Here is a 59,677-nt window from a genome sequence, read left to right on the forward strand (position 1 = left end):
CCAGGTTCAAGTGATTCTTCTACCTCAGCCTCCTGATTAGCTGGGATTACAGGCATGTGCCACCATTCCCGGCTAATTTTGTTTTTTTTTTTTTTAGTAGAGATGGGGTTTTTCCATGTTGGTCAGGCTGGTCTCGAACTCCCAGCCTCAGGTGATGCACCCACCTCAGCCTCCCAAAGTGCTGGGATTACAGGCATGAGCCACTGCACCCAGCCCAGCTAATTTTTTTTATGTAAAGATGAGCTGTCACTGTGTTGCCTAGGCTGGTCTGGAACTCCTGCGTTCAAGCAGTCCTCCCACCTCAGCCTCCCAAAGTGCTGGGACTACAGGCGTGAGCCACAGCACCTGGCCTGCCTCTTTTTTTCTCAACTAAAACAAAACAAAACAAAAAAACCATTACATTTAAGATAATTGTAGATTCACATGCAATTGTAAAAAATAATGCAGAGAGATAAGCCAGTTTCCCCCAGTGGCAACTTCTTGCATAACTATAGTACGCTATATCACAGCAGAATATTGAAACTGCTAGAAGCATTGGCCTTACTGAGATTTCACCAGTGTTACATCACTCATTTGTGTGTGTATGTATGTTTAGTTCTGTGCAACTTTATCACCTGTGATGCCTGTGACCACCGCAGTCAAGATCTGGAACAGTTCATTACCAGGATCCCTCATGCTCCTCTTTTATAGCCAAACCCATTTCCCTCCCTACTTAGGCCCCCCAGGCCTAACCACTAAACTGTCCTCTATCTCTATAATTTTGTTGTTTCGAGAATGTTAGGACCGGGCATGGTGGCTTACACCTGTAATCCCAAAACTTTGGGAAGCTGAGCCAGGTGGATCATCTAAGGTTAGGAGTTCGAGACCAGCCTGACCAACATGGTGAAATCCTTGTCTCTACTAAAAATACAAAATTAGCCAGGCGTGGTGGCAGGTGCCTATAATCCCAGCTACTCGGGAGGCTGAAGCAGATGAATCGCTTAAACCCGGGAGGAAGAGGTGCACTGCATTCCAACCTGGGCAATAGAGTGAGACTCCGTCTCAAAAAAAAAGAAAAAAAAAAGTGTTAGCTGGGTGTGGTGGCGCATGCCTGTAGTCCCAGCTACTTAGGATAAGGCAGTTGGATCACTTGAGAGTTTGAGGCTGCAGTGAGCCGTGATCGCGATCATGCCATTGCACTCAAGCCTGGGTGACAGAGCAAGGCCTGGTCTCAAAAAAAAAAAAAAAAAAAAAAAGAGAGAGAGCTATCATCTCACCACTGCTCTTTAGCATGGGCAACAGAGTAGAGAGTAAGATTCTTTTTTTTTTTTTTTGAGACAGAGTCTTGCTCTGTCACCAGGCTGGAGTGCAGTGGCGTGATCTCGGCTCACTGCACCCTCCGCCTCCTGGGTTCAAGAATTCTCCTGCCTCAGCCTCCCAAGTAGCTAGGACTACAGGCGTGTGCCACCACACCCAGCTAATTTTTGTAATTTTAGTAGAGACGGGATTTCACCATGTTGGCCAGGATGGTCTGGAACTCCTGACCTCAGGTGATCCGCCCACCTCGTCCTCCCAAAGTGCTAGGATTATAGGCATGAGCCACCACCCCCAGCCCAATTCTGTCTTTAAAAAAAAACAAAAACTGATAATAAAACTGAGATGCCTTGAGACTGGATGCATCTGCCAGCACCCAAATCATGAGGGTAGTCTTAGTGCAGGTGACTTATCTCCCATACTGCTAAGTACTTGGGGGCTGCTTCTTGAACGGTAACTAGGCTGGGCGCAGTGGCTCACGCCTGTAATCTCAGCACTTTGGGAGGTCGAGGTCGGCAGATCGCCTGAGGTCAGGAGTTTGAGACCAGCCTGGCCAACATGGTGAAACCCTGTCTTTACTAAAAATACGAAAATTAGCTGGGTGTGGTGGCGGGTGCCTGTAATCCCAGCTACTCGGGAGGCAGAGACAGGAGAATCACTTGAACCTGGGAGACGGAGATTACAGTGAGCTGAGATGGCACCATTGCACTCCAGCCTGGGCAACAGAATGAGACTCCGTCTCAAAAAAAAAAAAAAAGAAAGAAAAAGAAAAGAAAGGTAACTAGCTCTCTCCTGCAGAAAACGTGGCCTTGATTCAGAACACTCAGAGTTTCAGGATTTGGCCTGTGAGTGTTTACTGAGACTTATCAGAGGTGCCACATGAAATCATTTAGGAACACAGGTACCTCTTTGATGGGGCCTATGCTGTCATTTGTAGCAGATGGCAGAGCAGCTGGTGGAGTCCTTACATCCTTCTGGTCACCTAGTAATTAGCAGGAGTAGTATTTTCTTTTTTTTTTTTTTTGAGACAGGGTCTCACTGTCACCCAGGCTGAGGTGCAGTGGTGCGATCTTGGCTCACTGCAACATCTGCCTCCTGGGCTCAAGTGATCCTCCCACCTCAGCCTCCCAAGTAGCTGGCCTACAGGTGTGAGCCACCATGCCCGAGTAATTTTTGTATTTTTTGTAGAGTCCGGTGTCTTGCCATGTTGCCCAAGCTGCTCAAACCCCTAAGCTTGGCCAGGCACGCTGGCTCATGCCTGTAATCCCAGCACTTTGGGAGGCCGAGGTGGGTGGATCACCTGAGGTCCGGAGTTCAAGACCAGCCTGGCCAACATGGTAAAACCCCATCTCTACTAAAAATACAAAAATTAGCTGGGCATGGCAACACGCACCTGTAATCCCAGCTACTCAGGAAGCTGAGGCAGAATCGCTTGAACTGGGGAGGTGGAGGTTGCAATGAGCCGAGATCGCGCCACTGCACTCTAGCCTGAGTGAGTGAGACTCCATCTTAAAAAAAAAAAAAAAAGAATTCCTCAGCTCAAGCAATCCACCTGCCTCAGCCTCCCAAAGTGCTGGCATTAACAGGTGTGAGCCACTGCGCCACGCCTCAGGGTATTTTCAAGTGTTAAAGCAGCTTTCTCCAAAATCCAAAAACTACTACCCAAAATTATGCCTCTTTCAACACCCAGCATTTTTAGTGACTCAAGGAATGAAAATTCTTATCAGGCCCTTACTTGCTTACACATTAACCACTCACTTTTTGCCCAGCATTCCTTGTTCCCATAATGAAATTATAAACTGCTGAAATACTGTTCCTTGTGAAGGAGGGGATAACTTCAGGGCCATAAAAAAATTTTGCAGAAGAAATGAATGTCTTTAAACACACTGCGACCAGCTGCAGACACCCAGAAGTCTGGTTATTCAAGACACTATGTGAGACTAATGAAACACAGACATTTCCCCGCTCTGTTCTCTGCAACTGCCCCTCCCTTAGTCTCTAGCTGTGTAAAAACTCCCCATACCTGGCATGGTGGCTTATGCCTGTAGTCCCAGCACTTTGGAAGGCCGAGGCTGTAGTGTACTATGTCGATTGGGTATCTGCAGCAAGTTCGGCCTCACTATGACCTCCCAGGAGTGGAGGACCACCATGTTGCCTAAGGAGGGGTGAATTGGCCCAGGTTGAAAACAGAGGTCAAAACTTCCATGCTGAGGCCTTGCGCGGTGGCTCACACTTGTAACCCCAGCACTTTGAGACTCTCTCAGTCACTGCACTCCAGCCTGGGCGATATAGGGAGACCCCCCTCTCTAAAACAAACAAACAAAAAACAACAACAAAAACCTCCACGCTGCTTCTTTTTGTTAAGGCAGATTTCTCACCTTGGCCAAATCAAACAAACCTTTATCTCCAAGCACCTGTGTCTCCATGTTTGGCATCAGCTACACATCAGGTACGCAAGCCTGAATTTGGGGTTCTACAACCTAACAAGATGCAGTATCTTGACTTTTACCTTGCAGGGAATGCCCTAGTCATGCCTAAGGCCACAGGTTGAAAAACATTTCCTGTAGTGTCTGTAAATATTTTAGGTTTTGTGGGCCATGTGGTCTCTGATACAACTACCCATCTCTCTGCCTGCTGCAGTACCTGGGCAGCCATAGACAGTATTAACAAATGGGCATGGCTGGGTGCCATGGTGCATGCCTGAAATCCTAGAATTTTGGGAGGCCGAAGAATACAGATCACTTGAGCTGAGGAGTTCAAGACCAGTCTGGGCAACATAGTGAGACCCCATCTCCACAAAAAATACAGGTATCAGCTGGGCATAGTGGTGTGTGCCTCCAGTCCCAGCTACTTGGGAGGCTGAGGTGGGAGGATAACTTGAGCACGGGAGGCTGACACTGCAGCGAGCCAATATCATGCCACTAGACTCCAGCCTGGGCATCAGAGGGAGACTTGCCCCTCCCCGACAAAAGTTAACAATCCTAGAGCAAGGGGATGTGTTTTGCTGTCCATGTTATGTTGTTACCTTGGGATGTCAGGCCATCTAACACATTACCTTTCCCATCCCCTGGAGCCCTTTCCACCCATGAATCCTAAATCTAGCAGACTTCCAGGGGTGTGAAGGTAGTCTTTGAATCTCCACCACTCTACGAAATCTGAGGTCTCATCTTCATGGCATTCCAGCCCCATTTCCAGCTGAAACTCCACCTGTTTCTCTGGGTCTCCCTCACCTGCAGTCCTCTGCTTCCCCATGCAGTGCTGACACTTGAAGCGTGGTAGGCCCACGGGTGGGCAGAGATCCCGGATCATGATTACAGCGACAGTTCTCCCTAGGTTTCCCCCATGCCAGTCTTACGAGTGCCTCTTTCTGCGTCCCTGTACCCTGCCCTTCCTGGTGATGCTGCTGCCCACATCAGGCCATCCAAGCATGCTGAACACTGGAACGAAGGGCTGTACCTAAGCTGAGCCTCTGAAGCCCAATGAGGCTAGAAAAGGCTGAAGACTTCATAGACCTAATTTTTAATGCAACTCTCGGGGGTTTTACCAAGAGCATTTACTCTTTAAGATACTAATGAAGACTCTTAATATTGGTAAAATCATAACATATAGGTTACATTATACAGCTAGTGAAGTGGGAAAATAAAGTTGAAGAATTCCCAATGGTAGATAGCATTTTTGCATAGAATGGCTTTAAATAAACTCCACATTTTAAAGTCCTGATGGTTTGTATTTAGCATAAGGTTTAAAATGGTAGTAATACTGTATGCTATATGTAGAGCTGCCTGAATTTCAACACTGCTGTTGCCAAGGTGGATAGCAATTTGAAAATGGTCTCAAGCTTGATAATGTGTATCCTGTCATAACCTAATTAACAAATGCACCCTATAGAAATCAGGAATGTGACAAAAAAAAAAAAAAAAAAAAAAAAAAAAAGAAAGTTCTCCAGTGATCAACAGACGTGACTCCAGCATCAAGAGCCTAGCAGGAAACTCTGAATGGTTTAGAACGGTGCATGTAAAAGTTGCAGGTGGCTGGGGCCGTGTGTCTATTTGATGCTTCCCGGAATGTGTGCTGCTAGTCACCATTTCCACCATTCACATATTTAAGTTTTATTAGACTTTTATTTAGCCTCATCATAAGAATATAAGGGAGATCATAGATTTGATGTATGAAATTTTTAAATTCACACTAAAATACATTACGATTAAAATGAATTATCTTCAACCACCCATCTTGCTATCTTTTGCTGAGTAGATAATCTGTGCCAGTCATTGTGAAAAAGTCTTTATTTTAAGAAAAAAATTTAGTTAACAAAAAATTTAACAAGTTTCACTTAGCAAAATACACCCAAAAGGAAATCACAGTACAAAGAAAGTTTTAAGTCAAGGCCTCACCAATTCCTACAGTATTAGTATTGTGTCTCAATTCTCAAAACTAACTTTTAAAAAGCTTAAACTTAACCTAAAGGATCTTAAATGAAAATATAAACTAGAATGAACAAACATGAGAAATATTTCTTTGAATCAGGGAGCTAGCACCTTTGAGTTTTCCAAAAAAGCACGTCTCCCCAGTGTGTGTTCACTGTGATGTGGTGTAAAAGATCCACATTTAACATACTTAAACTACTTAAACTCAGATAACATCACTCTGAAGTATACTACCAAAATGTTAATTGAGAAAAGCTGAAAATAGTTTTAGTTTACTCATTATCACATGCTAGAAGAAAATTTTGCATGAGAAAACACTGAAGAGGTAATTTTTTAATCCAGATTTTTCACAAACTCACGGTGCAAAATGGGTCCCCCAGCTTCCTCTATTATAACTGCTCTTAATTGCTTGTTGGCTGCCTGTGAAAATTTGATTGAAATAACTCAAATGTTCCTAACAAAACTAGTCATAGCCACCCATGCTGTTCTGCCCACTGTAGCTGGCCCCGTAACAGCCACTCACTGACTGGCTCTCCAGGCCACTATAAGTGGCCTGGGCGGCAGACACCCCCATGCCTTGCATCACCTGGCTGCTATACGCCCCATTGCTGGCCCCTGTTGTTGAATTCAAGAAGAGTTCTATGTATCTGTGCTGCATATTGGCCCTGTCTTTGGACATAGCTGCCACAGCTTCTTCATGAGTAGCAAACTCAACATCTGCTTCACCCGTCACTCTTCCATCTGGGCCGATCTCAATATGGACTCTCACAGGGTTGAGAGGAGAGAAGAAGTTGTAAATGTCGTTCTCGGTCGCTTTGTACGGCAGGCCCCTCATGTGGACACAGTGGCCTGTGGTGCTCTGCACTGTGAACTCACTGTCGCCATATCTGTGGTCATACATTCCGGAGAGACAGTAGCTGAGGTCTCTCCCGAAAAGGTCGGTGGTGAAGCCGTAGCCATCACTGAGGCCACTGTACTCCTCGTAGCCCCCGTAGCCTGTGCTGTAGGCACCGGGCCTCATCCTCTCCAGGCCTGCCTGCTTCACGATGCCAATGTACCTCCTGGCAGTCCCGGGCCGGTCATAGGGCCCTGGTCGCTGCACGGACATGAACTTCAGAGGCGGATCTGAGTATGACCTAACTTCCTCTTGGCTGCTCTTAAACACCTCAATGTACCTGTGCCCTATCCTCTCCTTGTGCTTCCCTAGAGCCTTCTCAGCTAACTCCTGGGAGGCAAACTGCACGAATGCTTCCCCTGTAATCTTGCCTTCGGGGTCCACTGGCAATGTGATCCCGTTTGGCACAATTTCCAACCCTGAGAAGAACTGAACAATTTCTTCCTTTGTGCATCCAAATGGGAGTCCTCGAAGCCGCACGAAGCCATCGTTGGCGCTGTCGGCACTGTTGGGACCGCTGTGCTTCAACACCCAATCCATCTCGGTTCTGTGGGACTTGAACACCTCAATGTACCGGTGTCCCATGCTTTCCCTGTCTTTTTTCAGGGCCATTTTTACATCATCTTCTGATCCAAGTTCAACAAAAGCCTCACCACTCTGCCTGCCCTCTCTAGTGTAGATGAAATGGACACCTGCGGCCCCATCATGAATCGTGCAGTCAGAGAGGAAGTTCTGCACGTCCTCAATAGAGCAGGACCAGGGCAGGCCACGGAGCTTGACCACAAAGCCTTCACCTCCCTCAGGGCCCAGCATCATGGACACTTGACAGGGTGGGTGTCAGGTGATCTTGGGTGTGGCTTTTTTGTGGCTGGAAGAAAAAAAAGAAAAATTTATTTAATATGCACAACTAAAGTATGCAACAGAAATTGTCCCCATTTTACAGATGAGAGAGGTAGCAAGACATTTAGAAATATACCAAATACAATTGAGAGCTAAGATTTGACTCCAGGTCTCTCAAAAAACTACATCATCAGTCACAGGCAGTTTGAAAAACAAATCAGGAGTTTACAAGACAGGACGATGCATGTGAATGTGGTGCCTTGAATACAGAGAAATGTAAGTTTCACTCAGGTTAGAGCAAGCGCCATTTCCTTGTTATATTTATTCCACATGTTTGTCATGATAATATGTGGCAGTTCACTTATAAGAGCTCCTGAGTTGTTCTTCCTAAACTATAGGCCTTACATTTGGTTAAACAGTAAATTTAGTAAATTTGCTTGTCTATGGTAGGATACTTTTACTTTCATGAGTAAAAAATAAGGGATGGGAACATAGCAGGCTGTTTTTAAACCACAACATAGGGTAAGATTTTCTAGTGGTCTCATCAGCAGTAATGTTGCCAGGATACAAGACACCAATGGCTTCCAGTGTCTATGGAGGTATGATTTTGCTCCTAAATTGTCAATTCAAACTAAATACCAGTCAAGTATGAGGCCAAACTGATGACATATACAGACAAGCAGACAAATTCACCAGCAGACTTAGTTATGTACACTGCAAATAAATGGAGAAACCAGATCAGATGATTCACAGGTTCACATAAAATATAGCAGAATTGCTGCCTTTTGCTGAAGATCTGGAAGAGGGCATGAGGAAGAAAGGGCAATCACAAGAGGGCTGGGAAATGCCCTTCCCACCAGGGTGGTACATGGCACCTGGAAGTCCAAACTCAGAGTAAAGCCAACCACACACTGGAAGGCAGTCTTCTGAGAAAGGGGAGCAGCTGACCTAGACGGCAGGGTATATAACATAGCTACAAGCAAGAAAAATACTACAGTATCATGGCGCCAAAGACGTATTTTTATATGAACATCGTCAAAGGTGACGCTCAAAATGAGCATAGGAGTATATGGAAATCTTTTTCGTTCTTTTTTTTTTTTTTTGAGACAGAGTCTCGCTGTCGCCCAGGCTGGAGTGCAGTGGTGTGTCTCGGCTCACTGCAACCTCCGCCTCCCGGGTTCACGAAATTCTCCTGTCTCAGCCTCCTGAGTAGCTGGGATTACAGGCACCAGCCACCACGCCCAGCTAATTTTTTGTATTTTTAGGAGATACGGGATTTCACCATGTTGGCCAGGCTGGTCCTGAACTCCTGACCTCAGGTGATCCGCCCACCTCAGCTGCCCAAAGTGCTGGGATTACTGGCGTGAGCCACCATGCACAACTGGAAATCTAATGTTTCAAAGTGTCATTTTACATCAAGCATAATAGATATAACTGGCGGCCTTTTCAAGAAATATGGGCTCATCATGTGGGGAAAAAAGCTCCATAAAAAAACCCCACAATTTAAAAAACAGACAAAAAGTATAGGTAAGTGTAATTTAAGAAAAGGAAAAGCAAATTCATAATAAATAAATGCTCAACTGCACACTAGCTTCAGGGAAAATTAGTAATTTTAAAGTTTGATGTAGCCATTGCAGATAATGACATAGTATCATACAGTGCTTCATCATTTCAAATTGACAATGTGTAAAAGGATAATTGTGTAAATCTTTCAAATTTACCTGTGTCTACACCAGATTATAAAGATAGCAAGACATGTCTCCTCTCCCAATAACAAGCATAATGGCACAAATGAAACAGAACAGTATGTGATATCCTGAACACATCACCAAGACCAAACACTCGGCATTTACTTACGAACTGTGATTTGGAATGCAAGGGCTTTGAAAGTATACAGCCTAAGTAAAAGATGTCACCCTTGCTAATGAGAGTGGAACATGGAAGCCTCTGCGAAGAGTCAAGGGGAGCCTAACCTGGATTGCTCATTGCCCACCTCAAATGTATTGACTATGTACATAAACTCAATCAACTTTTATAAAATAATCCTGAAGGGCAAAGGATTGGGCATAAATAATCCTATCCCCAATTCTCAAACTGTGCTTTGGGTCTGCAACAAACCCTGGGGTTTAGCCTCCACCTTAGAAAGTAATGGTCCCCGCCTCCCCAGGGCCTTATCTAAATCCCCTGCAGCAGCATATGGCCACTGCAACATGCTGATCTGGCAGAGCAAGGTCACAGCAGATTCTTCCTCTCCTGCCCACGGAGGGAATTCTGTATTAACAGTTCAGAAGCTCCTCCTTGGAGAGTCAGGGCAAGTTTGTATTGTGTCTCTTGGGATAATGGGTCTGGGACCGCTCAATTACAGGTGGCGGCTTCTTATGCAATTCCATTCTCAACACCCGGTCACGCTAGGCACCGTCTTGCTCCTCACACATGAAAAGTATCTGAAGGCCTCCCTCGAGTTCTGTTCACAGCCTTAGGTCCAGCCATCATTCCTGGTGCGAGGAGATGAAGCCATAATCCACTAATCATTTTCTCCTGGACTCCTACCTCCAATGATTTCACCATTCCCTGCAGGAAACCCCACCCTAATTACATCCTACTCCCTCCACCACAACTGCTATCCCCTCTCCTTTGTAGAGACCTTGGCTTCCTTATCCACACAGCCTCTTTCTCTCCTCATTCTTCATAATCCAGCTTAGAGCAAGTATCATTTTACACTCCTTCCTCACAATACATGGAATTCATTCAATGAACTTATTAACTGTACGCACCCAGTAAAACCAGAGCTCTGGAAGATTCCAAACAAATATCTGACTACTCCATGGATGTACTGAGTGGCTCAGCTGCACACCCCCAGGTGAAATGGTGCCTCTAGGCTACAATTTCTCAGCCTCAGGACTACTGACATTTTGGACCAGACAGTTCTGTGTTGTGGAGGCAGGCCCAGGCACTGTAGGATGTTTAGCTGCATCCCTGGTCTCTGCCCACTAGATGCCAGTAGCACCCTCCACCTCCAGTTCTGACAACCAAATGTCTCCAGACATTCCCAAATGTTCTCTGGTGGCTAATGCTGCCCCCAAGTTGTGAAATACTGTAGAAATCAGGGTGAGGCCAGGCACAGTGGCTCCCACCTATAATCCTAGCACTTTGGGAGGCCGAGGTGGGTGGGACCACTTGAGGTCATGAGTTCCAATAGACAAAACCTCTGTCTCAACTAAAAATACAAAAAATTAGCCGGGCGTGATAGCGGGCGCCTGTAGTCCCAACTACTTGGGAGGCTGAGGCAGGAGCATCGCTTGAACCTGGGAGGCAGAGGTTGCAGTGAGCCAAGATCGCACCACTGCACTCCAGCCTGGGCGACAGTGCGAGACTCTGTCTCAAAAAAAAAAAAAAAAAAAAAAATTACCTGGATGTGAGGGCGGGCGCCTGTAGTCCCAGCCACTAGGGAGGCTGAGGCAAGAGAATCACCTGAACCCAGGAAGTGGAGTTTTCAGTGAGTGGAGATCGCACCATTGTACTCCAGCCCAGGTGACAAAGCAAGACTAACTCCAAAAAAAAAAAAACAAAAACAAAAAAACACCACACGAGAAGAAGAAGAAAAAAAAAGAAAATCAGAGTGAACAGCCATAGAGTAAGCGGGCCCTCAATATCGCCCACTGTCCTACCCCAGCACCCTGCTTGTCCAAAGCCCTTCAGATGTCTGGAGCAGCCTTACAGATTCTCACCTCCTCTCCAGCTGGTCGACATTACTCTTGGAAGTGGACTTTGTGAAGTCAAGTCAGAGTCTAGGAGTTTGTAAGCACGTAGTGGGCCCCTTACAGCGGACATCATGAACAACAGCTCTGCTCTGGGTCCAACCTCACATACCCCGGGGCCATGCTTTATTCTTTCTTTCCCTTTTCTCCACTGAGCACTGTCTACTTGGTAATTAAACATGCTTAGTTCTACCCAATCATGTCATACCTCCCCTGTGCCAGCTTTGCCTCTAGCTACTTGTTGATTTGTTCAGCAAAATCTTGTCAAAAGGCCTCTGCTGTCACTTCCACTCCCCTCCGTTAAAACTGTATGATCAAGGCCACGTGTGGTGGCTCACTGCCTGTAATCCCAGCACTTTAGGTGGTCGAGGGTGGATCACCGAAGTCAGGAGTTCAAGACCAGCCAGACCAACATGGTGAAATCCTGCCTCTACCAAAAATACAAAAATTAGCCAAGCATAGTGGTGTACACCTAGGCTGAGCACAGTGGCTCACGCCTGTAATCCCAGCACTTTGGGTGGCCAAGGCAGGCAGATCATTTGAGGTCAAGAGTTCCAGACCAGCCTAGCCAACATAGTGAAACCCCGTCTCTACTAAAAATACAGAAAAATTGGCCGGGCACAGTGGCTCACGCCTGTAATCCTAGCACTTTGGGAGGCCGAGGCAGGCAGATCACGAGGTCAGGAGATCGAGACCATCCTGGCTAACATGGTGAAACCCTATCTCTACTAAAAATACAAAAATTAGCCGGGCGTGGCGGCGGGCGCCTGTATTCCCAGCTACTCGGGAGGCTGAGGCAGGAGAATGGCGTGAACCCAGGAGGCGGAGCTTGCAATGAGCCCAGATTGCACCACTGCACTCTAGCCTGGGCGACAAAGTGAAGACTCCGTCTAAAAAAAAAAAAAAAAAGCCGGGCATGGTGGCGGGCACCTGTAATCCTAGCTACTCCAGACATGGGGGCAGGAGAATCGCTTGAACCTGGAAGGCAGAGGTTGCAGTGAGCTGAGATCGTGCCACTGCACTCCAGCCTAGGCGACAGAGCGAGACTCATCTCAAAAACAAACAAACAAAAAAAACTGCATGGCCCTACTATACAGATGTCCATGGCAAGAGAAAGAACAGATGTTTTCATCTTCATCTTACTTAACCATTCTTTCCTGGAAATCCTCTCCCTTTCACTCCTGTTGGCAATTACTCTTGGTTTTCCAGTTAATTCCTTAGACAGTCCTTCCTTAACCATTAACTGTAGGGAATCGGGCTTGGGCCCAGTCCTCTTCTCAGTGGACTCACCTGCTCCCAGGGTCTCCATAATCATCTCCAGGGTCAGGAGATACACAAACCCCCAGTCTTCGGCTCCCTGACGCCCAGACAGGTAGATACAACTCCACTCCACAGGTTCTCCTCTGTGCCACAACTAAACCTCACATTCTCTCTTCTGTCCCACTCCAATAGCAGCATGACTGCCCCTACCTGCACCCAGAGGCTCTAGAAAGAAACTGGAGTAATCCTTGACCTTCTCCCAAGCCCTCAAATCCAATCAACTCAACTCCCTTGGGTGATCCCATTCTCCACAGTATCCTCATCCCTAAATCCTATTCAACTCTTCCATTTCCTCAGCAATAAAGGTGCCTCACAGCTCTACCCTGTTCCTAACACATTGAATTCTTTTCTTTGTAATGTGAGTTATCAAATTGTCATTTTCTTTCTGTATCTCATGTTGTTACTTCTCCTATTCTAATTCCCGTATGTACAAACAGCCAATTCCAGATTACCGATATATCTTTTAAATAATTCCAAGCATAGGCCGGGCGCAGTGGCTCATGCCTGTAATCCTAGCACTCTGGGAGGCTGAGGCAGGCGGGTCACCTGAAATCAGGACAAGACCAGCCTGACCAACATGGAGAAACCCCGTTTCTACTAAGAATACAAAATTAGCCAGGCGTGGTGGCGCATGCCTGCAATCCCAGCTACTCAGGAAGGCTGAGGCAGGAGAATCGCTTGAGCCCGGGAGGCAGAGGTTGTGGTGAGCCAATATCGCGTCACTGCACTCCAGCCTGGGCAACAGAAGCAAAACTCCATCTCAAAAAAAGTTTTCCAAGCATAGTGGCTAGGCCTTACTGCAATCCCATCTACGGCTCATGTGTACTTTTAAAACTCATTACTGTCCTGCTTCCAAGTCCTCAGTGGTTTCCCACCGACCTCAGAACAAGGACCACAGGCCCAATGGGGTCTCTCAGGCCTTGCAACTTTTGCCTGCAACACTCTTCTACCTAAGCTCACATCACTTCCTTTTTTCTCCTGGAATGTGCCAAGCTCTCTGCCCTGATGTGACGCACATAGTTGACACTCATGGTTAATTCTCTCCCCAGATATACTCTGTTGAACCTTCTGTCTACCTAAATCCCACTAATCCTTAAGGTCTAAGCTCAAATATACCACCTTTCTCAAATGTCTTCTCATTATCCAAATTAAGTCTCATGCTCTACACTACCACAGCACTCTTGCTGTGTTGTTAAGGGGTCTTAAACCCACAATAGGAGCCTACTGGGGAGACACTTGTGCCTGTTTTGTTGGCCACCATGACCCCATCCTCAGCACAGGCTTGACCCAGCTGGTCCAAGATTAGCCAGGATTAACTGTTGCCCATGTGTAGGGGGGTCAACACCTTCCTCAAGAAGGCAGTGGACTGGCTAGGCTGAAAAAGACATATAAGAAGCATAAAAAATAAAAACATTTCATAGAATTACTTAAAATGCCTAATCTCTTACATGTCATAAGTGTTCTGCATCAGGAAATGTTTCAGAAGCAAAATGACTTCCTCTCTGAAGGCAAGGTGAAGAGACCATTCCTTTCCAAAACACATGTGTACACTTAAAACACTTACTGCTTATTTTTACTCCAGAATTCGTTTTCTGTTCCACTTCTCAGGTCCCAAGGCTTTTCATTAACTAAAACTCAAGCTGTAAAGAGCCCTGTGGTGTCCTGCTCAAGGTTAAAGTTAGGGACAAAACTTTTTTCACTCCAGGCTGCTAAGCAAATTTGAGTATAACAAATATAAATACTGCAGCTGAAAAAGGGCTCTTATTAAAATAGCTTACCTTAAAAACAACTGTGGATGCCTTCAGTGGGAGACACTTCTGGATGGTAATGAACAGTCCTAAAGAAAAACAGAACGATATTGGCTGTGTGGTCTCAGATCCTAGGCACTGGCTCTGGGATCAGAACTCCAGGTAAGGACAGGAGACAGCTGGGAAGCCCTTTATATAGCCCCTGGGTTTAAATTGAATCTCACACCCCATCCGCCTTAACAGCATTATGGAAGTATTACCTTTTCACAGGGCAATACAGAGAATGACAAAAGGGAAACGCCTTATTGATCTTGAGATTTACTCTTGATGAGATTCTCCTACCTCAGTACCTGGTATTACAGGCGTGTGCCACCACGCCCAGCGAATTTTTGTATTTTTAGTAGAAATGGGATTTCACTATGTTGGCCAGGCTGGTCCCAAACTCCTGACCTCAGGTGATCCGCCCGCCTCTGCCCAATTCTAAGTTTGTACACTGAGGACCCTAAATGCTGGGAGGAAATTTAAATATCGGGGGCAGGGCACTTGGGAGGGAGGTGGGTGGGGGAGAAGTGACAACCACAGGGGACTTGACCTTAAGACCCCTCTTTCACTGGGATAGCACGGGCATGGGGCAAGGGTGCTTGCTAGAAATTGTTCAATCTGATTTATAGGAACCGCTCTGTAAGCAGTGTGGAGACACATCCAAAACACACTTCCAGTTTTATTGGGTTACTTCTTTGAAATATGCTTCACTAGAAAATACATCATAATCACTAGATGACCAACATCCCAGTAATAACGCTGCCCCAAAGGACTAGGACACGGGCTGAGGGCTGTGGAATTCTGAGAACTAAGCTGCTTGAGTTTTGGAAATGTGAAATTAATAAAATCAGCTAATTTTGCTGAACCTGTCATCTTAAAATGAATATAATCAAATCTGCCTTGTCTTGCAAACTTCCAGTGATGATTACTTAAGACACTCTTGGGGGGGTGTACAAATGGAAAGCATTACATTTATTAGGAAACCTATTCAGGGGTGAAATAGTTTCAAGTACTCTGGAATCAGGTTTTCAAAAGGCTTCAACAATCCGACTTGAAGGATCTAAAGGGTGGAACCCAGTCATCTTAATGATCTGATCCACTTATGCCCTCGTTTATCCCTGCGTGATCCACAGACCAACATCCTGAGGCCTCTCTGGGGACATGCACAAGCTGGCAGCCAGACCCACGTACACCCATTTACCCCAATGGACCTGCCGCTGTGAGCCTGTAGACCACGGCCACGGCGCACTGCCAACGCACGCAGAGGAAGAGTCTGGTCTCCCCGCCCGCAGCGCCAGGAAACCGCTGGGGGCGGGGAGGGCTGCTCAGCTCCCCCAGGTGACTGGACCGGGAGGTTTTCAGATCAAGCTTGCACGCGGGCCACCTAGATAATTAAAACACCAACCCTAAAACAGATCTGGGTGGGGGCTAAGAATCTGCATTTCCAAAAAGCGCTCTCGAACGAGCTCTTCGCTGTGATACAGGTTGGACGGGATTAACGCTTGCCTTCAGGCAGAGCCAATCAAGATAAATAGGGCGCGTCGGAGTCCTGCTAGTTCGGCTATCTGCACAGTAAACAGGGCCGTTCAAGCACCACCCACCTCGTTTTCTTTTGTTCAGGACAGGACTCGAGGAGGGATCTTGGCCTCCCCTCCCAGACACACTCCCGTGCCCCCGGGGAACCGGGCAGCACTCTCGCCAGGCGGCTGGGAGCGCGTCCGGCCGCGCCGCCCCCATTACTCACTCTCAAACCAAAGTCCACCCGGCCGGGCCCACGGACTTTCATGCTCTAGACTTACCACGGAGGCGAGCGGGACTGGTTTCTGTTGCTACCAGGCAAGCGCGGCTGGCAGCCAAGAGCACCGAAATTCCACCGAAGCTCAACCACGCAGAGGGCTCCGGGGAAAGTCCAGGTGCATCTTTTTGTTCTCAACCTGCAACAGAAATCCAAGTGGTGGGGGGGCCCCTTCCGCGAGGCGGGAGGCCCGGGCGCTTGGTAAGCGTGTTTTGGCGGGAAGCAGCGCCGAGGCCCCGACACAAGGTGACGGCGACGTTCCCGCGGCCTCCTCCCGGCGCTCCAGCAGCCTCGGACCGCCCGGCCCCGCAGGAAGGTCGGCCCCAGGGCCTGCGCGGGCTCGGGCGGGAGCTTCCGGGCGGGGGGCGGAGCGAGCGGCGCAGCGGGGGGAGGGAGGGCAGGGACGGGAGGGTTCCCGGAGGGAAGGGCGCGGGGGAGGAGGGGGCGCCTGGCGGGCTTCCGGGGCCCTGAGGGCGAGGGAGACGACGACGGCGCGATGGGGTGGGGGTTGCTTCCCCGGCCCACCAGGCTAGCGCTGCCTGGGCGGGAGCTCCGGGACCCGCGGGCCGAGCGCGGCTAAGGAGAGGGAAGGGAAGAGGCGCTCCTAGGTCTGGGTCCGTCTCCGAGCGACCGGGGCGGCGGAAAGGGACCCGAGGGGGGGGCGGCCGGGGCTGGAGTGGCGGGGCCGGGGCGCCCGCGCGGCGGCTCACCACGCCAGGGACTGGCCGTCGGCCTCGAGGAGGCGCGGGGTCCGGGGTCCGGGAAGCTGAGGCCTCGTGATCCAAGACCGGCAGCCGGACGTGGGTCACGGGGTGCAGAGGAGGAAGTGTCACTGCCCGGCCCGCCAAGATGTCACCAATGGGAAACGCGTGCCTGCAGGTGCGGCCCCGTGGCCCGCGCGCTGGGCCCAGGCAGGAAGTGGGGGAAGGAGAGAGTCAGGGCGGCGGGAAGACAGTTCTCCGAGTTCTCCCGAAGGGAGCCGGGCGCGAGCGCGACCTGGGGAAAGTCCAGAGTGCCAGCCACGGGGAAGGGCGGGCACTGCAGAGTGGAAGAGAAGCCAGCAAGTTAGACACAGCCCCTCTCCGGGAGGCCGCCTCTAAAATGGAACTAGCGGACGTACCTTGGTTTGTACATTTGACCATGGACACACATAAAGATTTTGAAAAAAAAACTTGGAAAAAAATTTTTTTTTAACGCAATTCCTAAAACTTTTAACTAACGCGCAATTTTGTGGACCTCTGAATCTTAATTCAAATGAACTGGAGAACAATTATAAAGCAATTTCGATCATATGATCAGTGACACTTTATATTACAGAATTGTAAATTTTGTTGTAATTATACTGTGATTTTATTTCTTTAAAAGACCCTTTTTAGAGCCACAAATATTTGCAGACGATACCTGATTTCTTGAATCTGTTTCAGATTACTTGGAAAGTGGAAATACACATGAAACAAGATGTGCTATGAGCTAGTAATTTTTATTAAAGCTCCTGATGTACATATAGAGTTTCATTACACTTGTTTCTACTTTTGCGTATGTTTGACTTTTTTTTTTTTTTTTTTTTTTTTGAGACAGTCTTCACTGTCACCCAGGCTGGAGTGCAGTGGTGTGATCTCGGCTCACTGCAACCTCTGCCTCCTGGGTTAAGGCGATTCTCCTGCCTCAGCCTCCCGAGTAGCTGGGACTATAGGCCCATGCCACTATACCCAGCTAGTTTTTGTGTTTGTAATAGAGATGGCATTTCACCGTGTTGGCTGGGCTGGTCTCGATCTCTTGACCTTGTGATCCTCCCCCTGCCTCGGCCTCCCAAAATGCTGGGATTATAGGTGCGAGTCCCATGCCCGGCATGTTTGGAGTTTTTTTTTTTTTTTTTTTTTTTGAGACAGAGTCTTGCTCTGTCGCCCAGGCTGGAGTGCAATGGCGCAATCTCAGCTCACTGCAACCTCCCCTCCCAGGTTCAAGCGATTCTCCTGGCCTCAACCTCCTGAGTAGCTGGGATTACAGGCATGCGCTACCACACCCGGCTAATTTTTGTATTTTTAGTAGAGACAGGGTTTCACCATGTTGGTCAGGCTGGTCTCGAACTCCTGACCTTGTGATCCACCCACCTCAGCCTCTCAAAAGTGCTGGGATTACAGGTGTGAGCCACTGCGCCCCGCCTGTTTTGCGTTTTTAACAGAATTATTATTATTTTGAGACGGGATCTGGCTCAGTTGCCCAGGCTGGAATGCAGTGGGCATGATCTTGGCCCACTGCAGCCTCAACCTCCCAGGCTCAAGCAAGCCTCCAGCCTCAGCCTCCTGAGTAGCTGGGACCACTGGCATGCAACCACATCCGGCTAATAGAACTGTTTGTAAAAGTGAGAGAAAGCAAGTCTTTAGAACGCACTTACTAGATAACAGGAATTACAGGGAACAGTAACATACTGCATATAGTGATGTAGACTGTGGGAAACTACAAGGACAAATGAGCCAGTCCTTAGAATAGTTCCAGGCAGATAAAAGAACCCACAGAATTATGGTTATGTTATAAAATAAAGCAATTAAGTTTTAGAAATCCATCTTGAAATATTTGTGATGGCTTGGATTTGTTTGAAGTTGTCCACATAGTAGGTGGGGAGATGGAGAATAACTGTCCATGATTAGTAACTGTTAAGTCTGTGATAGGCACATTAGCCTCAACCTCCTGGGCTCAAACGATCCTCCCACCTTCAGCTTCCCCAAAGTAGCGGGTACCACAGGTGCATGCCACCAAGCCAGGCTAATTTTTTCTTTTCAATTTTTTAGTAGAGACAAGGTCTATGATGCCCAGACTGGTCTGCAACTCCTGGGCTCAACTGATCCACCTTGGCCTCCCAAAGTGCTAGGATTATAGGTAAGAGCCACTGTGCCTGGCCCAAGGCAAGTTTTAATTATTGATCAGTCACCATAGGGTTCCTGCCTGTGAGGGAACAACGTGTGCAGAAGACTTGAGCCAGGGGTCGTATTATGCAACTGCAGCTAGGTCTGAGATAAATGGTAGGAGATGACATAGCCTTAAAGGCCTGGTTTGGTGTCCAAAGGCCAGTGGGAAGGCATTTAATGGAATGTGGCGTGAAAGGAATTTTGCTTTTTAACACAACAGTCTAGATGCTATGTGGAAAATGAATGCTGGGAACAGATACGTAGAGACAAGATGGGAAGGAATGAAACAAGTCTAGGAAGACTGGTGAGAACTGAAGAATGTGAAAGGATTTGAGTAATGTAGAGAAAAATGACTGAATCTGGAGATTGACTCACCAAGAAATATGGCACACCTAAAAGATACAGGAACTGTAGTGGTAAAGAGACACGGTTCCTGCCTTGGGTCCAGTAACAGTGGAGTGGGAAATCAAGAAATGTACAAATATATGATGACAAATTTTAGAATGAACGAAAAACAGAAAATAGGGATTAGCTCAGATTGGGGTTCTGAGGAAGTGGCATTTAAACACAGGAGCATGGGTGAGTGGGAACACTGAGTGATGAATTTCACGTAGAAAGAAGGGAAATTCTTTTTTCCTTGATAAATAGCTGAGGTTTAAAGTAGAAGCTGGCCAGGAGCAGTGGCTCAAGCCTGTAACTCCAGCACTTTGGGAGGCCGAGGTGGGAGGATCACTTAAGCCCAAGAGAGTTCGAGACCAGCCTGCGCAATATAGTGAGACTCTCATCTCTACATAGGAAAAGGAAAAAAAACTGAGAGAAAAAAAAAAAAGACAAGTTAAAAGCCCATTTTTCTTTTTTCCTTTTGTACGTTATCTCCCCTCTGGACACTTGTTCAAATTATTTATATTTTTTACCAAAGCCCTTTACTGGGATACATTTTGGTGCTGGATGCTTTGTATTCATATTCTTATTTCGTGGTGAATCCTTTAGATTGCGGAAATTTTAGGATACCGCTTCTGCTGCTCATGTCTGTTCACCATATGAGAAGCATAAGATGTGTCTTGGGGGCAAAAATTCCCCATCATGGTAAATAGTATGTGAGCAGATCATAGACCGTATTTGTTATGGATGTTTTCCTTTTCTGTTGGAAATACTGAAAATTGGACTTAATGGCCTCAAAAGTATCTTCCAACCCAGCAATTTTATAAAATTCCTATTCAGTCACTCTTAAGTACTTCCTGCTGTCATGAACTCAAGAATTATGATACAAGACACTAATTCCATTAAAAAAAAATGCACCAACGCACACATTTGTACTTAACTTTTCAGGGGCACATGGATCTGAAGTGTGAGAATTCTAACCCAATTCACACAACATGCCAAATTCGATACACAGAGCTATCCTAAAAGCTATTAAGGACTGAGAAGTGGCCAGGCACGGTGGCTCATGCCTGTAATCCTAGCACTTTGGGAGGCCGAGGCGGGCAGATCACGAGGTCAGAAGGTTGAGACCATCCTAGCTAATACGGTGGAACCTCGTCTCTACTAAAAATACAAAAATTAGCCAGGCATTGGTGGCAGGCGCCTGTAGTCCCAGCTACTCGGGAGGCTGAGGCAGGAGAATGGCATGAACCCGGGAAGTGGAGCTTGCAGTAAGCCGAGATCGCGCCACTGCACTCCAGCCTGGGCGATAGAGCCAGACTCCGTCTCAAAGAAAAAAAAAAAAAAACAAAAAAAACGAGAAGCTGCAGATGGAGCATATATTAACATTTTAAATGTTTACTCCATTATTACTACATTTATGTCCACCAAAGGGGATCTGTCCTGATCTGCATGCAACAGGAAAGCTGTTTTCCATTACCATCTATCAGGTCCTTTCACTTACTTGCTGTAGCTAAGTCTGGGTAATAACACACTGCTTCCCTCAGCGTTCATTTCTCAAAAGCTGTGTTACTAAAAAGCATCAAGAGTAGTATAATGTAATGTTAGATAAATTTTATCTATACTGTTTGTATTGAAATTAATATAAGGACAAATTTTGACCGATCATAAAACAAGCAACCATTGCTGTTTGATATTGATTGCATTTTGCAAATGCTCAAGAATCATGATATCTAAGGTAAATGTTCCTTAAAACGTTAATAAAAAGCAAAACTGCTACTAGACTTCTGTTCCTAAAAATAAAATCTGTTCTTAACTGAGGGAAAATATCATTATTTGGATTAGCTGGAGTAACTGGAAATAATATCCAAAGAAATGGGTGTGTATAGATTCTGCTAAACAAAAATACAATTGATAGGAAGATCAATTTTGTTTTACCCAGACCACCTCCCGTACCTCTCCTCCCTTGAGCAAGCAGCCCCTAAGTAGGTGCGTAGTCAAACCCTGGAACTGGACAGAAAGGAGGCCTGTGGGGTATCCTCAGCCCCCTGAGGAAGGTACATTCCTTGGGATGGGAATTCTTCCTGAAGCCTCCATGGAAACACGACACCTAAGTCAGGTTCCAAGCAGCAGGCCCTGAGCTGAGACTGCTGGCCCTGAGCTGTGCTGCCCAGGGGACCACTGCATTCTGCCTTGGGGGAATTGTGGAGAACAGAGAGATGGAAGGAGGAAAGGAACTTAACAATTTACAGAAGGGGGGCTCTGGCACCCAGAAATAACGCACCACACCTCAGACTTAGGCAGGTTTCAGGGAACAAGAAGTGCTAGACAAAAACCATAATGATTTTAACAGGAAAAAAAAGAGCAACTTCAGATACCACTCCATTACAAAACTTAAAAAAAAAAACTTTCTGGAACTAAAACTGAGTTTTAAACTTAAAAGTTAGTAATGAATTCAAAGAAAGGAAAACCAAGTAGAATAAACATCAAAACAGAAACTGGAGGAGAAGAGATGTGGAGGACATACTTTTTCCAAAGCAGTTTCCTCTATACTTTAAATTTAGGAGTTTTACCAACACACGCCTGTGCTGTGTCTTTTCTTTTTTTTTTTTTTGTGACGGAGTCTCGCTCTGTCACCCAGGATAGAGCGCTGTGGCACAGTCTTGGCTCACTGCAAGCTCCGCCTCCCGGGTTCACGCCATTCTCCTGCCTCAGCCTCTCCGAGTAGCTGGGACTACAGGTGCCCGCCACCACGCCCGGCTAATTTTTTTTTTTTTTTTTTGTATTTTTAGTAGAGATGGGGTTTCACTGTGGTCTCGATCTCCTGACCTCGTGATCCGCCCACCTCGGCCTCCCAAAGTGCTGGGATTACAAGCGTGAGCCACCGTGCCCGGCCTGCTGTGTCTTTTCAAAATATCCTAATAGGAACTACAGGGATCTTAAGCCAGGAAAATTCACTTCTATCCTTTATCGCTTCTCTTGCTGCCTCCATCTGTGTCTTTTTCTCCTTCTGGAATTCCTACTATTCACATTATTTCTCCTAAGAAACCAACCCTATCAACACCCTTATCTTAAGACTTCTAGCCTCCATAACTGTGAGAAAATTTATTACTAGTCTGTATTACTTTGCATGGCAGCCCTAGCACACTAATACGTGTTACCAAACCAGACAAAAACATCACAAGAAAACTAACTTCTGAATTCTATGTACTTTAAGAGGGTCATATATGGTATCTAACACCAACTTAAATTAGAAAAGATATGTATTTGTCATAAACATCATAATTCTATTAGATGGCACTATTCTAATCAAATAATTTATGATGGGTTTATCGGGATATAACATAGTAAGAGTATCTGTATTTGTATTAGGTGAAGAGTTTTGTCTAACAGGAGGCATACCGTTAGGATACATCTAATAGGAGTCTTAATCTGTCGTGCCTTTCCTTAATTATGATGGCTTTGTTTTTTGTTTTTTTTTTTTAAACGGGGTCTTGCTTTCTTGCTCAGGGTGGTATGCAGTAGTGCAATGACAACTCACTGCATCCTCTATCTCCTGGGCTCAAGGGATCCTCCCCACTTAGCCTGCCAAGTAGCTGGTATTACAAGTGTTCGCTATCACACGTGGCTAATTAAAAATTCTGTTTTTGAAAAGATAGGGTCTTGCCATCTTGCCCAGGCTGGTCTTGAACTCCTGAGCTCAAACCATTGTTCCACTCTCGGTTCACTGCAACCTCCACCTCCTGAGTTCAAGCCATTCTCCTGCCTCAGCCTGGGATTACAGACGCACACCACCACACCTGGCGAATTTTTGTATTTTTAGTAGAGATGGGGTTTCGCCACATTGGCCAGGCTGGTCTTGGACTCCTGGCCTCAAGCAATCTGCCTCCTTGGCCCTGCTGGGACTAAAGGTGTGAACCACCCCGCCCAGCCTGTGTCATTTTCAAGAGATCTTTTTCCTAGCCCAAGCCCATATGGTTATCTGAACTTAGAAAGCGCTGATGTTCTTCTCTAAATTTTTACTCTTAGATCTACAATGAACTTGGAATTGATTTTTTCATTTCCAAAAGAGTTTTACAATTAGTTAATCAAGTACCACAGGCTAATTTCACTCAAGAACTCAGATGCAAAAGTCCAAACCAAGTATCAGCCAACCTAATCCAGCAATATATAAAGCGATATTATGACCAAGTTGGATTTCAGGAATGCAAGTGTGGTTGATCATTTCAAACTCAATCACTGCAATTTCTCATACTGATCTATTAATGGAGACAAAGTATAGAGGTACTTTTTTAATGTTTTATGAGAAATGCTAAGCTGAATTTATGTCAAGGAAGAACTGAGGCCATATACAGTGGCTCACACCTGTAATCCCAGCACTTTGGGAGGCCGAGGTGGGCAGATCACTTGAGTTCAGGAGACCACCCTGGGCAACATGGCAGAACCCCTTCTCTACAAAAAATACAAAAAAAAATAGCTCGGCATGTGGCACACACCTGTAATCCCAGCTACTTGGGGGGCTGAGGCAGGAGGATTGCCTGAGCCCAGGAGGTCAAGGCTGCAGTGAGCTCTGTCCCCACCACGGCACTCCAGCATGGGCATCAAAGTGAAACCCTTTCTCGAAAAAAAAAATGTGGAGGGCTGGGCGTGGTGGGTGACTCACGCCTGTAATCCCAGCACTTTGGGAGGCCAAGGCAGGCGGATCACTTGAGGTCAGGAGTTTGAGACCAGCCTGGCCAACATGGTGAAACCCCCCACCCCCTGCCACCCCACCATCTCTTAGATGGGCGTGGTGGTGCTGCACGCCTGTAATCCCAGCTGCTTATGAGCCTGAGAATCGCCTGAACCCAGGAGGCTGAGGCTGCAGCGAGCCGGGATCCTGCCACTGCATTCCAGCCTGGGTGACAGACTGAGAATCTGTCTCTTAAAAAAAAAAAAAAAAAAGGAAAACAAAAGTACATCTTAGAGCGATCACATGATTATTGAAAGCGTTATCCTCTTATTAAAAGTATTCCTGCTAATAAATGAAAAGGAATCGATTATTAAAATATCACTAATTTGGAAACCATTTAAGAAAATAATGGATCTAGGTAATGATCATTAATAGCTGCTGTAACATGACAAGAGAAAATACCAACCAATATGTGCCTCCGGCTGGAGCACAGCACCTCAAGTAAGTTTTCTTTCCAAAAACTCTCATCTGAATCAAAACTACCTCCAGGCTGGGAGCGGTGGCTCACACCTGTAATCCCAGCACTTTGGGAGGCTGAAGCGGGTGGATCACCTGAGGTCAGGAGGTTGAGACCAGCCTGACCAACAAGTTGATACTCCGTCTCTACTAAAAATACGCCTGTAATCCCAGTTACCCAGGAGGCTGGGGCAAGAGAACTGCTTGAACCCAGAAGGCAGTGAGTCAAGATCACACCATTGCACTCCAACCTGGGCAACAAAACCAAAACTCCGTCTCAAAAACAAAAATAAAACCAAACCCAAAACTACCTCTAGAGGTAACTATCACTTTACAGGAAATATAAAGAACAGACACTCAAAGACCACCATGGAAAAACAATCAGAAAAATGCGAAGTGTGGGGAAGGAATGCTGCAACACAACCCGACAAATATAACGGGGAATGGAGCCTTTTAAGAAAGGGGAACCTCTACATGATCACTTATACAGCATCCATTCACCACACTTGAAATGTGTAAAACTCACACTGGATTTTGACAAGTTCACAGGATTTTGTTTTTAATTATTTTAGTCAAGATCATGGAGAAACGAAAAAGTGTTTTAAAATTACTTACATGCAAAATAGTAGTGGATATATATTAAATTATTAATACAATGAATCATGTTTCCTCTCACCACTAGCGAATATAAGATTACATTTATAGCATACATTATATTTCTATTGGACAGTGCTGCTCTGAATTTAAAATGTTATCTACAAAATATAAGGTGTGACTTTGGATCCTGACTCAAACCAACCAGCTGTTTAAAATATTTAATACAGAAACATTTAAACCCTGGATACTTGGTATTTTGGAATGTATTTTTAGGTATGAGAGCAGTATCATGGTTAGGTTTTAAAAGTTCTTAGAAATACTGCGGATTTATTTATTAATAAAGACCTTATTGGTCTGGGATTTGCTGTAAAATAAGCCACGGTGGTCTTGGCTGAGCTCAGTTCTCCCTCTGCCCACCCTGTTGCCCTCCACAAGAACCGTAGCTCAGGGCAAGGGCCCTGGCAGGGGAGGGGTGTCCCGGTCCAACTTGGGACCCAGTCCCAATTGTGTCCCTGGACACATGACTTCTCCCAACCTCCATTTTCTCATCTGAAATATGGGGCTAATAGCAACCCCTTTTGGAGTAGTTCTGAGCATGTAATTAGAAAATGGAGTAAAACTTCTAGGACCTAGTAAGAGTCAACTAATGTGGTTCTCCCCAAGAGCAGAGAACCAGAGCTCAGTGGGGGAGAGGGAATTAGAGAAGTCACCTCCACGGAAAGGGCCTGTCACATTTCTGCAGCTCCTGCAGGCATCTACCTCCACCAGGCTCTCATTTGCCTCCAGGCTTTCCAAGGTTCTGGCCACGTGGGAGAAATAACTTTCTATTTACTCAGTCTTTTCCCTAAAATAAATTCCAAGTTTTACCTGAATAAAGCTTTGTAACGCTACCCTTAACAGAAAACTTGCCAGTTTACAAAGAAGTGGCCGGGCACAATGGCTCACGCCTGTAATCGCAGCATTTTGGGAGGCAGAGGCGTGAAACTCGCTTGAGCACAAAAGTTTGAAAATCAATCTGGGCAACATAAGGAGACCCCATCTCTACAAAAAATACAAAAATTTGCCGGGCTTGCTGGAGAGTGCCCGTGGTCCCAGATACTCGGCGACTGAGGTGGGAGGATCCCGGCACCAAGCCAAGATCACACCATTGCACTCCAGCCTGGGCAACAAAGTGAGACCCTGTCTCAAAAAATGATATATATATATTTTTTATAGAGACGGGGTCGGTCTCTGGGGCCCAAGCGATCCTCCCACACCTCGGCCTCCATAAATGCTGGGATTACAGGCGTGAGCCACCTCGCCAGGCCGATAATGACTCTAATTTACAGAATGCACACCGGAATGTAATACCTACACGGCAAAAGATCTTGCTTAGGAATAAAGCAATCTCTCTCTTAATATTCATTAAAGTAGTAATGTCTTATTTTATAGTTTATAAATTCTGTAAGAGCAACGAGTCACTTTGCAGGAATAGCACTTAAGGTATCTTTCACCTACCTGGAGAACCCAAGAAATTTTCATCTTACTAGGAATTCAGAGACAACCACGTATTTAACCTTTAAAAATATAACTTAGAAAGAATTATATGTGTATATTTTTGGAAGAATTAAGATGACTTTTTGAACGGAACAACTGAAGACTACGCTTTCAAAACTCCCTGTCGCCTGAGGCTGTGGCCCTGACCCCGGCGCAGCGCCCGCCCCGCGCGGTTCCGGGAAGCCGCCGCCGCCCGTTGCCCTTCGCGCGCAGCCGCCAGCGCGCGCCTCGTGTCCCGCCACGCAGATGGCCGGCCCGAGCCCCCAACACCCGCGAGCAGTTTCGAGCCCCCCAGCGCCCGCGAGCGTTAGCTCGTCCCCGGGACGCTTGGAGACCGAAAAGCCGCAACGAAAGGCGCCCCGCGGGCAATGGCCGAACTCGGCTCTCCTTCCACCCTACCGCCGGGACACACGCGGAGCCGAGCGGGGGTCCCAGGCGCCTAGTGGGAGGGGTTCCCGCGCCCAGGGCGGCCTGGCGGGGAGGACGAGTCGGGTGCCCTGCGCCTCAAAACCCTGGTCCACGACTCTGCGGTTGGGGGAGCTGGGCAGCCGGCGCAGCAGAAGCCGGGCCCCGTCCACAAGTTTCCTACGAGCAGGGCGGAATCGACGAAAATACTTCATACAAACAAGCAACAGGAAAAAACAAAACAGGAAGACTAAGCTGAAGAGCGCGCACGAGTCAGATTTTCACCCCAAATACAAACACGATACCTCTAGGAGCAGGAGACCAACACAGGGACCGCGCTCCGAGGACACGCGGCGCCGCGGAGGAAGAAAAAGGGCCCAAGGCCGAGAGCGAAGGCTCCGGGAACCGGGCGTGGGAGGAGGGCGGAGCCAACTCCCCACAAGGAAGTCTTGTGCAACTCTCAGGCGCCTGCAGCCACGTGAGCGCGCGGCTTTCATTTTACTCAGGTATTATTACTATTATTATTACTTCTTTTGAGACAAGGTCTCACTTCCGTCGTCCAGGCTGGAATGCAGTGGCACAATCACTGTCACTGCAGCCTCGACCTCAGAGCAAGCGACCCTCCCGCCTCAGCCTCCCGAGTAGCTGGGACAACAGGCGCGCGCCACCACACGTGGCTAATTTTTTTTTTTTTTTTTTTTTTTTTTTTTACTTTTTAGTAGAGACAGTCTCACTATGTTGCCCAGGCTTGTCGGGAACTTCTGGGCTCAAGAGATCCTCCCGGCTGGGCCTCCCACTGCGCCAGGCCTGTTCTCACTTTCAGAGCCCTCCAGCAGGGCAGTCGCCAGCGCCCCGCCAGGAGGCCGGACTAACGCACCCGGCCGTCCGTGCCTTCCCCGCGCTTCCCTAACTCCAAAATCTCAGCCCGCGGTGCTCACCGCGTGGGAACACTGTCTGGGCATGCAGCTCTCGACCTCCGACGCTGCGTCTCCCGATCCCAGTGGGTCCAGTTCTCACCCGTCCCACGTACGGGCCCCTCGACCTCGAATCCCGTCACCCAAATCTCCCAGCGCCACGGCCCCTCATTATGTGCAGTCCTCGCTCGGTCCCAGGTGTGCGGCGCTTAAACTCAGATCTCTCTTCCCTGATCCCAAATCCCAGCTCCAGCCCAACGATCCCCACCCCAATAGGCCCAATGCCCAGGTAGTCCGGGTACGGGGCCCTGGACTTCGGATGGTCTCCCTAATCTTAAATCCCAGCCCCACGGTCCCCACCCCCAGGGGGACCCGGTCCCCGCTCGGTCCCGGGTGTGCGGCCTTCGACCTCGGAGACTTCGGCCGCCCCTCACCTCGGCCTCCGAGTCTCTACACTCCCGCTCTCACATCGGGCACCCCGGTGGTCCCTCGGAACACCTAGAGGAGGGTGGGACGCGGGGAACTTGGCAGTTGTAGCAGAGGCAGTTGAGGCTTGTTGACCATCACCATGGAAACCCCCGGCTGCGAGCACGGGGCGGGACCTACGAGGGGCGGGGTCAGGCGCGCTGCCGGCCCCAATCCTTAGCGCCTGCCCGTCGAGCGCACGCGGCTTTGCCGGAAGCCCTCCTGCTAGCGGCGTGCCAGGCCCCGACTAGGTCATACTCCCCGGCTCGGCCCTTTGCCCTGGGCACCAGGAAACAGAAGCCCAAGGAGCCCGCATCCCCACCCCGCTGCTACCTGCCGGCGTGACAGCGATTCGGTGGCCCCCCGAACCCCACCTTAAGGAAGACGCGGCGCAGTCCTGCTTCCACGACGGAGCCGGAAGGACGCAAGGACCGCGGCAGGGCGGGGTTTCTGCGTCCGGGGGCGGGGCCGACGGCGCTATTGTGACGCGCCCAGAGCTGAGCCGCCGGTTGGCCGACAGGGCGCGGAGCAGAGAGCCAACACGGCGGGCGGGGGAGGCGGCGGAGGCGGACTAGCGAGGACGTTTCTGGAGAGGAGAAGGGAGGGGTGGGGAGGAGATGGGAGGAGGAGGAGGGAGTGGAGCGGCGGGAAAGATCTCTCTGACTGACCCTGAGGCCCTGGAGGAAGGACACTGGTGAGCCCCGCAGGACACTGAAATGTGCGCCGAAAGGACGCCTGATTGAAGACTAGGATGGGAAAAGGAAATGAGAACCGATGGCAGGGCGTGGCGGCGCAAGCCTGTGGTTCCACTAATTTGGGAGGCTAAGACGGGAGAATCGCTTGAGCCCGCGAGGTCGAGGCTGTAGTGATCCGTGACTGCTCCATTGCGTCCAGCCTGGGCGACAGAGCGAGACGCTGTCTCAAAAAATAAAATAAGGAAAGTAGTACACTGAGGGCCGGGCGCGGTGGCTGACGCTTGGGAGGCCGAGGCGGACGGATCAGGCGGTCAGGAGATCGAGACCATCCTGGCCAACATGGTGAAACCCCTACTAAAATACAAAAAAATTAGGCGGGCGTGCTGGCGCGCGCTTGTAGTCCCAGCCACTCGGGTGGCTGAGGCAGGGGAATCGCTTGAACCTGGGAGGCAGAGCTTGCGTGAGCCGAGATCGCGCCACTGCACTCCAGCCTAGCGACAGAGCGAGACTTCGTCTCAAAGAAAAAAAAAAAAAAAACGTACACTGAGTACTCCAGAGACCGCCTAAAGGCGTCTCAGAGCGGGGCGTTAGGAGGGATTTGTCAGGTTGAAGTTGCTCAGGTGATAATTCCGTGGTGTGAGAAGCCCCCAAACCTCAGAGTGTAACTCAGGCCCAGGTCGAGGGCAAGATTTTCAGTCACAGAGCACCTGAACACACAGATTTGGTGGCTAATGGCTAAGCCAGGGACAGATTTTTTTTTTTTTTTTTTGATGCTTTGTAGGGCTAATAATTGTAACCATTTTATTTTGGTGGACCTTCTTCATGAAGAGATGATGTCAAGGCACTCATCACAGGTTAAGCTGAACATTGTTACTATTGTTATTATTATTTCCAGACTGGGTATCGCCCTGTCATTCAGGCTGGAGTGCAGTGGTACAATCACGGCTCACTGCAGCCTCGACCTCCTGGGCTCAAGCTATCCTGCCTCAACCTCTTGAGTAGCACCACCACTCTGGGCTAAATTTTGTATTTTTTGTAGAGGCGGGGTTTCGCTATGTTGCCCAGGCTTGTCGGGAACTCATGGACTCAAGCCATCCGCCCACCTACGCCTCCCAGAGTGTTGGGATTACTGGACTGAGCCACGCACCTGGCTGAACGTTATTTTTTAAATCACCAGAGAAAGTAAAGGAGTGCTCAGAATAGTGTCAGATGATGAGTGGGATGACTGTGATGAAGGAAGGAGTTTATCAAAAAAAAAAGCTAGTTCCAAGAAAGAATGGAAAGAGTAAAGCAGGAGCTGTCAGAATAGGTAAAAATGTCCAAAGAGAAAACTGCGTAATTTGAAGCAAAATTACAGAAAATAGTTCCTGCAAAAATCAGATAGGTATTCAGCATCATAGGAAAGGGGTGAAAATCAGATAGGTAGGTATTCTTAATAAGTTGTGGCCAGCCGGGCGCGGTGGCTCACGCCTGTAATCCCAAGACTTTGGGAGGCCAAGGTGGGTGGATCACCTGAAGTCAGGCGTTTGAGACCAGCCTGGGCAACATGGCGAAACCCTGTCTCTACTAAAAATACAAAAAAAAATTAGCCGGGCGTGGTGGGGCGTGCCTGTAGTCCCAGCTACTCTGGAGGCTGAGGCAGGAGAATCGCTTGAATCCAGGAGGCGGAGGTTGCAGTGAGCCGAGATTGCACTATTGCACTCCAGCCTGGGCAACAAGAGCGAAACTGTCTCAAAAAAAAAAAAAAAAGAAAAAAGTCATACAGTGACTGCATCACAGCTCATGCTGTAGAAAGATGTCTCTGGAGAGAAAAATTCAAGCAGCCAATTTAAATCGAATATTAGGAAAATTAAACCAAAAGCGCTCACGCGCCGGGCGCGGTGGCTCACGCTTGTAATCCCAGCACTTTGGGAGGCCGAGGCGGGTGGATCACGAGGTCAGGAGATCGAGACCACGGTGAAACCCCGTCTCTACTAAAAATACAAAAAAAAAAAAAAAAAATTAGCCGGACGTGGTGGCAGGCGTCTGTAGTCCCAGCTACTCGGAGAGGCTGAGGCAGGAGAATGGCGTGAACCCGGGAGGCGGAGCTTGCAGTGAGCCGAGATCGCGCTACTGCACTCCAGCCTGGGTGACAGAGCGAGACTCCGTCTCAAAAAAAAAAAAAAAAAAAAAAAAAAAAAAAAAAAAAAAAAAGCGCTCACGCCTGTAATCCTAGCACTTTGGGAAGCTGACTCAGGTGGATTACCTGAGGTCAGGAGTTCAAGACCAGCCTGGCCGACATGGTGAAACCCTGTCTCTACTAAAAATACAAAAATTAGCCGGGCGTGGTGGCACATGCCTGTAATCCCAGCTACTCGGGAGGATGAGGCAGGAGAATTGCTTGAGCCCGGGAGATGGAGGTTGCAGTGAGCCAAGATTTTGCCACTGTACTCCAGCCTGGCCGACAGAGCAAGACTCTGTCTCAAAAAAAAAAAAAGAAAAGAAAATTAAACCAAAAGACTAGTAATGCTTCAGAACTCAGGGACTGTTAAACCAGCTGCAAGAAGATATATTCATGCAATCTTTGTATTAAGAGAGTCTCTCTGGCTGGGCGCGGTGGCTCAGACCTGTAATCCCAGCACTTTAGGAGGCCAAGGCCAGTGGATTGCTTGAGCCCTGGAGTTCAAGACCAGCCTGGGGAACATAGTGAGACCCAGTCTGTATTTTAAAAGTTTTAAAAAAAAAAAAAGCCTCTGAGCTAAGTGGACCTTTGAGCCCCTCACTCAAATTTGACAGTTCTCCATTATTCATAAATGAGGTAATAGTTGTTGAAGATGGTCTTCTCTGAATGCAAGACAAGTACTTTGGCCGGGCGCGGTGGCTCACGCCTGTAATCCCAGCACTTTGGGAGGCCGAGGCGGGCGGATCACGAGGTCAGGAGATCGAGACCATCCTGGCTAACACAGTGAAACCCCGTCTCTATTAAAAATACAAAAAAATTTAGCAGGGCGAGATGGCGGGCGCCTGTAGTCCCAGCTACTCGGGAGGCTGAGGCAGGAGAATGGCGTGAACCCCGGGGGGCGGAGCCTGCAGTGAGCTGAGATCACACCACTGCACTCCATCCTGGGCGACAGCAAGACTCTGTCTCAAAAAAAAAAAAAAAAAAAAAAAAGACAAGTACTTTCGCCTGATTATGAACTTCCTGCTGTCCTAAGGAGTCATCCCAGGTGTCCACTATATCTTTTCAGCATTGAGTACCAGCACAGTCACATGTAGGCTTTCTTCCACAGTAAAGACTTGGCATCACTCAGAATGATGCCACAGGTCCTAGGCCTTTTCCACACTGGGCTCACTTCACCAACTGGCAAATGCTCATCCACACCTGGTCCACCTGGACTACCTCCTTATCTGTAGCCCTTTCACCTCTGTGTCCATAGAAATGTCTTACCTAAGCTCTGAAATCTAAACATTCAGAGAGCACCTTGATGCTTGAGAGCATCTTCACAGAGGTGAACCTTAAGATCTATGTTTTAAAACAATTGAATTCCAAGATGTTGACCCTTACAGACTGACCTGCCTGATTATTTTCTGTTGTTTATGTACATTCATTATTATCAAAAATTTAATACTTTTTTTTTTTTGAGACGGAGTCTCGCTCTGTCGCCCAGGCTGGAGTGCAGTGGTGCGATCTCGGCTCACTGCAAGCTCTGCCTCCTGGGCTCACGCCATTCTCCTGCCTCAGCCTCCCGAGTAGCTGGGACTACAGGCAGCCGCCATGGCGCCTGGCTAATTTTTTTTATTTTTAGCAGAGACAGGGTTTCACTGTGTTAGCCAGGATGGTCTCGATCTCCTGACCTCGTGATCCGCCTGCCTTGGCCTCCCAAAGTGCTGGGATTACAGGCGTGAGCCACTGCGCCCAGCCAAAAACTTAATAGTTTTTAATAAATATTGTCAGGGTGTTTTTTTTTTTTTTGAGACGGAGTTTTGCTCCTGTTGCCCAGGCTGGAATGCAATGGCACGATCTTGGCTCACCGTGCCCTCCACCTCCCAGGTTCAAGCGATTCTCCTGCCTCAGCCTCTCGAGTAGCTGGGATTAGAGGCGCCCACCACCAGGCCTGGCTAATTTTTGTGTTTTTAGTAGAGACGGGGTTTTGCCTTGTTGGCCAGGCTAGCCTCAAACTCCTGACCTCATGATCCACCTGCCTCGGCCTCTCAAAATGCTGGGATTACAGGTGTGAGCCACCGCGCCTGGCCAATATTGTCAGTTTTTAAAAATAAGTTCCCCTCTAGAAACTACTCATCCATACAATTGGTTACAGGTTTGGAGTGTTACAGAGGTTTTTAAATCTTCTCCTTAGTAGTTCTTGAAAAATCACCTTACCTATTAAGCTGAGATTCCCCCTTCCCCCAAGACAGTGCCATTAAGTAGGCAGGGATCACCAAGGTTCAGAGATGTCTCTTGCTCAAAAATCATAGTATCTGTTAAATAGCAATAACCGTAGCTAACACATACTGCATTCTCACTATGCTTTGCGCTATTCTACTTAATCCCATTGAAACCTCGTAACAACCCAGCAGTAGATACTACCACCATTTGGCGGAAAGAAACTGAGTCACCCAGCTTCTAGATGGCTGAGCTGGAAGTTGTATGGAGGCTGGAGGCCCCATCTGATTCCAGGGTCCGTTCTCATCTACTGCAGTCTAGATCCTAGTGAGAAACGGGGTTTTTCAGGCTGTCTCCTAAACCCCTTGTCGCCTCCCTTTCCCATCTGAGAGGAGAATGAAGGAAGTGAGAAAGCCAACTGACCTGTCTAGTCAGTATAGGCCCTGTCCAAATGTCACTTTTCTCCTTGAAGCGAGGTGCTCTAGGAGGCAGAGATAACCCAGGTGGGAAGAGGCACATTCGGCAGTCACAGCTTTGTCTGGTTAATTTTCATGACCAATATAGAAAAGTGCAACTTTGAGGCCGGGCGCGGTGGCTCAAGCCTGTAATCCCAGCACTTTGGGAGGCCGAGGTGGGCGGATCACGAGGTCAGGAGATCAAGACCATCCTGGCTAACACAGTGAAACCCTGTCTCTACTAAAAATACAAAAAATTAGCCGGGCGAGGTGGCGGGCGCCTGTAGTCTCAGCTATGTGGGAGGCTGAGGCAGGAGCATGGCATGAACCTGGGAGGTGGAGCTTGCAGTGAGCTGAGATGGTGCCACTGCACTCCAGCCTGGGTGACAGCGAGACTCCGTCTCAAAAAAAAAAAAGAAAAAAAAGAAAAGTGCAACTTTGAAGCTGCTCTGATGCGCACTGAAGTGAGCTACCACTAGGAAGGCTGGACCCCTAGGTTATTTGCAATTCTTCCAGAGAACTTGACAGTTCTTTCAAATAACACTTTTTACTATGTATTAAATAGTGAAAGAAGGATTATGGGATACCTGAGCTTGCTGGTTACTTGCTTGAATTGGTTTCTTTGCCCAATAAAAGACCACAGCTTGATTAGGTGGTAGTGGCCAGTGTTGGTGGAGTGGCTGCCCTTACTTTGCCCATTTCCCCAGCAGGCCAAGCAAGCAAATGAGGGACTCACTTGGATGTTAGTAAGCTAAGTTCTAGCTCTTTCTTCCCCCCCACCCCCCGCCTTTTTGTTTTTGAGGTGGAGTCTCACCCTGTCGCCCAGGCTAGAGTGCAGTGGCACGATCTGGGCTCACTGCAAACTCTGCCTGCCAGGTTCAAGCAATTTTCGGCTAATTTTTGTATTTTTATTTATTTACTTTTATTTTATTTATTTATTTATTTATTTATTTATTTATTTTTTTTTTTTTTGAGACAGAGTCTCGCTCTGTCGCCCAGGCTGGAGTGCAGTGGCGCAGTCTCGGCTCACTGCAAGCTCCGCCTCCTGGGTTCACGCTATTCTCCTGCCTCAGCCTCTCCGAGTAGCTGGGACTACAGGCGCCCGCCACCACGCCCGGCTAATTTTTTTTTGTATTTTTAGTAGAGACGGGGTTTCACCGTGGTCTCGATCTCCTGACCTCGTGATCCGCCCGCCTCGGCCTCCCAAAGTGCTGGGATTACAAGCGTGAGCCACCGCGCCCGGCTATTTTATTTATTTATTTTTGAGACAGAGTTTCCCTCTTGTCCCCCAGGCTGGAGTACAATGGTGTGATCTCAGCTCACTGCAACCTCTGCCTCCTGGGTTCAAGTGATTCTTTTGCCTCAGCCTCCTGAGCAGCTGGGATCACAGGCACCCACCACCATGCCCAGCTAAGGTTTTGTTTTTGTTTTTGTTTTTGTTTTTTTTTTTTTGGTATTTTTAATAGAGATGGGGTTTCGCCATGTTGGCCAGGGTTGTTTTGAACTCCTGACCTCAGGTGATCCACCTGCTTCGGCCTCCAAAGTGCTGGGATTACAGGTGTGAACTACTGTGCCCAGCCAATTTTTGTATTTTTAGTAGGGACAGGTTTTCACCATGTTGGCCATGCTGGTCTGGAACTCCTGACCTCAAGTGATCTGCCTGCCTTGGCCTCCCAAAGTGCTGAGATTATAGGCAGGCATGAGCCACCGCACCTGGCCAGCTCTTTCTTCATTCTAAGTCATCATCTTTTAGTCTGATCATGAGTTTTCCTACCAAAAACTGTGTACAGTTAGATGCCTTCACCTCTATGGAGCCTCAGGAGAGTCAGAAAACTTCATTTGGATCAAAATGTGCAAGGGACAGGATAGCATGCACCTTCTCTTTCTCTCTGCCTTTCTTTTTCTCTTATTAACTTACATTTTTTTTTTAAAAAATTATGGAATATTTTAAACATACAGAAAATTATAGATATATAACAAATTTAACAGACATTTTGCTCTTTGATTGTTTTTGGACAAAAGATTACAGATAGGCCAGGTGCAGTGGCTCACGCCTGTAATCCCAGCACTTTGGGAGGCCGAGGCAGGCAGATCACAAGGTCAGGAGTTCGAGAACAGCCTGGCCAACATGGTGAAACCCCATCTCTACAAAAAATACAAAAATTAGCCAGGTGTGGTGGCATGTGCCTGTGCCTGTAATCCTAGCTTTCGGGAGGCTGAGGAAGAAGAATCACTTGAACCGGGGAGGTGGAGGTTGCAGTGAGATTGTACTCCAGCCTGGGCAACAGAGCAAGACTGTCTCAAAAAAAAAAAAAAAAAAAAAAAAAAAGATACAGATAAACCAGTGCTCTGCGGTGCTTTTCGACTCTTTAAAAAGCATTACTGGGCCAGGCGTGGTGGCTCACGCCTGTAATCTCAGCACTTTCGCAGGCTGAGGCGGGCGGATCACCTGAGGTCAGGAGTTCAAGATAAGCCTGACCAACACGGAGAAACCCTGTCTCTACTAAAAATACAGAATTAGGCGGGTGTGGTGGCACATGCCTGTAATCCCAGCTACTCGAGAGGTTGAGACAGGAGAATCACTTGAACCCAGGAGGTGGAGGTTGTGGTGAGTGGAGATCACGCCACTGCCCTCCAGCCTGGGAAACAACAGCGAAACTCCATCTCAAAAAAAAGAAAAAAAAAAAAATTGCCAGGTGCGGTGGCTCACGCCTGTAATCCCAACACTTTGGGAGGCCAAGGCGGGCAGATCACCCGAGATCGGGAGTTCGAGACCAGCCTGACCAACATGGAAAAACCCCGTCTCTACTAAAAATACAAAATTAACCAGGCATGGTGGCGCATGCCTGTAATCCCAGCTACTAGGGAGGCTGAGGCAGGAGAATCGCTTGAACCCGGGAAGCGCAGGTTGCCGTGAGCCGAGATCATGCCATTACACTCCAGCCTGGGCAACAAGAGTGAAACTCTCAAACAAACAAAAAAGCATTACTGGCCAGGCGCCGCAGCGGCTCATGCCTGTAATCCCAGCACTTTGGGAAGCCGAGGCTGGCGGATCACAAGGTCAGGTGTTGGAGACCAGCTTGACCAACATGGTGAAACCCCGTCTCTACTAAAAATAGAAAAATTAGCTGGGCGTGGTGGCCGGTGCCTGTAATCCCAGCTACTTGGGAGGCTGAGGCAGGAGAATAGCTTGAACCCGGGAGGCGGGGTTTGCAGTGAGCCGAGACTGAGCCACTGCACACTCCAGCCTGGGCAACAAGAGCAAGATTCAGTCTCAAAAAATAATAATAATAATAAAATAAAAAGCAGGCCGGGTGCGATGGCTCACACCTATAACACCAGCACTTTGGGAGGCCGAGGTGGGCGGATCACGAGGTCAGGAATTCGCGACCAGCCTGGCCAATATGGTGAAACCCCGTCTCTACTATAAATACAAAAATTAGTGGCCGAGCGCGGTGGCTCAGGTCTGTAATCCCAGCACTTTGGGAGGCTGAGGCAGGAGGATCACGAGATCAGGAGATCGAGACCATCCTGGCTAACACGGTGAAACCCCGTCTCTACTAAAAATACAAAAAAAAAAAAAAAAAAAAAAAAGAAATCAGCCGGGCGCAGTGGTGGGCGCCTGTAGTCCCAGCTACTCAGGAGGCTGAGGCAGGATAATGGCGTGAACCCGGGAGGCAGAGCTTGCGGTGAGCCGAGATCGCACCACTGCACTCCAGTCTGGGCGACATAGCAAGATTCTGTCTCGGAATAATACATAAAAATTAAAAAGCATTACTGTAAATATTTTTTTTAGTTTGGTAACTCAAACCATTCAGCCTGTGTCCTCTCCCTCTCATTCCCCCACGGAGAAGAAACATCAATGGCGAAAGCAACACCAAGAGCCGGCTTCACACTCAAGAGAAAACTGCACCTCCTGTCGTTTCCGGGGGCTCTACACTTTCACAGAAAGTTCTGTAGTAGCAAACTATAGAAATGATCCCTGAAAGCCGCCTAATTTTTGAATGATAAAATATTTCTAAATTGGTCAGGTGCAGTGGCTCACGCCTGTAATCCCAGCATTTTGGGAGGCTGAGGAGGGTGAATCACCCAAGGTCAGGAGTTCGAGACTAGCCTGGCCAACATGACGAAACCCCTTCTCTACTAAAAATACAGGCCGGGTGCGGTGGCTCACGCCTGTAATCCCAGCACTATGGGAGGCTTGAGGCAGGTGGATCACCTGAGGTCAGGAGATCAAGACCAGCCTGGCCAACATAGTGAAACCTCGTGTCTACTAAAAATAGAAAAATCAGCTGGGCGGGGTGGCACACATCTGTAATCCCACCTACTCGGGAGGCTGAGGCAGAAGAATTGCTTGAACCCAGAAGGTGGAGGTTGCAGTGAGCCAAGATCGCTCTACAGAGCGAGACTCCTTCTCAAAAAAAACACAAAAACAAACAACAAAAAAAACTGAAGATAATTTTATACAGTCAGTGGGGAGTATTGAAGTTTCAAGATCAGAGATTTAATAAAATTTGTGGCCCTTTAGGTAAATATCTTTAAAGAATATTGTTTCAGGCAACGTAGTTTGTGTGTGGGTGTGTGCTGTCTTGACTTAGTTTTTAGGCTCTGGCTAAAAGCCAGTTAGTTCCTCTTCTTGAGCTGCCGATTATGTCTGCACCCCCAACCACCTCCGTTATCAGGCTCAAACACTTGGGACCATTATACACCCTAATCACTCCAGGGCCAGTTACCAGACAACTAGGGCCAGCCCCCATGCCCCTGAGCCCCCAGAAATTACTCAAATTAGCCAATCCCAAACCTGTTGGCCTTGCCTAACCCTTCTCTTCCTGCAAAAACCACAACAAAGGCTCTTCCGCAGTTCCTCCCTCACTCCCTTTGCCTAGCGACCCCTTCTGCTCCCGCTGAGTGGCCTTGTGTGAAGCCCCAGGGAAATGAGAGTACAAAACTAAAATTTGGGCCAACGTGGAGGCTCACGCTTGTAATCCCAGCACTTTGGGAGGCATAGGCAGGCAAATCACTTGAGGCCAAGAGTTCAAGACCAGTCTGGCCAACATAGCGAAACCCTGGCTCTACTAAAAATACAAAAATTAGCCAGGCGTAGTGGCACGAGCGCCTATAGTCCCAGGTACTCGGGAGGCTGAGCGGGGAGAATCGCTTGAAACTGGGAGGTGGAGGAGCAACCTCCTCCGGGAGACTGGAGCGCCACTACTCTCCAGCCTGGGTGACTGAGTGAAAGACTGTCTCAAACAAAAAACAAAAACACAAACTGTAAAACTTGTAAAACTGGTTTGTGACTCCTGTGCTGCATCTAACCTCACCATACCTCACCCAAGGTAACCTGTTTTGTTTGTGTTTTTGAGACAGGATCTTGCTCTGTTACCCAGGCTGGAGTGCAGTGGCTCGATCTTGGCTCACTGCAGCCTCCACCTTCCAGATTCAAGCAATTATCCCACCTCAATCTCCCAAGTAGCTGGGATTACAGGCATGCGTCACCACGCCCAACTAATCTTTGTATTTTTAGTAGAGATGGGGTTCCACCATTGGTTGGCCAGGCTGGTCTCAAACTCCTGACCTCAAGTGATCCACCTGCCTCGGACCCCAAAGTGCTGGGATTATAGGCATGAGCCACCGTGCCTGGCCAAATCTGAGCTTTTTATAAAATCTTCATCATAATGGTTCTTAATAATGTTGACTTTGAAGTTTTCTTCTCTCCTACAACAGATGGTGAGGAAAAAAGATAGTTCATAAAGATCAGTTGATCTTTTTAAAATAATTTTTTTTTAAGATGGAGTCTTGCTCTGTCGCCCAGGCTGGAGTGTAGTGGCATGATCTCAGCTCACTGCAAGCTCTGCCTCCAGGGTTCACGCCATTCTCCTGCCTCAGCCTCCCTACTGGCTGGGATTACAGGCCCCCACCACCACGCTCGGCTAATTTTTTCTATTTTTAGTAGAGATGGGGTTTCACCGTGTTGGCCAGGATGGTCTCGATCTCCTGACCTCGTGATCCACCCACCTCAGTCTCCCAAAGTGCTGGGATTACAGGCGTGAGCCACTGCACCTGGCCTAAAATAATTTTTAATTGACAAATAATTGTACATATTCATGGGGTACATAGTGATGTTCTGATACATATAACGTATAATGATTAGGATAATTAACATGCATCATCTCAAATATTTATAATTTCTTCCTGTTGGGAACATTCAATATTTTTCTCCTAGCTATTTGAAACTATTATGGTTAACCATAGTCATTGTATGGCATAGAAAACCAGATACCTGTACTTATGTATATCGTTTAGCAAATCTCTCCTTATCCTTCCTTTCCCCCTACCATTCCTTTTTTAAATTTAAAAAAAAATTTTTTTTAAACTCTTTGGTGACAGGGTCTCACTTTTTCGCCCGGACTGGAGTGCAATGGCGCGCCGTCTGGGCTCACTGCAACCTCTGCCTCCTGAGCTCAAGCGATCCTCCCATCTCTGCCTCCAGAGTAGCTGAGACCACAGGCTCTCGCCAGCATGCCCCGCTAATATTTGTATTTTTCTTTTTATAGAGACGCGTCTCGCTATGTTGCCCACGCTGATCTTGAATTCCTGGGCTCAAGCAATCCGTCCGTCTCCGTTTTCCAAAGTGCTGGGATTACAGGCGTGTGCTACCGCGCCCAGCCTTGTTTTTTTAAATTATTTTTTGTTGAAGGGTCTTACTGTGTCGCCCAGGCTGGAGTGCAGTGGTGCGATTCCGGCTCACTGCAGCCTCGACCTCCCGGGCTCAAGCGATCTCTCCGTCCTCAGCCTCCCGAGTAGCTGGGACCACAGGCGCGTGCCACCACCATGCCCAGCTCCTTCCCAGTTTAACTGTGGTTAAAACTGGTGTGTGAAGGCAATGAGCGAGACCCGCGAAAAATGAGAACCAAGGGATAGGGCTGACCTCTTTTGCGGACAAAGAAAAATAAACCAAAGTTTCCTCAGAAAACTTAAGTTGCCTCACAGCCGCCTGGTATCAGGAAGCACTGAGCCCGCCTAACGCGGGATCCTCCCGGGGCAGGCCGCCTGAGCCCACCCGGAGCGGGCGGGGCGGCCGCAGGACCACGTGGCCTAGAGCTCCCTTCCAGCGCTGCCGGCGGCGGTGGGGGCGGGGGGTGCCGGGCGCGCCTGCTGCGCGGGGCGGGACGCGGATTCTCAGGCTCTGCGGAGAGCGGCTGCCACCGCCTCTGTTTTTTTCTTGAGACCTAGTCTGGCCCTGTGGCTCAGGCTGGAGTGCAGTGGCGTGATCACCGCGCACTGCAGCCTCAGCCTCCTCTCGCCTCAGCCGCTCCTGTAGCTGGGAACACCAGCGGGCGCCACCACTCCCGGCTACATTTTTTTGTATTTTTAGTAGAGACGGCGGTCTCGCCATGTTGGCTAGGCTGCTCCCGAACTCCGGAGCTCAAGAGATCCGCCCGCCTGGGCTTCCCAAAGTGCTGAGACTGCAGGCATGAGCCACCGCGCCCGGCCGAGAGCCTCTTTTGGCTCCTCCTTTCGCCTTTCCGGGGCCAGGCGTGTGCAGCTCTATGGAGAAGGGTCCCCTCCCTCTACGGGACGTCCTCGCTGCCGAGGTCAGAGGCGCGGAGAACATGAGACCCGAGGTGCGTTCCAGCATGTTCCTGCAGCCCTCCACTCCCTCTCGCGGTTGCGTAACGTCAGATCCCTGAAACACATCGCACATACGCGTGACTGGTGGTGTTTCTCCTTTTGAACCCTCATAGATACAGGAGGCCACTAACAGAGATAAGGAATTGTACTATGTACTCCATGCTTCAATAACTGGGTGCTTAGAGACAAGGCTGAGTTCTTTCTGCCATCCTAACACCCGCAGCAGAGGTTAACCTACTATCTGACAAGTGGTCAACTTTTCTGCCTTCGGGAAGACTTGGGGCTGGGCTGAGGGAGATAATCTAGAACTTTTGTAGTGATCCTGTGTACATTTCCCTAGAATGATGGATTAGGGTATAGTGATTAAATATATAATGTATACTTTAATATACATTAAAAAGTTCTGGAAGGATGTACTTCAAAATGTTATTGGTGGTTTCTATCATTCTTCCCCTGTTTGGAATATTGCAACAACCGACTATGTTATTTTAGCCCTTTCTCCTTCCTTCATTGCTTCTCCAAATTCAGGGGCCTCATTGGAGCAAACTTGTTTGCAGGTCATCTGGGCACCCTCTTGAAATAAATTGTCTCTCTTTGCTCTTACAGGTCTCAACTGCTTCTTACCAATGTTAATTCCACTGACTACTATCAGAATCTGATGAGCAATCCACTCATCAGAGAAGCTGTTTCTACACTCTCTGAATGACCATTTTATAGATGCTGGGAAAAAATTGTATTAAAGACTGTGAGTTAGCTGGGCTTGGTGGCTCATGCCTGTAATCCCAGCACTTTGTGAAGCCAAGGCGGGAGCATCGATTGAGCCTAGCAGTTCAAGACCAGCCTTGGCAGCATAAGCTAGACCCTGTCTCTACAAAAAATTTTAAAATTAGCCAGGTGTGGTGGTGCGCACCTATAGTCTTAGCTACTTGGGAAGCTGAGGTGGAAGGATTACTTCAGCCTAGGAGGTTGAGGTTGCAGTGCGCTGGAAACAAACCACTGCCCTTCAGCCTGGGTGACAGAAGAGGACCCTGTCTCTTAAAAAAAAAAAAAGTCGTGGACTTTGTTATCCTTATGCATATGACTCATCAATATATCTGTACTTCCATATAGAAAGAACACTTAGACCGGGCGCAGTGACTGATGCCTGTAATCCCAGCATTTTGGGAGGCCAAGCCTGGCAGATCACTTGAGGCCAGGAGTTCAAGACCAGCCTGGCCAACATGGCGAAACCCTGTCTCTACTAAAAAATACAAAAATTAGCCTGGTATGGTGGCACACGCCTATAATCCCTGCTACTCCGGAGGCTGAGGAATGAGAATAGTTTGAACCTGGGAGGTGGAGGTGGCAGTGAATCAAGATCGCTTCACTGCACTCCAGCCTGGGCGACAGAGTGAGACTCCATTTCAAGAAATAAATAAATAAAATAAAATAAAATAAGGCTGGGCGCGGTGGCTCACCCCTGTAATCTCAGCACTTTGGGGGGCCAAGGCGGGCGGATCATGAGGTCAGGAGATCGAGACCATCCTGGCTAACACGGTGAAACTCCGTCTTTACTAAAAATACAAAAAATTAGCCGGGCGAGGTGGCGGGCTCCTGTAGTCCTAGCTACTCGGGAGGCTGAGGCAGGAGAATGGCGTGAACCCCCGGGGGGCGGAGCCTGCAGTGAGCCGAGATCATGCCACTGCACTCCAGCCTGGGTGACAGCGAGACTCCGTCTCAAAAAAAAATAAAAAAATAAAAATAAAATAAAAGAGAACACTTAGAAAGGAACATGCTATAGAAAACTTAAATTATAGATGTCAAAAATTTAATCTGTTATTTGTTACTGGAATATGTTCATTCTTGCACTTGGGACTAGACTTAGAGTATTTTAGAAATTGCAAACCAAATAATGAAGCTCCCATGTAGATTTGACTCAGAAAAACACGGAACACTGTGCGGAACACCATCCCTTTTCTCACCTTATACCGCTATTCTGCCTCCTCCATCCCTGGAAACAAGGCAACAGTCCTCTTTTGTGGTTACACAGTACCTTGCTTTAGACATTCTAACTGCCTTCATCCTCTCAAAACTAGATAATTTAGGTAAGACTTAAGAAGTTTCAGACTGCTGGCCGGACACGGTGGCTCACGCCTGTAATCCCAGCACTTTGGGAGGCCAAGGTGGGTGGATCACCTCAGGTTGGGAGTTTAAGACCAGCCTGACCAACATGGAGAAACCCCATCTCTACTGAAAATACAAAAATTAGCTGGGCGTAGGAAATATATATATTTCCATAAAGTATTGAGTCTTCTGTTTAATCACATCAGTAGGAATCTAAAAGTGATTTTGGATTTTTTTTTTTTTTTTTTGAGATGGAGTCTTGTTCTGTCGCCCAGGCTGGTGTGCTGTGGTGCAATCTCGGCTCACTGCAACCTCCGCCTCCCGGGTTCAAGCGATTCTCCTGCCTCAGCCTCGTGAGTAGCTGGGACTACAGGTGTGTGCCATCACGCCCAGCTAATTTTTGTATTTTTAGGTTTCACCATGTTGGCCAGGATGGTCTTGATCTCTTGACCTCATGATCCGCCCGCCTTGGCCTCCCAAAGTGCTGGGATTACAGACATGAGCCACCGCACCTGGCTAATTTTGGAATTTTCTGTATTTTTAGTAGAGGCGGGGTTTCACCGTGTTAGCCAGGATGGTCTTGATCTCCTGACCTCGTGATCCACCCGCCTCGGCCTCCCAAAGTGCTGGGATTACAGGCGTGAGCCACCGCGCCCGTAATTTTGGAATTTTCTACAAAAAAATTAGATTTTGTTTCTGCTGCCACAAATATTAACTATTCCTACTCAAAAGCCTGGCAGCTGTTTGCCCACTGCTGTGTAGAACATATTTATGTGATCACTACTTCGCATGGTAACTCTGAGAGATGGGTGGTTTTCTCTCTCGGAGGGACTTGTCCAATGTCATAGAAATACATTATACAGCCAGACTTCATTGTACAAGGTCCAGATATGTATGGATTTTGCTTACCATGGTTTTGTTAGGTAACATCAGTCTCCCAACAACAGGGTTCAAATATCAGTTACTACAATATATTAAGTATGAGCAATCACATAAAATATAAACTTCGTTGCCAGTTCCTCAGTGCACAAAGCACTGTGTGAATAACAAGTGTACATGATCAGTGACAAGTTGCATAATTTTTTGAAAGTCTGTTATTTCGTTCACTCATGCACAGAAAGGCATGTGGTTGTGTTGCTTCTTGTCTCCCACCATACTGGGCCTCTTGGTAGGTTTTTACGAAGAAAACTAATTCTCAATATTTCTTTCTTTCTCTCTTTTTTTTTGCTGTTGTTGTTGGGGGACGGAGGCTCACTCTGTCACCCAGGCTGGAGTGCAATAGTGTAATCTCAGCTCAATGCAAACTCCGCCTCCCAGTTCCAAGTGATTCTCCTGTCTCAGCCTCCCAAGTAGCTGAGACTACAGGCACCCACCAGCACACCTGGCTAATTTTTGTATTTTTAGTAGAGACAGGGTTTCACCATGTTGACCAGGCTGGTCTCAAACTCCTGACCTCAGGTGATTTGCCCAACTTGGCCTTCCAAAGTGCTGGGATTACAAGTGTGAGCCACTGCACCTGGCCTCAATATGTCTAATGTATTAAATTACATAGTACCAGATAAATATTAGTTTTACTATTTTCATTTCCCTGTACATTTAAAACTGAAAGAGTTTTTAATGTTTTGGCAAAAAATTTTGAAAGTCACAGAACAATCATAATTTTTCTCATTGATCATTAAGATTGCTTTGCATGGTATCAGCTTGTATGTTCATTTTTACCGTCTTACACTACAGTACTTATAGTACTTTTTACTGGGCAAAGCAAGGAGACACACACATGCACACATGCATAGCAAATAAATCAGTCTGGCTTGAGAGGAAGATGGTTAGATATAGGACCCAGGCACAGTGGGTTTCTGTGCAGCTATTTACCATTTAGGCAACTTTTCCAAAGTTGCTTAGCTTAGCTTCCCCGGGATGAGTTTTCTGGACAGCAAAATAATGGGGTTTTTTTTTTTTTTTGAGACAGAGTCTCGCTGTGTCACCCAGGCTGGAGTGCAGTGGCACCATCTCGGCTCACTGCAAGCTCTGCCTCCCAGGTTCACACCATTCTCCTGCCTCAGCCTCCTGAGTAGCTGGGACTACAGGCGCCCGCCACCACACCCAGCTAATTTTTTGTATTTTTAGTAGAGACGAGGTTTCACCCTGTTAGCCAGGATGGTCTCAATCTCCTGACCTCGTGATCTGCCCACCTCGGCCTCCCAAAGTGCTGGGATTACAGGCGTGAGCCACCGCGCCCGGCTATAATGGGTCTGAACTGGGACTCTTTCTCTTCTATCCCAGCCAGTCTGACTTCTGCCAGCCAGGCCTAACTTTCATTCCCTAAGAGAAAGAGGGCCACTTGATTCAATATACAACGAAGTAATGAATATTGAATCTATAAGTAAGAGCACCGATAGCTGTAAAAGTAGTGAAAAGCAATTTGGTTTCCTGAAAATGTTAACTATAAATATTATTTCCTATCAGTTTGCTGATTTCCTATAAGTTGGCTGACTTAGCCACAAAGTTAGTTTTCATTCATCTTGACCACACCTGACAGGCCTGTTTCCATGGCTGGCATCCTCTCCCCATGGTTCTTTCTGGTGCTGAAATGCACTTGGGCAACCATGCCCCTTAAATGTGCCTTTATGGGTTAGATGTGATGGCTCATATCTGTAATTCCAGCACTTTGGGAGGCTAAAGCAGGAGAATTACTTGAGGCCAGTTCAAGACCAGCCTGGGCAACATAGTGAGACCCCCCACCCCCCCACAATCTCTTTAAAAAAATGTTTTTGGCCGGGCATGGTGACTCATGCCTGTAATCCCAGCACTTTGGGAGGCTGAGGCAGATGGACCACCTGAGGGTGGGAGTTTGAGACCAGCCTGGCCAATATGGAAAAACCCCCGACTCTACTAAAACTACAAGATTAGCCGGGCTTGGTGGCGCTTGCCTGTAATCCCAGCTACTCAGGAGGCTGAGGAAGGAGAATCGCTTGAACCTGGGAGGCAGAGAGTGCAATCAGCCGAGATCGTGCCATTGCGCTCCAGCATGGGCAACAAGAGCGAAACTCTGTCTCAAAAAAAAAAAAAAGTATTTATGGTTATAAAATCTGAGAGGATAGCTGGGTGTGGTGGCACATACCTATAGTCTCAGCTACTCAGGAGGCTGAGGCAGCAGAATCACTAGAATCCAGGAGGCAGAGGTTGCAGTGGGCCGAAATCGCGCCACTGCACTCCAGCTTGGGTGACAGAGGAGACTCTGTCTCAAAAAAGAAACCAAAACCAAAAAAAACCACAAAATACATGTGAACATGTGCTCACTTCAGCAGCATATATAGTACGATTAAAATGCACATGAACTCTTACAGAAAAAACATTTCTAGTAGTCAGCAAATACTGAAAATTTATTGAGCTCTGTGCCTGATGGTATAGAAGGTAAGAAGAATTACACTGTTCTGTCCTTGCTTTTATTTATTTTTTAATGTGTTGGATATCAGCATCCTTGCTTTTTTTTTTTTTTTTTTTTTGAGACAGAGTCTCGCTCTATCGCCTGGGCTGGAGTGCAGTGGCATGATGTTGGCTCACTGCAACCTCCACCTCCTGGGTTCACATGATTCTTCTGACTCAGCCTCCTGCGTAGCTGGGATTACAGGCGTGCACCACCATGACCAGCTAATTTTTTGCATTTTTAGTAGAGACAGGGTTTCACCATGCTGGCCAGGCTGGTCTCAAACTCCTGACCTCGTGATCTGCCCGCCTTGGCCTTCCAAAGTGCTGGGATTACAGGCGTGAGCCACCGTGCCTGGCCAGCATCCTTGCTTTTTAGAGCGCTTACTGCCAAGCTGAGGGATATGTCAGATATTATACATTTTCAGAAAAGAAGACATATGCAGGAGCTGCATGTAACTGGAAACAAACAGAATATTTGAGAATTGAAAAGTTTGATTAAATGACACAGCAATGAAATATAAAGACTAACATAAAAATAGCACATTTCCAATCAATCCTTATCTGAAATAAATGTATATTGTGCACCTGTTAGGAACCCTATACTATACCAAAAACTAAATTAAAACCAACCACATTAAGCCCTTGAGGCAAAGTCAGAGCAAACCCTCCTGATGCCTATAGGGCAGCGCTCTTTCACCTTCTGTTTCAGATATCAAGTCCCTGTGCTGTTCATAAATGAGACAACCTTACAATAAGCTGCTTTCAATTCATAGACATTGGGTCAATGCCTTTGGTGTGAAGTCATCCATGTTAGGGTACAATTTCATGAGTTGACAAACAGAGTAAGCTCCCTATGCCTCCATTCTGAGAAATTTTGCATCCACAGAGTAAAAGTGGATGGATAGCATATTAGGAGGCTGCACTTTTCTTCTATACTTTTTTTTTTTTTTTTTTTAGACAGAGTCTCACTCCGTTGCCTAGCCTGGAGTGCAGTGGCGCAATGTTGGATCACTGTAACCTCTGCCTCCTGGGTTCAAGTGATTCTACTGCCGCAGCCTCCCGAGTAGCTGGGATTACAGGCATGTGCCACCAGGCCTGGCTAATTTTTGTATTTTTAGTAAAGTTGGGGTTTCACCATGTTGGCCAGGCTGGTGTCGAACTCCTGACCTCAGGTGATCCACTCACCTCAGCCTCCCAGAATGTTGGGATTACAAGTGTGAGCCACTGTGCCTGGCCTCTTCTATACATATTAGTAAAACTCCCACAGCATACTGCAGCATATTGTGAAATAACAGAATAATAAACAAGGCTTGTCAGATAAAGGGGTTCCAACCCTTCAGGGTAAGTCAAGAAAGGCAGTACCTTAGCACACAGACTGAGCAACAAACAGGTCAGGTTTAAGATAGGACTTCCATTGTTCTGTCTCAGACTAGAGCTCACTGTATGATACAGGGGCCATTTAGCCATGCAGAGTTGTTGAGCACCTGAAATGTGGTTAGTTTGGCCAGGCACGGTGGCTCACACCTATAATCCCAGCACTTTGGGAGGCCAAGGCTGGTGGACGACGTGATCAGGAGATCGAGACCATCCTGGCTAACATGGTGAAACCACGTCTCTACTAAAAATACAAAAAATTAGCCAGGTGTGGGGTCACGCACCTGTAGTCCCAGCTATTCAGGAGGCTGAGGCAGGAGAATCACTTGAACCCGGGAGACAGAGGTTGCAGTGAGCCGAGATCGCGCCACTGCACTCCAGCCTGGGTGACAGAGCAAGATTCTGTCTCGAAAAAAAAAAAGAAATGTGGTTAGTGCCACTGAGAGGCTATTTTATTGTATTGTATTATTTTTTGAGCCAGGGTTCTTGCTTTGTCTGTAATCCCAGCACTTTGGAAGGCTGGGGTGGGTGGATCACCTGAGGCTGGGAGTTCGAGACCAGCTTGGTCAACATGGTGAAACCCCGTCTCTACTACAAATACAAAAATGAGCCAGGTGTGGTGGTGTGCACCTGTAATTCCAGCTACTAGGGAGACTGAGGCATGAGAATTGCTTGAACTCAGGAGGCAGAGGTTGTAGTGAGCCAAGATGGTGCCACTGCACTCCAGCCTGGGCAACACAGCAAGACTCCGTCTCAGAAAAAAAAACAACAATAAACTCCACTGTATGTATATACCACATTTTGTTCATCCATTCATCTAACCAGTGGACACTTGACTCACCTCTATCTTTTGACTATTGTGAATAATGCTGCTATGAACATGAACATACAATATCTGAGTTTCTGCTTTGAATTCTTTTGCATATAGACCCAAAAGTGGTATTGCTGGATCATATGTATGGTAATTCTATTTTGTTTCTTGAGGATCTGCCAGAACTGTTTTCCATAGTGGCTGCACCATTTTACATTTCTATCAACAGTACATAGAGCTGACATTTCTTCATGTCCTTGCCTTAAATTTAAAAACAAATACTCATTCAGTTATTAGAAGACTTTTTTTTTCTTTTGAGACAGAGTTTTGCTCCTGTTGCCCAGGCTGGAGTGCAACGGCATGATCTCGGCTCACTGCAATCTCTGCCTCAGGGCTTCAAGCGATTCTCCTGCCTCAGCTTCCTTAGTAGCTGGGATTACAGGCACCCACCACCACGCCCAGCTAATTTTTTGCATTTTTAGTAGAGACAGGGTTTCACTATGTTGGCCAGGCTGGTCTCAAACTCCTGACCTCAGGCGATCCACCCACTTTGGCCTCCCAAAGTGCTGGGATTACAGGCATGAGCCACTGCGCCCGGCCTAGAAGACTTTTAAGTATGTTTAGAACAACTTGGGTATGTGAATCTACTTTTTCAACTATTATTTTATTTTATTTTTGAGATGGAGTGTTGCTTTGTCGCCAGGCTGGAGCGCAGTGGGCTGATCTCGGCTCACTGCAACCTCCGCCTCCAGGGTTCAAGCGATTATCCTGCCTCACCTTCCTGAGTAGCTGGGACTACAGGTACCTGCCACCATCCAGCTAATTTTTGTATTTTTAGTAGAGACGGGGTTTCACCATATTGGCCAGGATGGTCTCAATTTCTTGACCTCATGATCTGCCCACTTCAGCCTCCCAAAGTGCTGGGATTACAGGCTTGAGCCACTGCACCCGGCATCAACTATTATTTTTATGGATTCTAAATAAAAATTAAGTATACCCAGGAAAATATAGCATATGCATTGAGATGTGCTGTAATACCAGGTTTCAAAGACAATATAGAAAAAGAGAATGTCAAATGTCTCATGGATAACTTTATTAATCACATGTGAAATATAATATTTTGGATATATTGAATCAAATAAAAACATTAACATTAATTTCACTCGTTTCTTTTTACTTTTATAAATGCAGCTAGTAGAAATTGTTTTTTTTTTTTTTGAGACAGAGTCCTGCTCTGTCACCCAGGCTAGAGTGCAGTGGCACGATCTCGGCTCACCACAACCTCTGCCTCCTAGGTTCAAGCAATTCTCCTGCCCCAGCCTACGGAGTAGCTGGGATTACAGGCATGCGCCACCATGCCTGGCTAATTTTATATTTTTAGTAGAGACAGGGTTTCTCCATGTCAGTCAGGCTAGTCTTGAACTCCCAACCTCAGAGGATCCACCCACCTCTGCCTCCTACAGTGCTAGGATTACAGGCGTGAACCACGGTGCCTGGCCGGCTTATGTATTTCTATGTTCTATTCTACAGCACTGCTACAGAGGTAGCCTCCACTCATACCACATAATTATGAAAGCCATCAGATTCTGGAAGACAGACTCCTTCTGTCCAAGTTGCAATTGTTGTAAGTCAAGTAATCCCTCTTCTCCCTCTTTTCTGCCCTTAACATGCACATTCATCTTCCTTTTATTACTGGATTCCCTGAATGGAAACATCTGTCCACTATTACTACAGAAGGCTGGGCTGTCCCATGGTGACTGTCTGGTGTCCAGGCATGAGTAACCTATTTTCTATTTTGTTGGTTGTCCTGTACAGTGTTGATTAATTTCTGTGTCTGGGGAAGTCTAGGAGTAGGGGATGGGGTCGGCGGATGCTGACAACACCAAGAAAAGCTCAGGAGATGTGTCAATGTGTTTGCAGAGTCTAAAGAGATACCTTCCTTCCTTCTCCTTTGATTTGACAATGCCGCCTTACCAAAACTTCCTGTTCCTCCTGCAGATTTGTGGTTTTTATTTTTTATAGAGACAGGGTCCCACTATGTTGCCCAGGCTGGTCTCAAACTCCTGGGCTTAACTGATCCTCCTGCCTCAGCCTCCCAAAGTGCTAGGATTATAGGTGTAAGCCACCACACTCAGCCACATTTGGGGTTTTTAATTTAATTTTATATTTATTTTAATTAATTATTTTGAGATAGAGTCTTACTCTGTTGCCCAGGCTGTAGTGCAGTGGCATGATCATGGCTCACTGTAGCCTCAACGTCCTGGGCTCAGGTGATCCTTCCACCTCAGCCTCCTGAGTAGCTGGGACCACCAGCATTTGCTACCACCCCTAGCTAATTTTTTGTATGTTTTTTGTAGAGACGGGTTTTAGCCATGTTCCCAGTCTGTTTTAGCTTGTTAAAAAAAATTTTTTTTTTTTGAGACGGAGTTTTGCTCTTGTTGCCCAGGCTGGAGTGCAGTGGCGTGATCTCGGCTCACCACAACCTCTGCCTCCCGGGTTCAAGCAATTCTCTGCCTCAGCTTCTCGAGTAGCTGGGATTACAGGCGCCCGCCACCACACCAGGATAATTTTTGTATTTTTTGTAGAGACAGGGTTTCACCATCTTGGCCAGGCTGGTCTTGAACTCCTGACCTCATGATCCACCTGCCTCAGCCTCCCAAAGTGCTGGGATTACAGGCATGAGCCACTGCACCTGGCCTAAAATTTTTTTTTATTTTTTTTTTTTTAGAGACAGGGTCTCACTACGTTGCTTAGGCTGGTCTTAAACTTCCAGACTCATGTGATTCTCACACCACAGCCTCCTGAGTAGCTGCGATTACACGCATGAGCCCCTGTGCCTGGCTACATCTGTGGTTTTTTTTTTTTTTTGAGATGGAGCCTCCCTATGTTGCAATGGCACGATCTCAGCTCACTGCAACATCTGCCTCCCAAGTTCAAGCGATTCTCTCACCTCTGCCTCCCCAGTAGCTGGGACTACAGGCTCGTGCCACTACGCCCAGCTAATTTTTTTTTTTTTTTTTTGAGATGGAGTCTCTCAGTGTCGCCTAGGCAGTGGTGTGATCTCAGCTCACTGCAACCTCTGCCTCCCAGGTTCAAGTGATTTTCCCGCCTCAGCCTGCCGAGTAGCTGGGATTACAGGCGCCTGCCACTATGCCTGGCTAATTTTTTTTTTTTTTTGAGGTGGAGTCTTGCTGTATTGCCCAGGCTGGAGTGCAGTGGTGCAATCTCTCGGCTCACTGCAAGCTCCGCCTCCCGGGTTCACACCATTCTCCTGCCTCAGCCTTCCGAGTAGCACTTTGGGAGGCTGAGGTGGGCAGATCACTTGAGGTCAGGAGTTTGAGACTAACCTGGCGAACATGGCAAAACCCCGTCTCTACTAAAAATAAAAAAATTAGCCAGGTGCAGTGGCTCGCGTCTGTAATCACGGCACTTTGGGAGCAGGCAGATCACTTAAGCTCAGGAGTTCGAGACCAGCCTATGCAACAAGGTGAAACGTCTCTACTAAAAATGCAAAAATGAGCTGGGCGTGGTGGCGTGCACCTGTAGTCCCAGCTACTTGGGAGGATGAGGCAGGAGAATTGCTTGAACCTGGGAGGCAGAGGTTGCAGTGAGTCAAGATCAGGCCCCGGCACCCTAGCCTGGATGACAGAGCAAGACTCAGTGTCCAAACAAAAAAAAAAAAAAAAAAAAGAAATGTTTGTTTTGGCCAGATACAGTGGCTCACAGCTGTAATCCCAGCAATTTGGGAGGCTGAGGCAGGAGGAGGATCACTTGAGCCCAGGAGTTAGAGACCAGCCTAGGTAACACAGCAAGTCTGTGTCTCTCCAAAAAAATTTTAAAATCAGCTGGGAGTGGCTAGGCATGGTGGCTCAATCCTGTAATCCCAGCACTTTGGGAGGCAAAAACAGGCAGATCACTTGAGGTCAGGAGTTCAAGACCAGCCTGGCCAATACGGTGAAACCCCGTCTCTACTAAAAATCCAAAAATTAGCCAGGCGTGGTGGCATGAGCCTGTAGTTTCAGCTACTTGGGAGGCTGAGGCAGGAGAATCGCTTGAACTTGGGAATTGGAGGTTGCAGTGAGCTGAGATTGTGTCACTGCACTCCAGCCTGGGCGTTGCAATGAGATTCCCATGTCAAAAAAAAAAAAAAAAAAAGGCCAGGCACGGTGGCCCACACCTGTAATCTGAGCACTTCGGGAGGCCAAGGAGGACGGATCATGAGGTCAGAAGTTTGAGACCAGTCTGGCCAACATAGTGAAACCCCCTCTCTACTAAAAACACAAAAAATTAGCGGGGTGTAGTGGTGTGCGCCTGTAATCCCAACTACTCCGGAGGTTGAAGCAGGAGAATCGCGTGAACCTGGGAGGCGGAGGTTGCAGTGAGCCGAGATCACGCCATTGCACTCCAGCCCAGGAGACAGTGCAAGACACCATCTCAAATAAAAATAAAAAAAGAAAAAAAAATCAGCTGGGTGTGGTGGTGACCCCCTGTAGTCCCAGTTACTGAGAGGCTGAGGTGGGAAGATTGCTTGAGCTGAGGTCAAGGCTGCAGCGAGCTGAGATCCTGCCACTGCACTCCTGCCTAGGGGATGGTGCAAGACCCTGTCTCAGAGCAAAAAAAAAAAAAAAAGAAAAATTTATTTTGATTTCTCATTAGAGTATAGGCTCTGAAGTTTCATTTGTGCATATGAGTTATGTATCCTTCATATATAAATATAAGTGTATCTATATTGGCGATGTCTACCAGTCAGACTACCAAAGGCATACATATGGTGGAATGATGATTTGCTATTTCAGTGAATGCATATATTCCTCACTGTGAACTAGTTATTATTCGGGGCTATTAGTTGCTGCAATGAGACATCACACCTCTGAAACCATGGGGTGTCTTAGGAGACTTGTTAGAGGGCTTGTTATACCATTTGGACTTGTGGCTGGTGATTTTCGGGAGGGTCCAAGGACAGGGGTGTGTTTTGGATTGGGTGTTGTACTAACACAGGGGCAACTCAGAGATTATTTTAACAATTTTAGGTCGGGCGCAGTGGCTCACGCCTGTAATCCCAGCACTCTGGGAGGCCGAGGCAGGCGGATCACTTGAGGCCAGGAGTTTGAGACCAGCCTGGCCAACCTGGTGAAACCCCATCTCTACTAGGTGGCAGGTGCCTGTAATCCCAGCTACTTGGGAGGCTGAGGCAGAATTGCTTGAACCTGGGAGGCAGAGGTTGCAGTGAGCCGAAATTGTGCCACTTCACTCCAGCCTGGGCGACAGAGCAAGACTCCTTCTCAAAAAAAAAAAAAAAAAAAAAAAATTTTTTTTAATCCAGAAAGCAGGAGGAATAGAGAGGAGCTAAAGCTGTCATTGGAGAAAAAGCAGTAATTACTCATGCTAGCCGAAGAAGGGATGTTTATTCTTCCGTGTGTGTGGTTGCGCAGTGCCAGTTTTTATTTATGCAGGCAAGATCACTGATCAGAATTATTTTCTCCTTCTCTCAGTCACAGAGAGAACTCGTCTGATATAAATTTTCTGTGAACCTGTGTTCATCAAGTAATCCAGGCCAGCTACCGTGGGTCTCAGGGCTTTTTTTTTTTTTTTGGGACAGAGTCTTGCTCCTCGCTCTTGTTGCCCAGGCTGGAGTGCAATGGCGAGATCTCGGCTTACAGCAACCTCTGCCTCCCGGGTTCAAGCTATTCTCCTGCCTCAGCCTCCCGAGTAGCTGGGATCACAGGCATGCGCCACCACACCCAGCTAATTTTGTATTTTTAGTAGAGATGGAGTTTCACCATGTAGGCCAGGCTGATCTTAAACTCCTGATCTCAGGTGATCCATCCGCCTTGGCCTCCCAATGTGTTAGGATTACAGGCGTAAGCCACTACGCCTGGGCTTTTTATTTTTTTTCTTAATAATGCTGCACCTAACCACATTTAGGTGGCAGGCAAAAGGATATTGCTTAGCTGCTTTGCTAGAGAAATGATAACTCTTGGGCAGGGGCGCGGTGGCTCACACCTGTAATCCTACCACTTTGGGAGGCCGAGGCCAGTGGATCACCTGAGGTCAAGAGTTCAACACCAGCTTGGCCAAAATGGTGAAACCCCATCTCTACTAAAAACACAAAAAATTAACCGGGCGTGGTGGCGGACGCCTGTAATCCCAGCTACTCGGGAGCCTGAGGCAGGAGAATCACTTGAACCCGGGAGGCGGAGCTTGCAGTGAGCCAAAATCGCGCCACTGCACTCCAGCCTGGGCAACAAGAGCCAAACTTCGTCTCAAAAAAAAAAAAAAAAAAAAGACAACTTTTGATCCCTGAGGCTGCTAATTCCAACTGTGTGCATGCGCTTAAATACCTCCGCACCCAGGCCTGGGAAGTTGGCTGCTTTGTGTACAGCAAATACAGCAGGACTGATGTAGCAACAACTCCGACGATAACGAACTGGACGCGTATTTCTCCTGCAGCGAAGGTCATGCTGCTGACAGCCTCTGCCTTGCACTTTGTCCCTGGGAAGGAGGCCTGTGGCCAGTCCTGCCTCCTGGAAAGCCGGGGTGCGTCAGAGGACCTGATGCGGAGCGGGGACCCCATCCTCTCCGTGTCTCCCCAAGAGCCGGCGGCACAGGCTGCCTGCGCTCCTTAGGCTAGGTGAGTTCTCTGGCCCATAGTTCTCCTTCTCCGGCCCGCAGTTCTCGTTCTCCTAACATCCTCCACAGAAAACGACCTTCATTTTTTCCTCTTGCGCTGGTCTTGAAACGGGGCGTCCTTTGCGCTCACGTTGCGGCGCTCAGCGGCCTCAAGCGTTAGCTGCCTCCAGGGCCTCAAGAGCAGTGGCTGGGGCCTGCCCTCCAGCGCCCGGAGTTCTCAGCCCAGCCCTGCTCCGAGCGCGTCACAATGGCGTCGCGGCCCCGCCCCCGGACGCCCAACCGCGGTCCCAGCCTCCTTCGGTTTCGTGAGGAAGCCGGACTGCGCCGTGTCTTCCTGAAGGTTAGGGTAACAGTCCGGCCAGCGGACAAGAGGGCAGCTGGTAGCAGGGTGGGTTGCCCGTGGCGTAGGGCCGAGCCCCCGCTAGGCACGGGGGAGCAGCAGGGCTTCCGGAAGCGCAGGGAGGGCTGGACTGGCGGGCGCCCGGGATTCGCGCAGGCCCCGCCCCTCGGAGGCCCGGCCCAGGGAGCGCTGCGGCAGTTTCCATGGTGAGATGGTCAACAAGCCTGTAAGTTCTTCAGCTACGACGACTAGGTACCTCGGCTTCCTCCCTCCTCCGAGAGACCGCCGAGGTGCGGGCTGTGAGAGCGGGAGCGTGGAGCCTCCGAGGCCGAGGTGAGGGGCGGCCGGCGGGCAGGGGCCGGGTCTGAGGTCGAGGGCCGCACACCCAGGATCGAGCGGGGACTGGGCCCGTTGGGGGTGGGGACCGTGGGACTGGGATTTGGGATCAGGGCGAGTCGTGGCAGAGAGAACCCAGATGATCCTTGACCCCAGTGCGGGAGCGGCCAGCCCACCCTAGAGAAGCGAGACAAGGGCAACCAGAAGGAACCGAGTCTGAGGCAGTGCTTCCTCTGGGCAGGGATATTGGGAGAGTCCTGGACGAGTGACCCTGGACCTAGGAGGCATGAGAGGTCTACACACACTTGGAAGGATACCTTCATGATTGTTGAGTTGTGGTGAGAAAAGAGGCTCTTTTTAGTTTATTTTTTAAGGCAGTACATTCACATACTTAAGAGTCAGAAACTTGCACAAGGCCTTATTACTCAAAACTCCCTTTTCCCAGTTCTTTCTGAGGAAATAGTTACAACTCTTTAAACTTTTTTCTCCGGAAATTTTCTTTCTTTCTCTTACATCGGCGCTCTTCCCTGTGTTCTTCCTTCATTAGCTTTACTAAGTTTGTACTCTTTGGTTGGAAATATTTTTTTATTTATTTATAAATAGAAACAGGGGTATCACTATGTTGCTCAGGCTGGTCTTGAACTCCTGGGCTCAAGTGATTCTCCTGCTTTAGCTTCCCAAAGTGCGGGGATTACAGGCTGAACCACCGCCTCCCACCGAAATATTTCTTCATTGATTTCCTTTGCCTCCTAGTGTTACTTTTCTGCTGTGTGTGTAATAGCCATTTGTTTTTTCTTTCTCCTTTCTAGTCATATCCTTAAATACATTTTGCACTAATTCCTTTTGAAACCTCATCATGGAGAGAACTTGAATTTAGCAGATTAGGGGTGAGTGCAGGCTTTTGTCTTAGGTTCCATATATATATGCAGCCTTCCCCTGCCTTTTCTTTTTTCTTTTCTTTTTTTTTTTTTTTTTTTTGAGACAGGGTCTTACTCTGTCACCCAGGCGGAAGTTGCAGTGGTGCGATGTCGGCTCACTGCAACCTCTGCCTCCTGGGTTCAAGTGATTCTCCTGCCTCAGCCTCCTGAGTACCTTGGATTATAGGTGCATGCCACTGTGCTTGGCTAATTTTTGTATTTCTAGTTGAGACAGGGTTTCACCATGTTGGCCAGGCATGTCTTGAACTCCTTTCCTTAAGTGATCCACCTGTGTTGGCCTCCCAAAGTTCTGGGATTATAGGCGTGAGCCACCGTGCCCAGCCTTCCCCTGCCTTTACATATAAATTTTTTTTTTTTTTTTTTTTTGAGACAGAGTCTGGCTCTGTCCCCCAGGCTGGAGTGCAGTGGCACCATCTCGGCTCACTGCAAGCTCCGCCTCCCGGGTTCATGCCATTCTCCTGCCTCAGCCTCCTGAGTAGCTGGGACTACAGGCGCCCACCACCACGCCCCGCTAATTTTTTTTTTTTTTTTTTGTATTTTTAGTAGAGACAGGGTTTCACTATGTTGGCCAGGATGGTCTCGAACTCCTGACCTCGTGATCCGCCCACCTCGGCCTCCCAAAGTGCTAGGATTACAGGCTTGAGCCACCGCGCCTGGCCCACATATAAATTTTAGAATAAGGTTGTTTATAAAATATCTTGCTGTGGTTGGCCATGTAGGTTTATGCCTGTAATCTGAGTGCTTTGGGAGGTAGAGGCGGGAAAATCAAAGTCAGGAGTTCAAGACCAGTCTGGGCAATGTAGCTAACCCCGTCTGTACGAAAAAAATTTTAAATTTAGCTGGATGTGGTGGCACATGCCTGTAGTCCTAGCTACTTGGGACACTGCGGTGTGAGGATTGCTTGAGCTCAGAAGTTTGAGGTTATAGTGAGCTATGGTAACACCACTACACTGTACCCTAGCCTGGGCTACAGAGGGAGACCCTGTCTCTACAAAAAAAAAACCAAAAAAAACAAAAAAACAAAAAACTCTTGCTGTGAATTTGATAGGAAAAATGTTTTTTTTTTTTGAGACGGAGTCTCGCTCCTTCACCCAGGCTGGAGTGCAGTGGCGCAATCTCGGCTCACTGCAGGCTCCGCCCCCCGGGGTTCACGCCATTCTCCTGCCTCAGCCTCCCGCGTAGCTGGGACTACAGGCGCCCGCCACCTCGCCCGGCTAATTTTTTTTGTATTTTTAGTAGAGACCGGGTTTCACCGTGTTAGCCAGGATGGTCTCGATCTCATGACCTCGTGATCCGCCCGCCTCGGCCTCCCAAAGTCCTGCACCCGGCCGAAAAATGTTAAATTTATATATTGTTTTGGAATTTTGGAGAGCATTGACATCTTTATTATATGGAGTCTTTTAATCCATTAACATAGTACGTCTCTTCATTTGCTTAGATTTTCCTGAATTTATTTCATAAGCATTTTGTAGCATTCAGGGTACAAGTTGTGTTCAGCATACAAGTCTGATATGTGTTGTTAGAGTTATAGCTAAGTGTGCTTGCTTCAACAGCACATATACTAAAATTGGAATGATACAGAGATTAGCAATTTAAAGTATTTTTTAAATTTATAGTTTAGTAATTTTTTCAATTATTACAAATGGTATTTTATTTTTAATTTAGGTGTCCATGTTTTATTGCTAATATATAGAAATACAGTTGACTTTTTAGTTGAGCTTATGTTCTATGACCTTTCTAAACTTACTCGTTCTAGCTTTTTTTTTTTTTTTTTTGAGACAGAGTTTTGCTCTTGTTGCTCAGGCTGGAGTGCAATGGCATGATCTCTGCCCACTGTAACCTCTGCCTCCCGGATTCAAGCAATTCTCCTGCCTCAGCCTCCCGAGTAGCTGGGATTACAGGCACCCGTCACCACGCCTGGCTAATTTTTATATTTTTAGGAGAGACGAGGTTTCACCATGTTAGCCAGGCTGGTCTCGAACTCCTGACCTCAGGTGATTCACCCACCTTGGCCTTCCAAAGTGCTGGGATGACAGGCCTGAGCTACCCTGCTGGGCCTAG

The 59,677-nt window shown here is 47.8% G+C and overlaps 1 protein-coding gene and 1 pseudogene across 5 annotated transcripts; both read right to left on the bottom strand.

Moving 5' to 3' along the window:
- Positions 1 to 5,400: 5,400 nt before the first annotated feature.
- HNRNPF (heterogeneous nuclear ribonucleoprotein F) lies at positions 5,401 to 28,994 on the bottom strand. Of its 5 annotated transcripts, none has more exons than XM_030799029.1 (4): positions 28,885 to 28,994; positions 16,123 to 16,257; positions 14,312 to 14,370; positions 5,401 to 7,483 (listed from the first exon to the last, which is right to left on the bottom strand). In XM_030799029.1, the coding sequence occupies exon 4, from the start codon at positions 7,429 to 7,431 to the stop codon at positions 6,184 to 6,186; it is 1,248 nt and encodes a 415-aa protein (XP_030654889.1). In that variant the 5' UTR covers positions 7,432 to 7,483; positions 14,312 to 14,370; positions 16,123 to 16,257; positions 28,885 to 28,994; the 3' UTR covers positions 5,401 to 6,183. The 5 variants fall into 5 exon arrangements, with proteins under 5 accessions (XP_030654889.1, XP_030654892.1, XP_030654890.1 ...); XM_030799032.1 differs by having other exon boundaries at positions 28,844 to 28,965; XM_030799030.1 differs by lacking the exon at positions 28,885 to 28,994 and adding an exon at positions 27,437 to 27,638.
- An 8,838-nt stretch (positions 28,995 to 37,832) lies between these two features.
- Positions 37,833 to 38,019, bottom strand: LOC115831402 (annotated as a pseudogene).
- Between the last annotated feature and the right edge of the window lie 21,658 nt (positions 38,020 to 59,677).

Source organism: Nomascus leucogenys, chromosome 18 (assembly GCF_006542625.1).
Source record: "Nomascus leucogenys isolate Asia chromosome 18, Asia_NLE_v1, whole genome shotgun sequence".
NCBI classification, from domain to species: domain Eukaryota; kingdom Metazoa; phylum Chordata; class Mammalia; order Primates; family Hylobatidae; genus Nomascus; species Nomascus leucogenys.

Bases quoted from the DNA above. Each gene is read 5' to 3' on its own strand.
- HNRNPF (XM_030799029.1), bottom strand. From the start codon at position 7,431: ATGATGCTGGGCCCTGAGGGAGGTGAAGGCTTTGTGGTCAAGCTCCGT.